Below are 56416 nucleotides of genomic sequence, written 5' to 3' on the forward strand. Positions count from 1 at the left end.
TTAACTAAGGCATTAATTTATACATTATTTAATAGTTTATAAAGATGAGTATTAAATAATGTATAAATTAATACCTTAGTTAACATGAACACCATTAGTAAATGATTACCAGACACATTAGTTAACTGTTAATTAAGGGTTAGTTCATGCTTATTAAGCATTAACTAACCCTTAACTTAGTGACCCTTATTATAAAGTGTTACCCAGGAAATTCTTCTAGAAATTGACAGTATCTTATCAACTCCACCAGACTGCTTCCATTTTCTGTAGAACTATTACATCATTTCATGGTTCTTTCCAGGAAACTTCCTAAGAAATTAGCAGTTCCTTTCTAGGAAATTATTAGGAAATTGTGGACCCGGACAACAAAGCTTTACCAAGTTTTGAATTCAGACTCCAAAAGTGAAATGATCTGGTTTTCAACAAAAAGCAACCAAATAACTGGCAAGCAGTCGGTGGTAATGTAAAGTGTAGTAAATGGTCCTTTAATGTTGAGGCTCTATCTGCAGATGGAAATCAACAGTCTCATTGTTTCTTTCCTTGTCGTTTGTCTTCCTCCAGAAACCAAGTGGATCATCCTGATTGCGGTTCTGTCTTCCGTAGCCGCCATCATCATCATCACGACCATAGCGTGTGTTTGCAGACGCAACGCCAAGTAAGTCCCTGCTGGTGTTGCTGTGTATACTGTCTGGATATCCATGCATGTGTGTGTGGGAGTATAGTAACCGGACAGGTGACGGCTGCTGTCTGGTTTATCTGCAAAAGTATGTTTTTCAGTCATGCAGAAGAAAAGAGAGAAGAATATTTTCTCATAATGACCATAGAAACGTTCCAGAAAAAAAAAAATGCTGTTGTGTTTTTACCCAACGACAGTAATATACTGTAATAATCATATACATACATATACTGCAAAAATCTCAAAAATAAACAGGATGATCAGTGTAATAATATATCATTACAAATTAGGGTAAACCAATATATTGGTTTTCCAGTATTGGCCATTAAAGGAATAGTTCACCCCACAATGGAAATTCAGTCATCTAAAAAAGTAGAACATGTCCATCAAGCTCCTGCATAATCCATGTGTTTTATAGCCAAACAATTAAACAACAGTCCAATGTTTAACACTATAACACTTTTAATATTTTTTATGATGGGAGTGGATGATTTTCTGTCGTTAGGCCATTTGTGTGGTGGGGATGGGAGAGGACAATGGTTTATGTGTGCTTGAATAATTCCTGAGTGATTTCATGAGAGGAAGACAATTCATCACTTCTTGATTTTTGCGATCAACGCGTTTTTTTTTTTTTTACTTTTAACACTAGGCTAGCCAGAATATATCTATAATCATGTTCACTTCTGGGTTTCTAACACTGGCTTTTTACCTTCACAGGAACAAGAAAAAGTACGAGTCGCAAAAACTCAGCATGAAATCAAGTAAGAACTTCGTCTCAGAAATGAATTGATGGTTAAATTCTGATCGTTTTAGCACTGTTAGCACACTAGCTAACGTGTCGAGTAGAAGCTAGCGTTGACATGTTGACATTAACATCAGTGTCTTTGCTAGATGAGCCTTCTGGCTAGCTAGCTGTCTTTTTTGTTCAGGTTAACTGAGCCGACTCTTGTGTGGAGACTAGGGCTGATTATCCAAGAAAGCCAAGTCGTTACTTGTGTCCTTGTGGAGAACGTTCTTCCCAAGTTGTCTTGGAGAGAACGATCTTCTTATGGCAGAGGTGTGACCAAGTCAACTTTGCTCGAGTCCCAAGTCAGTCTCAAGACTTGAGGCACAAGTCTCAAGTCAAGTCCCAAGTCTAAATGTAGATTGCCAAGTCAAGTCCATGTCAATAATGTCAAGTCTCAAGTCTAAATGTAGATCTCAAGTCAAGTCCACGTCATTAATGTCAAGTCTCAAGTCTAAATGTAGAACAGCAAGTCAAGTCAGAACAAATCAAGAGTCCAGTATCAATTTAATATCTTAAAGAAAACTAAATATCTAGGACTTTTCAATGCAATATGGTTTTAATAGGATAAAAACTTGGTAAGAGCATCATGAGTTTGATTTCTATAATCAGTTTCAACTTCAATAAATTCAATCATTCCATACAAATTCAGAAAACAGAATTTAAATTCAGTCGTCTGCTGGAACAAATCTCATCACTTTCAATCTGAGTCATTTACACAAACACAAGATCTCAAGTCAAGACTTTAGAAACCTTTTCAAGTCATCAGAGTACAAGTCAGCAAGTCCCAAGTCACCAGAACCCAAGTCAAGTCAAGTCTCAAGCAGTTGAAACTGTGACTCGAGTCCATGTCATGTGACTCCAGTCCCCGCCTCTGTCTCATGAAATAAGCACACAGAAGCTTCCTCACAGTTTGAGATGGACCGTGTGCTTCACGTCCCGCGACGTGATTAAGACGCACAGCTGTTCGTTGTTTTCGTAATGAATCTCGGGGCTTTCAGTTTGTTCTCGTCGGTCAGGTCACCGTCCGATGCATCCTCGATATTTTGAGGTTGGCAGGGAAACTTCCGGGTTTTCTATCCGTCCTCTGTCCTGTTGTTTTGTTTTGGAATCGTGTTTCAGTGGTTAGATAACATAAAACGCGTCATGGAGGACACAAGAACGCAAATTGATAATCAGCCTACAAGACAGTTTATGGTGTCACAGTAACCTCCATTTGGAAACAAATTTATCACTTTTACTTTGAATGTTACTGAATGGATCTATGTTTCTAGCCTGGCTGTTAAGTATTTAGCCATTTTTTGTGTAAAACCTAGGCCTGCTATGGACTAGAGATTTGTGACTCAATTGCAAAACCTACAGTATCTACAAGATATGTAATGCAATGCTATATCTCTCTGTCTCTTTCTCTCTCAGGTGTTCCATACGCAAATATCAATGACCAGAAGAAAGGTGACAAAGTGACCCCCATGTGATGAACAACTGTTTTACTTGTTTACTGGTTGCTTGAATGCATGTGAACCACACTAACAAACACATGCAGAATCTGTCATTTAAGCTTCAAAATGACTCACCATTGTCAAAAAATATATATATAAAAATAAAGCTATAAACCAAATGAAGCAAATATTGTTTTTATCTTTTAAAAGTGTGAATACTATGAATGTTGCTTACTTAACTTATGCTTTTGAAGATGTAATTTTTGTCAGGGATATGTATATTTAATTCACAGAAAAGTGTCATTATGTCTGTGCCTTTAAAGGTATATATGTATTTTTTGGAAGGAAATAAATTATGTTGCTGCAAGCAAAATCCAAAAACAAAAACCCAGTTTTTCCAGTGTGTTTGTCTTTGTTTTAAGGCCCATGACACCGAAACCCTTGTACCTTTAGGAACACCAAACACACAGAACAAAGCATCACCCTGCAATCTTGTGTTTTATTGGTCAAAACAGGAGACCCCAAAACATATGGTACAACTATTTTAACACTTGTTGTAAAATTCAACACTTTTCCCCACACACACATTAATTTTGACCCAAGGCATCTTAACCAAAATCAAGGCCATTAATCAGCAGGTGTCACAATAAGGAATGAAACTACAGCAAGGCGCATTCAGACCGTCTTTAAACTTGTCAGCAATGTGAACACAGGCGTAAACTACTGTAAAAAAAAAAAAAAAAAAATCAGTAGTCTTCAAACTCAAGAATTACTCATTCATCTTTTGCACTCAGTACATCTATTGTTGGTCATTCCAGGGTCCATACACAGTGTTAATTACAAAATTCCAGACTTTTTCCAGACATTAATCTTGATTTGAAAACTGTTCCATTCAGGTATGTTTGTTTGAGAATGATTCTTTGTCAAGAATGATCGTTTTGGCCCACTATGATATATCACTCTATTGATGAAGATTATTCTTCACAGTAACAAATACCAGAATTTGAGAGATGGCAGGGGTCTAAAACCACAGAAAGTATGAAATATGTAGTTGTATGTGGATCAGGATGGTACAATATCCCTCCCAATTTTATTTTTTTTCCCAGACCTGTGTAGGAACCCTGTAATTCAATGCTGTGAGAAAGCTGCAGGAGATGCAGGAAATACTAATATGACTAATAAGAAAAATAGAACAATACATTGAAAGCAAATAAAGTGCTTGAAGCAAAAAGACGATAATTCATAACTCCAAACTACAACATTAACAGTCTACTGATGGCTGCTTTGGTCAGAAACGGTGAAGACAAAACATTATTTTCAGTCTCGTGGAAGGAAATGGAAGGAAGTAAACTCAAAGAGTTTGAGCTGCACTGGAAAAATAGGAATGTTGAGTACAGGAAACCCCAAAACGCAAGGGTTTATGGGTATAAGGAGGCGAATGTTGACATCTGATAGCCAGTAGGTCGTCAAGCCTAGCATAACAAAATGAAATCTGGACTGATGCTCATATACAGCTATTTCTTCATGTGTTCTTAATGGAGTCATTCCTATGTTCCCAGGGTCCCATGTTCCCAGGGTCCTATGTTCCCAGGGTCCTATGTTCCCAGGGTCCTATGTTCCCCAGCTCTATTTAGCACATAATGGGAACTTGAAAAAGATGTTCCCCAGCTCTGTATTTGCTTAATATGGTTAGTTAGGGTTAGGGTTAAACATAGGACCCTGGGAACATAGGACCCTGGGAGAGCACATATGTAGAACTGGGGAACATAGGACCCTGGGAACATAGGACCCTTTGTCATGTTCCCATTATGTGCCATATAAATCTGGGGAACATAGATACGCTCCCATTCTTAACTGGTATGAACACCACAGAAGAAGAGCACGGACAAGTCCATCATGCTTAACTAAAGTTACAGGGACTGGAATCAGATTTGCTTTGAAGACTCAAACGCAGCAGTAAGTAAACTTTTCATCTCTGGTTCAGACCGAAGAAAAAAAACGAATTGTAGGTGATCGCACCCTCGGTCAAGGCGAAACGGAACACAGCAATGCATATCGACAAAACATCAGCAGATAACCTCAGGGGAAAAAAATCATATCAGCTCAACAGCTACTGAGAAAAACAGGAAGCAAATTGAACGAAACGTATCTCTGTATCTTCGTATCTCTGCAGGCAAAACAAGACATTTCACACACACTCCGTTGAATTACACGAGAGCGAGAAATGAAAGAACTATAGTACAACGTTTCAACATTTTCCAGAGTTGAGGCTTACGCAGAAGCCTAAAACAGATGAAACCATGTCTGCATGCGTCTGACTTTACACACCCGTGGTAGAATGATTTGTGTAAATGCAAATGTAAACATTCAAAGAGGAACACTGACTCTCAAAATTGTCTTTCTAGATCGATTGGACTAAACCAATATACTGTACAGGTCAAGTATAACTAACAGAGAGAAATGTCCAGCAAAGTAATCTAAGCTTTGTGTTCAGCAGCCTCTATGGGACACTTGAGTATAAAATCCAGCAAGACAGGCTGTAAATTCACTATTACCATTCTACTGTAGTAGGCCAGTTAAAGCTATACTAGTAAAAAAAAACAGGCAGAGGTGTCGGTATTGTAGCAAATATGGAAGTGTAACCTTACTTAAATTTGATACAATAGCATGTTATCTGTCCATTTACGCATGGACAATTTGGGGCATAATGAAATTTTCAATTCTATAATCCAATTTGCGTTTGAATTTTCCCACCCTGCCTTAAGGAGCTGCTAACCCACCTAAAATAATTTCATGAGTATGACTTTCAATGGAGAGTTGTGGTGTCCTATGATGGTCTAAATGTAATTTAGAAACAAGAAATACAATTCTGGGGGAAACACTGAATACTTGGAATTGTTTCTTTTGTGGATGGTAAAATGAAAAGAATAGTGACACAAGCTAATGGTATCAGCAGTGTTGATCCAAAAATATCAGTATCAGCTTTCAAAAACTCATACCAGTTGAACCATATTTCCTGGTGTAGAGTACATGTGGGTCAGATTATATCTGCAAATAAGCATACACTGTGTTGAGTGATAGTAGGCTCCATGCTAATACTTTAGCACAGTGATTCTCAACCTTTTTCATATCAAGGACCCCTAATTTAGTCCACATTAGAGCCACGGACCCCCATTTGATGAGATTTTGTGTCTCAGACCCAAATATCTTTATTGTCAGATATGATTTTGTCCAGAATTCCATGACTATCTGTATTGTAGGTAGAGAGATAACAGAGAAACTATGATCAAAACAGTCATTCTTCTACATTCTCTAATTGTGTTAACTTCTTGTAAATGAAGTAATGGTGAAGTTTAACAATTCATCAATTTGCTGGGGACCCCCTGGAACCCCCTGAAGGACCCCTGGTGGTCCCCGGACCCCACGTTGAGAGCCACTGCTTTAGCATACTATATTGAGTGATAGTATAGCTCCATGCTAACACTTTAGCATACACTCTGTTGAGTGAAAGTAGCCTCAATGCCTACACATGGATGATTTGGGTGTTTATGTTCTCATCACTTAACAGTTAACGGGACAATCTGCCAATAACTTGCTGTATTCATTTAAATCTCACCCAATTTAACACAAGCTACTGAACTAGGTCTGTTACGGAATATGAGCTTTAAGCTATAAGCCTTAAAGCTACATTTCTGTACTCGTACACTTCAAAGTGTGCTAGTACATCACTGTACTGTTGGCCATGGAGTGTATCGGAGGTAAAGCAAAAACATAAAAACATCAATTCAAAATCAGATTCTACAGAACTGAAAATCCAATATTAACAATAAATACACAACATTAACACAATAAAAACATTCTGATAGCTTACTGCTAAAAACCCAGTGTTCAGACTACTGTATGGGGCTGTAACACACTTAACAAGCCCATTCATATTCAAGTTCTAACATAGCTATTTACAGTGTGTGTTCATCTACAATGTACATTACAGGAGCAAAGTATTTCTTTTTTCAAAACGAGACTCTTTTTCATCCAGTGAATATCAATCTTTGAGCAAAACACTCAAACCAGTTTCCTTTTATGGCCAGTCCTCCAATCTTATGCTGCATCCCAGTCCTAAATTCTGACGTCTTACTAGCAGAAATGCAAATGACCATATTCACACGGCGGCCATTTTGAACACTTGAGATGGGAAATTCTACTTGGAAGATTGGCATAGCATATATAAAACTAGCGCTACTTCAACACAGTTGTTAAAGTTAGGGCAGATAGACCTGACAGTTATCAAATTAGCTTGTAATCGTGGGAACAACAACAACAACTGTTTTTTGCCAGGAAAGTTGGCTAGCTAGCTAGTTACTAGCTACTAGCTAGTTTAGGCTAGACTCTCAAATATATGAAAATGTGAACCTGTATCCCCCTGGATTCATTCATTTGTATATGTTTTTCAGTGGGGAATCTATGAAATGGTAAAAGTTTGTATGCTGGGAGTCTTGGCACACAACAGTAGGACAGAGCTGGGCTGTACCTGTTTTTCCAGGTAGAGCTTCCCACCCCGAATGTTCAAAATGGCCGCTGTGTGAATAAGGTCCATAGGATGGCCCTTCAAGTCAGAATTCCAAGTAGGAAATTTGACCCAGATTTCTCAACACAACAAGTTTTCCAGGATACAGCTAATTTGACGTTAGCATGGCGGGCATACACTGTAAACACTACACAGCATTACTTTTAACATGTTTATAATGCTCAAAATACACTTAAGTTCCATTTTCAGCATCACATGACCTCAAATGTATCAAAACTCCTGTGTGGTAAGCGGTTAAACGTATACACTGGAAATGTAAAGTTTAACTTGTTGCTAGCGTTCTATGCTAACTAGCTATCGTTGACGTAACACAGGGGAAATCTTGCGGTGTCCATTTTTCTTTCTTCTTTTAGTCCCCGGTTTTTCCTGGAACTCAAAGAGGTTGTAATTACAACCTACTAAAAGGGGAATATCCCACTTCCGACTTTGAATGGAACGCAGCATCAGTCCCAGACCATTTAAAAAGGGAAAGAAATGTTTAATCCAGCTCCGGCATGAGCAGGTAGTCTGGGTTTTCTGATAAAGTAAACAAGAGCTGCCATGTTAATCACCATCAACGATACATTAATGAAAGCCCTAAATCTTTTAAACTTACTGTATCTACTGTACATATCAACAATCACACCAGCGCATGACAATGAAATAAAACAAAACAGAATGAAATTAAATTAAATGAAATTAAAACCATGAATGAAATGAAAATATGAATACAATAAAATGAAATCAAAACTTGAATGAAATGAAAGGAGATCTTGAATGAAATGAAATAAAATGAAATAAAAACTGGAATGACATGAAATGAAATGAAACAAAAAAAAATAAATGAAATAAAAACTTGCTCTTGATTTTGAGAGCAGTAGCTCATCCAGTGAAATGATAGCTTGGTGTGTGTGTGTGTGTGTGTGTATCCTTGTTATGAGGCTCAGAAAATGTTCTGGTTCAAATAGCAAACTTCCTCAAGGACATTTTCTTCCTCCATCATCATCATCACTGCCTTTCAGCATCCCTCCATCCCTCTCCGTTTTCTCCATGCAACTATTCTCCCCTTCGGCCTTTCCGCCTCTCTTCTCCCTCCTTGTCTTCTCGACCGCACCGTCCTGGAGGCAACGCACTGTTCATCTCTACACGTTTCCCTCGGGGAGAGGATGAGGCTCGGAGGTGGGATAGAGGAACGAGAGAGTGATGAGGAGGTAGAGTTTCTGTTTCTCTCCAGTGTCTCCGACTTGTTTCCCCCTCCCTCCAGACTTTATCACCTGAGAGGAAAACAGAGGGAGAATTTCCTTTACTTGCTCTGTCTGTTTCAAACTTGTTTTCCGGTAGTCAAATTTGTATCGGGATATTATCGAATATCGCGATACTTTGTGAATATATACATTTCCCGCGATATTGAATATTGCTTCCTCTCGTTTGTTTCCTCTAATGCTCGAATCGATCACATTTCTAGACTGTTAATAATAATTATTATTATTGTAGCCTGTGATTTGGAAGAAATAAAATACCCCCCCGCCCCCGAAAAAACCTGAAACCCCCCCGTGCGATAATATCATAGGGCTGGGCAATATATCGATATTATATCGATACTGTGATGTGAGACTAGATATCGTCTTTTTGGATTTTGGATATCGTAATATGGTGATATGGCATAAGTGTGTTTTCCTGGTTTTAAAGGCTGCATTACAGTAAAGTGATGTCATTTTCTGAACTTACCAGACTGTTCTAGCTGTTCTATTATTTGCCTTTACCCACTTAGTCATTATATCCACATTACTGATGATTATTTATCAAAAATCTCATTGTGTAAATATTTTGTGAAAGCACCCTACAATATTGTTGCAATATCGATATCGAGGTATTTGGTCAAAAAGATTGTGATATTTGATTTTGTCCATATCGCCCAGCCCTATAATATCGTATATCACGATATTTTGTCAGGACAGTATCGTGATACAGAATTTTGGATATCGCTCCAGCCTAGCTTTACCTGCTCGGCCCATCTCTGATTTGTTCCAGCACTAAGACCTTGCACTCCCTCTTGGCTATCTTGTCCAGGGACAGGAGGGGCCGCTCGGGGGGCAGGTAGAGGGGTCGTCCCACGGGGGAACCCACGGGGGGCGTGATGGCCCGCCGCTCCATCACACTGCCTGTCCTGGAGCCAGCAAACACACAACAACATCATGGTCATATACATAGATAGCTGTGTGTAATTCAACCTGGCAATGTCTCGGTGTTGATCCTCCGTACCTCATGAGGTGCGACCTGGAGGGCTGCTGGTGGGAGAAGCTCTGGGAGCGGCCCAGGCTCTGTCGCTCCAGCAGCTCCCTGACCGCGGGGCCGGAGGACGGGGAGCTCCTGCGGGACAGGGACGGCGGCCGAGGCTCCGCGGCCGGGTTCGACACGCACGCCGTGAACTGGAGCTTTAGCTTCATGTGCTGGCTCAACTGGGTGGTGGAAGGGAAGCGGGGGCGGGGGGTTGGAAGAGAATTTAAGTACAATGACGACATTTACATTTTGGCCACTTAGCTCAGTGATTCTCAACCTTTTTCCTATCAAGGACCCCTAATTTAGTCCACATTAGGGCCACAGACCCCCATTTGATGAGATTTTACCTCTCAGACCCAAATCTGAGAATATCTTTATTGTCAGATATGATTTTGTCCATAACTCCATGACTATCTGTATTGTATGTAGAGAGATAACAGAGAAACTATGATCAAAACAGTCATTCTTCTACATTCTCTGACTGTGTTAACTTCTTGTAAATGAAATAATGCTGAAGTTTAACAACTCATTAATTTGCTGGGGACCGCCTGGAATCCCCTCAAGGACCCCTGGTGGTCCCCGGACCCCACATTGAGAACCACTGACTTAGCTGATACTTATCCGGTACAACGATGAATGCAACAGGAGAATAAGCTTCAATTCCTGGATGATTAAATGACAATCAAAAATAAGTAGGGTTAGACTGATATCGGGTCAATATTGGCGTTTTATTAAAAATGGGATCTGGTCCAGTCAGTGTGGTCCACCTCTGATATGAAAGATATGATGCAGTTTGATAATGGATTTATTATAGAATTATTATTATAGAAGCCCTTAACCAGACTTGACTCTTATCTGATATTTTGATAGGATTCCACACAAGTATGCATGAATATGTATTATGATGACTGTAACTCTCCTAGGTTTCAATTAGGGCTGCACAATTATCATAAAAATTACCATTGCTAGTGTTTCCCACAAGTTGACAATTTACTTATCAGCTTGGTCATATAATATGAATGCCTCTGATTCGCCAGTTCACTCAACAAGCTCAACAGATCTGTCTGTGATTGGTTACAACACTCATTTACTGTTTAGAGCAGTTTGAAACTAAGTTAGAAAACTTACGATGTTGAAAAAATATCTAATTGCGATTATTTTGACTGATATTGCAATTGCGATATGATTTGCGATATGATTTGCATCAAAAATATTACACATAATCGTAATCTCAATTAATATAAAATGAATTGTGCAGCCTTAGTTTCAATGGAGAGTTTTAGGGTCCCATTGTCTAAATGTGGTTTCAGAGGTTTTTCCGCCCTGGCAAGAATAAAATTCTGGGAAAAACAATGAATACTTAGAATTTTTTGGCATGAAAATGGTCAAATTGAAAGACACTGAATCCAATCCAAAAATATCAGTATGGGAATTAAAAAAAACATATCAGTCAAACCCTAATAAGGGGAACAAAGGTCAGGGCCTTAAAGCCCTTATAGTATACCTGTAACCATAGAAATCAAATAAGAGGAGAAAGATAGAGATAGAGGAGAAATGATTCAGTACTGACATCACAGACACACACACTCGCACTTTCCATCATGGCCTTCGGTACCTCAAAGAGTCCCGTCCTGAGTATCTGGAAGGTGACGGTGAAGGAGAGGGTGCTGCCCTTCCTACATTGTCCCAGGTTGTTATGAGGGGACTGGCACACCACCGCCCCCACCTGGTCCTCCTGACCGCCTCCGTGACCTGAGCCTGACAGGGGGAGGGGGGAATGTATTAGGTGGGATGGGGTAGAGAGGTGAAAGTCGGACAAGGTAATCATCCTTTAGTGGTATTGCACATTTTCGTACAACAGTGTGCAGCGCAAAGTGCTTTACAGACAAGAAAAACAGATCAACAATGAAAGAAATAAGATAAAATAAAATAATATGATGTGGGAGTGAACCGATACAGATGTGAGAAAGATGTCAATATATATCGGGGATAGAGGACTGGATAATTTAAGAGTGTTCCACTTAAAGGAATACAGTGAGTTTTTGGAGATTCACTTAGCCATTAAGTGTATGATTAGAACACATACAGTAGACTGTAAAAAAAAAAAAAGATAATGTATGCTAGAGTGTTAGCATGGAGCACTGGAGCCAACAATCTACCCTGGACACATGGATGAATTTGGTGTCTATGTTCTCATTACCTAAAGGCTAAGTTGACCAACAGGACAATCTACGCAAAAACTGGGTATATTCCTACATAAACAAAGGAGCTCCGAGAAATACAGCGTAGATTTTAGAGTAACACATCGACTGGAGTTGAAGCTTTTTAAACATCACAAGGTTGTCCACCCCCCCCCACCCTTTTTCCCTTTGTCTCAGTCAGCATCCCACTCTCTGTACATTCACGATATGATCAGTATCTTGCAGAAAACTCTCCAAAAAGTCATCTTTTCAGCAAAAAAAATCTCAGTTTTCCCCATTGCCAGCCAGGTATTTTGATTTATAGATGTCTGGCCTTGTCCTGGAGTCATGAAACAGTCTTTTGGGGGATAATGTCAACAGTAAAAAAGAGATGTAAAGACCAGCTTTGTACATCTGGTAGCTGACCCAGTCATGACCACAGCTGATTTCAGCTCACAGCAATGCAGACAGTTTACGGCCCTCCCCAGTTTTTATGCAGTTCACACCCCAGGGATTTATTCAGTCCCCGCGTGAAGTGCAGAATATAATAATGGACATACCCCACCCAGATATTACCTAATGCTTGATAACATGCGGCAGCACAACTCCTGGCTGCCTGTCAGCTACAGAATCAACTTTTAAATCTTGCTGTTGGCTTATAAAGCTCTGCACGGTCTTTATCTCCACATATTTCTGAACTTTTGAGCCCTTGCAACACCTACAACATGGATAGATCCCATAGGTGCTCCTCTACACCCCACATAAGTGCCTGGGACTTCATGATTTTTTTTTTTAATTGAAACAAAAATCAACATCAATGTTGCAAACAACTGGAAATAAAGACCTGCCTTTAAGAACGTTCAGCTGGCAGATACTTGTTAAAACATGTTGAACTTGTTCAAACATTTTGTCTGCTCTCTCCATAAGCACTGTATCATAAACTGGCGAGATCTGCATCAGCATGTGGACAAAATGTTCAGTTAACTGTGACATTAAATGCTCAAATGTATCCATGATAGCAGCTTAGTTTACATCCTTCCAACTACATTACTATTGGTTTGTGTTAGCCTGGTTGTTGTGTAGCTAATTTGCTAGCCTTGCTAGCTAGTTGGATAGCTAATAGCAAAAGAAACATCAATGTAGTAATGTTATTGAATAATAAGGATGGGCATTTTCTTTTTCTTTTGTTTTTTTTAAATCATGGAGTGAATATCATGAATTTCAGAATCTTAATTTTGGCAGGCTCAACAGTCTATAAACACATGCTATATCAATTACCGTATTTCCTCTAATATTGGCCCAGGCCTTTATTTACCTCAGCTGCAGAGGGCACCAGGCCTTTATTGGAAGCAGGCTTATATTAGAGACAGGCCTTTATTTCTAATTCCCTCTGTCTGATAAGTATATTTGCTCATATTTTAGTACGAAGCCTCCTTGTTTTCTGATCTGCTTCTGTTGGGGTTCGTTAGGTAGCCGTTTTTTTGTTACTGCAACGCATTACCGATAATTACGGTAATGGACGACGGCACGCTCCAGAGACTTCCGCCGGCCGAGCCGTCTTGTGACATACTGCCATCTTGTGGCACTTGTACGTTACTACAAACTACAGTTACATTATATAACAGGCACCAGGAGTTTACCGGTATCCACCGTTGTTTTTTCCTTTGTTTTTTTCCCCCGGCCTGTATTTGGGGCCGGCCTTTATTTGTTCGTGTCGACCACGGCCCCGGATATTATTGGAGACCCGGCTTTTAATTGACTACCGGCCACTATTAGAGGAAATATGGTATTCAACCGTCCTCTTGTCCTTATGTAACATGTAACAATGGCTTGTTTTTAAGTACTTTTACATTTTAAATGACCTACTTTTATTTTTTCCTTTTACTCATCAATAATTTTACTTGTATACTTGAATATAAGTACTGTTACTTTGTTGAAAGTTTAGTTAAGTAGGATACAGGGGGGCGACAGCAGTCTTCAGGGTAGAGGGCTTGTGTTGTCGGTTTGAATCCCCTGACCAGTTGGGAACATTTAGGTGAGGAAAGTTAATGAGTAACACTCTCTGTCAAGGCGCCGTTGAGCAAGGAACTGGGCCTTCAACTGCCAGTAAGCATGTGAAAAGTGGGACTTGTACAAAGGTGAAGTCTGTAGTCTTCTGCTATTTACCCTCAGGTGTCCAGACCAGACGGACGGCCAGGAAGTCCTGCAGGTTGTTCAGCAGGGTGTACTTGACCCGGAAGTGGTCCTGAGGCCTGACGGCGCTGGGACAGGAAGCCGTCATCACCAGCCGAGGGCGATCCAACCGCACGCTGGGCAGTGAGTAATGGGTGGAGATATACCTGGACCGGAGGCCAAGAGAGAATGATATATTTATGATCTCTGAACATCTCCACAGGCAATGGAAGAGTGTTTCTGTACTACGTTTCATACAGCGGTCTATATTATTATCTATTATCTTGTGTTAATAGTCTGAACCTGAGCTTTGTAACATACTCTCCCATACTTCTGAGATTTCTAAATCCATATCATGACTCCACGTTATTCTTTCAATATCAGAGGATTCTTTGGACTTGTCTATAAGTATGCTATATCTATATGACATCTGTCCACAGCCACAAGAAAGGGATAAAATCACCTTTTCTAAAGTCGATAGAGGTGGTTTCGGAGGAGAATAATGTTGAACTAGAAAAGGCTGAATTTTCTGAAGAAAATTTAAAGTGTGCTTGCCGTCCAAGCAACAGTCACTTTGAACTGGTCTTTGCTAGAGTGCTGCTAAGTTGCGGGTAGGGTTTTGCCAGTGGTCGCTAGGGTGTTTCTAGGTGATTGCTAGGGTTTTGCTAGGTGGTTGCTAGGATGTCACTAGTGGTTGCTAGGGTGCTAGGGAATAAAGAGAATCCAAGGAAAAAAGAATTGTGTTTCCACGATTTACAGTCACCGAGTTACGATAATTTAAAATGTAACAGGTTGCTGTAGCGCCCCCAATTGGCAAAATGACACCAAATTTTACAGGTTGGCTGAGACATGATACGTGCACAACTGTACCAAATCTGGATGGGATAGCATAATGCGTTCATGAGTTACACCAATTCTTAAAACATAGGTCCCGCCCACAACATTTGATCAAACTTTGGAAGCCAATAACATCAAAACGGTATGGAATATCAAAAAAGAAATCAGGACATTTATGCAGGACGGTCCAGATATGCTGTGTATCAAATTTGGTGAAGATTGGACAAAATATGTAGGAGGAGTTTTGGAAAAGACCTACATTTTATTTAGAAACTTGCAAAACCATGTTTACAAGCACAAACATAAATGTACAAGCTCAGTTTTGTGACATTTAAAATTCCATATAGAATTCCACCAATAGTAAAGACAAACAGCATATGATCCATTGAGGTTATTAAAATATTTTGAGCCTGTCTAAGGCAAAGACAGCAAGGCAAGTATCAACAAAAACATGATATGATAATTGAGAATAAAGTACAAAGGGTGTAGGACATGAAAGACAGGAGGAGGCAAGGCAGCCTTTCATTTCAAAATACGGGGTAGAATTTTATGGAAGCTCTAGTGTGCCAACCTAATTATTACTGACTAGTTCAGTGATGAATTATTATTGATTAATTAAGAAATACATTTAAAAACAAAATTGATTTAAGAATTAATTTAATCAGTTTAGAAAATGTTTTACCAATGTATCTATTAATTAATCAGTAATAATTAATCACTGAACTAGTCTATAATAATTAGGCTGGAACACTGGAGCCTCCATAAATTTAGCCTGGAACAGAATAAACCATCAGGTACCTGGTGAAGGGGAATTTTGGGGTGGACCACTGTAACACAGCGACCAGCGGGACCTCCAGACCCTAGAGAAACATAAACAAACAAACAACAAACTAAGTACATGTCATTTCCCACTTTCTTCATTCACTTTCACTTTCATTTGCACTGAAAATGTGATGTCAGGGTGTTTGCACTTTTCCTCAAGGTAAATCCAAGATGATATTTTCTGACCACAGGGTGACAAAACCTGCAACACATTTGTAGATAAACTCACAGCAAAGCCCTTTACATGTTTTTGCCCTTCCAACATCAAACTTGGTACAAAGCCTTAAAGGAATAGTTCACCCAAAAATGAAAATTCGGTCATCATCTCCTCCCCCTCATGCCATTTGAAACACAGGTGAAGTTTGTCCATATAACACACAGGGAGGCTGCAGCACAACTCCATAGCAGCCTTCTCCAAAACAACTGAAGTCAGTGGGGACCAGTTCTTCAGAGTTCCAAAAAGACCTACAGTATATTTACACCATCATTTAGTGCAAATCTTAACTACAGCTGACTGATTTGCAACAAATAATGGTGTATAGGTCTTTCTATTCACAGTGTGATTGTTTGGCTGTTTTTGTTTTGGAGCTCTAAAGAACAGGTCCCCATTGACTTCAGCTGTTTTGGAGAAGGCTGCTACCAAGTTGTGCTGCAGCCTCCCTGTGTGTTATATGGACTAACAAATTTCACCTGTGTTTCATTTGGCATGAGGGTGAGGAGATGATGACAGGGTTTTCATTTTTGGGTGAACTATTCCTTTAAGGAATTAGATATTTTTTCAAAATCGTTCAGCCCTATAGCTGACTGAACTGTACTGTGTATTTTCTTTGTCATCTTTACCATTTTTTGTTCTCAGGTCACTCTTGAAAAAGATATCTCACTCTCAGCGAGACTACCCGATTAAATAAAGGATAAACGGAAGGCAAAAGAAGCTCTCTCTCTCTTCCCCCCCCTTTCTTCTCCACCCCCCCCCCCCCCCCCCCCCCCCCCCCCACACACACACACACACACACACACACACACACACACACACACACACACACACACACACACACACACACTCGTCTCACCTCGCTGGAGTCTTCCTCGGCCTGGTCTCGGAGCTGCAGCTGGAACAGGAAGTTTTGCTCCTCCAGGGCGCTGAGCGTGCTGGGCAGGCGGGACGACTCGCTGTCCACCCGGCAGAACGACGCCATGGCCACCTCGGCCGATTGGTGGCTTAACGGGGGGGATGGGGGGGGGGGGGGGAGAGAGGGGAGCGTTTGTTTAGGAAACATCAAAGAACAGAGAACGTTGCTCCGGATTTGACGGCGTCTGCTGGATTTGATAAGAGCCCAGCTGAGACGGTTTTTGAACAAATCCTTGTGGAAATGGCGGACTGAAATGACCGGGAGAATTATCGTAAAGAGCTTCAGCCCAGGACACTATTAAGTACGATCTAATTTAAAAAACTGAAACATCCAAACATCTCTGTCCATCCTAACTGACTGACTGATTCAGTAATTGATACTTCAATAACTGTGTGCTTTGTTAGTGTAAAACTCTTGATATTAGGATTTTCCAAAATGTCTATGAGTATGAATGGGAAATGTGCTTCCAGAACCAGGGCAACTGAAAAAGGGTGTGGGACGTTTTGGCTCTATAGAGCAGTGATTCTCAACCTTTTTCATATCAAGGACCCCTAATTTAGTCCACATTAGGGCCACGGACCCCCATTTGATGAGATTTTGTCTCTTGGACCCAAATCTGAGAATATTTTTATTGTTAGATATGATTTTGTCCAGAATTCCATGACTATCTGTATCGCAGGTAGAGAGATAACAGAGAAACTATGATCAAAACAGGTCATTCTTCTACATTCTCTAATTGTGTTAACTTCTTGTAAATGAAATAATGCTGAAGTTAAACAATTCATCAATTTGCTGGGGACCCCCTGGAACCGCCTCAAGGACCCCCGGTGGTCCCCGGACCCCACGTTGAGAACCACTGCTATAGACAGCTAATGTTGATGTGGTCAGTTAGCCTCCTTAGCTAAAGATAAAGACTTTAGACTCATGCCTCACATACACCTGACTGACCCCCTGCTGACTGACTGACAGATTTATATTAATAATTTAATATATACTTACCAGACGTTATCGACGATGAGAACCGAACCGTCGGGCATCATGGGAAGGTAGGAGGAGTTGTAGTTGGGGAGGATCTTCACATCTCTGACGCAAACCTCCTCCTGAGAGCTGGAGTTCAACACTGAGAGAGAGAGAGAGAGAGAGAGAGAGGAGTGAGAGGAAAACAGGATGTAGGAAATTTAGGGAAAAGCGAGATGGAGAGAGAGATTGGGTGAATACAAATAGATCAGGAAGGAGGTAGAGAGGATCAGAGATGGAAGGGCACAACAGTGAGGGTTCAGGATTATTTTAGTGCCACTGTCTAATAGTATTTTAGGGTTACACTGATATGAATTTTTGAAGACCGATATCTATATTTTTAAAATTTCTGCTGCCGATAGCTGCTGACATTTTGTGTCGATATCAGCATCTTTAAATTTGCCCATTTTCACATTTTCATTCATCAAGGAAGAAGGTTCTGCTCACTTAGATCCATGCAAGTGTCTTTTATAAATCAAGTGCCAAGCTTTCGGTCACAAGACCTTCATCAGGGCAAAGCGGCCTTCACAGTGAACTAGGTCCATATATGATCATCAGTGCAATCAGCTGTACAGAGAACACCTGTGCTGTATTGCTCTTGCTCAGATGGGAAGTGTAGTTCAGCAGATGCTCAGTGTGTAGTCCTCTCTAGACGCACACAAGAGAATACACACGTACATTAAGTGCAGTTCCTAAAGCCCTAGGTTATCAGATAAACCGATGAAATCTCACAAAAACTCCACATTATAACATGACACTCATGTCAAAATCGACATTTAAACCCATAGGATATAAGGAGCCAAGTGTGTGTATCCAAAAGAGTTCCCTTTGACACAGCCTTTGTTAATGTCCCCTCCTCTTGGCAATTATACTTGCTCAATACCCTGGAAAACATTTGCATTCATACATTATTCATACATTTCTACTTAACATATCAGAGTTGGAATTTTCACTTGTCTGTGTTTATATAACCCCCGTTTGCTCTATATTCTTATTTTTATACCATTTTTCTTTTGCAAAGACACAGCTTCCCCATAGGGATCATTACGCTTTCATCTCATCTAGTCCTGACAACCACACTGCAAACCCATGCATTCATGTTAGCACACAAAACAGACTTGCCCATGCAGACAATGGACATTTGATGTTAAAATACTCTAAGTAGTGATTCTCAACCTTTTTCATATCAAGGATCCCTAATTTAGTCCACATTAGAGCCACGGACCCCCATTTGATGAGATTTTGTCTCTCAAACCCAAATCTGAGAATATTTTTTTTTTGTCAGATATGATTTTGTCCAGAATTGCATGACTGTCTGTATTGTAGGTAGAGAGATAACAGAGAAACTATGATCAAAACAGTCATTCTAAAATGACAAAATAATGAAGTTTAACAATTCATCAATTTGCTGGGGACCCCCTGGAATGCCCTCAAGGACCCCTGGTGGTCCCTGGACCCCACGTTGAGAACCACTGCTCTAAGGGAAGGTCAAAATTGACGTCAGTGTTTACTCCAATTATAAACAACCCTGATTTTCAGCCTGGAGCTACTGATGAGGGATAAAGGCATTAATAGATTGAAAGATCTACTTTCTGATAATACTGTAATGTCTTTTGAACAAGTAACTGAGAAATATGGTGTTTCCAGGCAAGACTTCATCCGTTACCCACAGATAAGGGACTACATAATATATAGCACAATGTTAATTAACAATCCCAACCCATCACCTACTGAAAGAATATTACATGAACAAAAACATGAAAAAGCTAAAAACTACTGAAGAAAATCTAATTGGAGCAACTTAATTTTTTAAAATGTTGTCAACTTGTGTTCATAATTATGGTAATTAAGTACATTTAAAAATTCCTTTTAAATAATGTGGAAAAACTAGTTGGAACAACTTAATTTTTACGAGTAATCAACTTAAAAACTTGTGTTTATGCTACCAATTATTAAGTAAGTGGTAATTAAAAATACCTTTGATTGTAGAGGAAAAGCTAATCCCCCTAACTCAATGTAGTTTGTTGGTTGAACATAATTTCATTAGAAGTTGTCATAACTCAAAAAGATTGATGCAAACTGTTAATATTTTTTGTTGAGCCAAAACATTTGTTTTTAGAGTGTACAACCAGAAAATTGACAATGAGCCTGTGTTATAAAACCTTATGTTCAGTCTCATCTGTGGGTAAAGAGGGAAGTAAGGGCAAATGGGAGAAAGAGCTATCTGTCAAAATTAATAATGAAGACTGGGAAGATATTTGGAGACATGCAAACTCAATTTCAGTTTGTAATCATAACAAAGCAGCACAGTTCAAAATTTTACACAGAATGCATGTATCGCCTAAAACTACTTTAACTCTTCTTTTTCTCCCATGTGCCTTAAATGTAAAACAGATTTTGGTACTTTAATCCACTGTTTCTGGTCTTGTTGTAAACTGCGACTATACTGGTCCAATGTGTTAAATGAAATGGAAAAAATATTGGGTTTAGAATTGGAACTGGACCCAGTGTCTTTGATACTGGGCCTTCAAAGCAAGGGTATAAAATCAATTCATAAAAAAAGATTATATTGTATCCTCACCTTTGGGGCAAGGAAAAACATTCTGTTACAGTGGATTAATGACAAAGTACCAACAGTTAAAGGCTGGCAGAGAGTATTGTTTGATTTAGTACCATTAGAATATCTCACATGTATTATATTACATACTAAAATGGATGCTTTCTTTAAAATATGGGAACCATTTCTGAATGATGTAGAGCCTGGTGTGGCTGCTATACTGCTTTGTTTGTTAATGTTTTACTTTATTGTCTTGGTTATTGTATTATTGTCTTCTCAACTATGTTTTGGGTAAAAGAAAAAATAAATACTCTCATATTTATACTAAAAGACACACATTAGTTTCAATTTTCAAGACAACATTCCAATAAATGTACACGCAACTTCATTGATCCGGCCCACCTTCACGTGGGGCGTTAATGCCGGCTGTACCACAAGGTCCCGATCACAGCGAAGTGATTATATTGTCCGGATTAACAGATTAACACGGCAGAATTAAAGTGGATTTTGTCACATCAAAGGGTTTTGGGTCTGCAGCTCAGCTCCAGCTCCAGCGGCTAGTTAGTCTGGTTGAAAGGCAAAATCTTCTTTTTTTTGGGGGGGCTAAGCTCAGTCTGCAGCATTTAGTTTAGATCACCATGGTCTACAGATCAAGCTCTGATCTGTGGAAGTCAGAGTGGAGATCAAAGTCCTTTATCAAAAAAAAAAAGTCCACTATCTTATCTGTGGTTTTAAATAGTAGGGTAGATGTTCATTCATACTTGTGTGGAATCTGATCAAAATGTTTTATTAGAATCAATTCAGGCTGAGGGCTTCCCATAGACAACCAGTGTATTATCGATCAATTCTACAGTAAATATGTAATCAATCATATTCATCATATCAGAGGTGAACGACATTGGCTGGAGCAGATCTCATTTTTAATATGAAGGATAATAACGGCCCCAGAAATCCGTTTAACCCTATCAAATCTACAAACAAAATGTAGAATTAAGTCAAGTCAAAGTGGTTTAATGACTTGAATTAATTGGGACAGTATGTCACTTCAGGGTCAGGCATTTCTGACTGACCTTTTGAGTATCAGCTTCAAGTGACTGAGCTGCTATAAAATGAATGAAAGGGAATTAATATTTCATTAGAACAGATAAAAGGCTTGTGTAACGGTGTTAGCTTTCTCCATAGTCTTTTGCCCTGCTAGTCAGGATTGCCATGCCCCTTTCTTTAAATGAAAAATCCACCCTAAAACTCTGTTGCATTTCTGGGTCCATTTTCCTGGTGTCTTTTTCTTATTCCGTTGACAACTGGCCTTTGCAGCGATAAAACATCAATGGTAAACGTCAGGTTTTGGTGTCAGTCCCTCTGGATCAAAGAGCGAGGGCTTCTCTATAGAGCCGCCATGTTGTACCGAGAGACGTTCAACAATCATACAGGGAGAGATCCATCAGAGAAGAGGAGAGAGACCAGTTTCTCCACCAACAGCAGCCTCGATAGCAGCCACAAGAAGCTCGATTTACATGCCCATACACCCATCTTTGATTGAAAAGCAACAAGCTCATTCCCCTTCTCTAGGGAGTGTTGAAAGGCATTCTGGGAAATGTAGGAAATCACTGACTGAAGTAGAAGTAGATAAGGCAGGTTGAGGTAAAGTGGGTTCGCCGAGACAGTAAATTACAACGCTTCATCGCTAAGTAACTCCTGGGGAATGCATTGGAACGTCATAGATTGATGAGATCTATCTGTGGAGGAGTTTTCCTTTCAAGAAATGAATAAACACAGGCCTGACTGGAGCAGCATTTCCCATCTGTTAGCTGTTACGGCCAGGTTCCAGCCCAGCAGCCCAGTCGATGTGGGCTCTGGTGTGATTCATCTTCCCGTGTTACCACCAGAGGACCCTGGACACCCATTTGTCCAATTCCTTCCTTTTTCAGTGTTTCTAATATAGTGATTATATTTTAGTTGCCCGCCCAAATAAATTACAAATTACAAATAAAAAACTTCCACACTAACACGTTTTAGTTTTAAAACGCATTACTTTTGATACGTTTCCTCCTAGCCTCCACGCTACTCCGGCGTCTTCGGACCCTAAAACGGAGACTTTTGAAAACGATGACGCAGACGCCCATGTTCACTTCCTGATTGGGTCTTATCAGTCACGACGTGTCCTTCCCTGATTGGTCACGCCCCTATCACCTGACCCTTTTCCGGAAGAAAACAAACGACATCAGCCTTGACTACCAGCGGTTAATTCAACATGGATAACGAATTACAGGTGTTGCTGAACTTGTTGTCCATGCTAGCAGCTGTTGTGCAGTTCAATTCTGCATTTTATAATGCAAATCTCTGGTCGTACTTTTCGGCATTGCTGTTCTCCGTAGTATTTTAGTATCTACTTCCTGTTTACACCGGCACGCGCATGCCCAGTGTACGTGGACGGTCATGTGATATGCGTTTTCAGGCGTGTTAGTATGGACGGAGATTATTTCTGAAACGCTCGTGTGGACAGAGATCGTTTTCGTTTTAAAACGCTGTTTAAAACAAAAATGTATGAGTGTGGATGTGGCCTCAGTTGACCTGAACAAATATTTGGTTTTTGGTTTCGTTAGCTAGCTAACTAGCCAGCAGGCTAATTTAGCAAAGCAAGTAATGTTAATGTTAAGATGCATCTAGTAGCGACTACTATCACTAGCTTCTACTAGATACGTTAGCTAGTGTGCTAATCAGATGTGTTAACAACAAGACAGTGATGGTTAGCTGACCAGACAGATTAGCTAGCTAACAAGCTGACATTATCTAAACACTAAATCTATCAGATGGATCAGTGATAATATCAGGATAATGATCAGTTCCCAGTCAAAAACAGCACAGAAATTAACCGTCTGTGCAATTCTGTTGAGACGGACATGTGGAAACAAATCAGCCACAATTGCCCAAGAGCTGAAGATTTCTTATATGGGTGTCACAGGTGCCTAGGTTATGTTTCATCACCTCAAAGCCCTCGATTACACAGTTGCACTGTCTGTGCTGATATGGAGAAGTAAAGTTAGAAATGTAGCCTACACAATATATTGAAGTAACCTATTTGTAATGAGCTCCGTTGTCTTTGCTTCCCTGCAACAGCACCAATCATGAGAGTGTAATAGTTAGCTAATGTTGCAGTAGCTGCTCATATGAAATGTGAAGTAATAAGTGTGTTAGTATGACACGATATTTGAAAAGATATGACAGTGTTCCTACCGGGAGCGTATCTATGTTCCCAGGATCCTATGTTCCTAGGGTCCTATGTTCCCAGGGTCCTATGTTCCCAGGGTGCTAGGTTCCCAAGGTCCTATGTTCCCAGGGTCCTAAGTTCCCAAGGTCCTATGTTCCCAGGGTCCTAAATTCCCAAGGTCCTATGTTCCCAGGGTCCTAGGTTCCCAGGGTCCTATGTTCCCAAGGTCCTAGGTTCCCAGGGTCCTATGTTCCCAGGGTCCTATGTTCCCAAGGTCCTATGTTCCCAGGGTGCTACCAAGGTCCTATGTTCCCAGGGTCCTAGGTTCCCAAGGTCCTATGTTCCCAGGGTTCTAAATTCCCAAGGTCCTATGTTCCCAGGGTCCTAGGTTCCCAAGGTCCTAGGTTCCCAAGGTCCTATGTTCCCAGGGTCCTATGTTCCCAGGGTCCTAGGTTCCCAAGGTCCTAGGTTCCCAGGGTCCTATGTTCCCCAGTTCAATATTCTGTTAACACACATTAACCCTCCTATTGTGTTCGGGTCAAATTTGACCTGTTTCAAGTTAAAATATTTCGTAAATATTATCCAGTTTTTTTTTATTGGAACAAGGCTTCAAAACAGCTATATAAACACAACAAAAACCAATGGTTATCATTTTATTTGATTTTGAAGGTCTCTAACCCTAACCCTAGAACTGAGGAACATAGGACCCTTTGTCATGTTTCCCATTATGTGCCATATAAATCTGGGGAACATAGGACCCTGGGAACATAGGACCCTGGGAACATAGGGATGACTCCTTCCTACCTTTGAGGATTGTCAGGTGTTTTCCAGAGACGGTCCATCTGCTGACACTGGACGCTCGGCGGGGGAAGAACATTCAGAGTGGTGCTGACTGTGTGGAGGGAAAGAGACAAGAAGGATTAGAGCCAGCAGCAGCCCTCCATATCAGCCGATATGCGTTCTGAACCACGGTCCACGGGAGGCCCACGGAAGAGTTTTCAAAGTGCGGATGGATACCCTGCGCCTTGAAGGTGCTGAGGTCCTGTCTGAAGGTGTGCGTCGGGCTCCGGAGCTGCAGGACGGTCAGGTAGCCGTGCTCCCTCACCTCCACCTTCTCCTCCTCCTGCTTCCACACCGTCACTACGATCTGACGGGACGGGACAGGCACAGAAACACACCAATATTTGATCAGAATCAGAATCAGAATCAGCATCAGAATCAGAATCAGAATCAGAATCAGAATCAAGTTTATTGCCATGTAAGTTTTCACAGTACAAGGAATTTGCTTTGGTATGGAGGTGCATACAATAAACATAAACGTGGAGAAAAATAATAAAAAAAAAAAAAAAAAAAAAAAAAAAAAAAAATACTACTACTACTACTAATAATAATAATAAAATAAAAATATAATAAGAAATATTAAAAAAAATAAAAAAAGAAATACTGTCATGGTTAATAGATCAAGTATAGCAAATTGCGTCCAACATATATGTATCTATCTGTAGGTGTGTTGTGTCTGACCTTGGCTTTGACTGTATTGACTGGCAGCTTGTCCAGAGACACGGTCAGAGGGAAGATAACCTCATCGTCCAACACCAGCGCTGACTGCAGGGGAGACGGGAGAGAGAGGACGACAAGTTAGAGAGACTATTACAGAGAGAGAGAGAGAGAGAGAGAGAGAGAGAGAGAGAGAGAGAGAGAGAGAGAGAGAGAGAGAGAGAGAGAGAGAGAGAGAGAGAGAGAGAGAGAAAAGACTGTCATCTGTGTATTCCTGCACTATCTGCACCGTGCTGATCTCTGTACATACAAACAGAACAGATACCTTTAAATATACTTGTAAAAAAAAAAAAATTGTTGCAGTGTTTACACAGTTCTTACTTATTTGTATTTTTAACTGCAGTATCCACATATTTTTTCTTTTTTTTAACAGCAAAAGCAAAATTTTTGTTTGTATTTTGAAGTTAATTTTACCTACTCTCATTTATATATTTGATTGCAATGTTGCAATGTTACACAGCTCTGTTTACACATTTCTATATTCTAGTATATCTTTAGAATTGTATGTATATTTTTGTTTTTTATTTCACACTTGCTTTGGCAATGTAAACATATGTTTCCCATGCCAATAAAGCCCCTTTGAATTGAATTGAATTGAGAGAGAGAGAGAGAGAGAGAGAGAGAGAGAGAGAGAGAGAGAGATTGCTAAGGTAAGCCTTGTTTCTTCAGGCTGGAAGCAGAGACTGTGGCAGAAGTTATGCAAACAAACCAAAGTCCTGGGGAGGAGAAAGGCTGGATGAAAGGCTCCTCCTGTTTGTTTGATTTAAGTTTTATTATTAGATCTATATCCATATGGATGTGACTGAGTCATTTTGAGAAAACCCTTCCCTTGCTGCATGCAGGAGTCAAACGCGAGGGGATTACCTGGGAATCTCTGGTGCTCCAGAATGCCTGGAACGAAGAGCCTTGGCCGCCATGCGTTTTTTTGGGTTTATCCCACGGGGTTTTTAAAGGGTTTCATCAGACCGAGGGTCGTAGAATTTTCTCAACCCACGGAGGACCATGCAGTGCTTCAATTGAAGTACTGAGATTAAAGGAAACATCCCCCCTCGGATCCTCTTTCACTGTTAGATCTCATCAATTTGCAGTGGTGGAAGAAGTACTGAGATCTTTTTACTTCAGTAAAAGTAGCAATACAACAATGTAAAGATACTCCATTACAAGTAAAAGTCCTGCATTCAAAATCTTACTTAAGTAAAAGTACATAAGCATTGGCAGCAAAATGTACTTAGAGTATCAAAGTAAAACGTACTCATTACACAAACTGTCCCCATTTAGACAGTTATATTTTTCATAAATTATTGGAATATTAATACTGATTTATTGACATACATGTACATGTAAGCAGCATTTTAAAGTTGTCAACATGAAGCTAATCTTAACAATTTAGCTATACTTTTGGGTAGTCTGATCTATAACAATACTATTTTATAGTTATTTTATAAAGATGACCAAATGTTTTAAATGTAAAATATTGATCTGAAAATTAACTAGTAACTATAGCTATGAAATAAATGTAATGGAGTAAAAAGTACAATATTTCCCTCTAAAATGTAGTGGAGTATAAGTACAAAGTAGCATAAAAATGGAAATAGTACAGTACAGTACAGTACAGTACAGTACAGTACAGTACAGTACAGTACAGTACTTGAGTAAATGTACTTAGTTACTTTCCACCACTGTCAATTTGTGATGTTCAGTGCATTCTAGAATGGGATAAAGTGCTGTAATGTACTGTTTGGTGTACCTACTTTCCCTCCACCGGCCTCATCTACGTCTACTTCAGTTAGTGAAGTAGACGCAGAAAATCAGTAGCGGAAAATCACAAAACTATGTGGAATGTTCTGTCTGCAACACAACAGCCGCCCACTTCTAAACAGTAAAATGTCATTATGTGTAATGCCCCTGATTTCCCATTGGACCTGTGATACTATAGTGATGAAAGCAGGGTGGTTAGTGCGATTAGAAATCATGTTGGCCAAGCTAAAAACAAGACTTTTTTTCTGTCTTAGTTCCTGATGTTTTGGAGATTAGGAACTGAGAAGAGCAGCTGGGGGAATCTGCTGGGGTTTCTTTACGGCACAAAGGGAAATTGCTTTAGGGCACAAAAACAGGAAGAGGGAGCTTTTCTTCCAGAGCAAACAGAGCTCAAGCTTTCAGAGTTTTTCTGGCAACAGCAGATGATGGAAGGAGTGAAAGGAAGATGGAAAAAAAATCACTTCTAACATGTTTATCCTCAGCAATACCACTGGGGTGAGATAGAGGCGACCAATCGTCTCCACCATGGTCTCATTTTTTTACAGCAGTGGTTCTCAACGTGGGGTCCGGGGACCACCAGTGGTCCTTGAGGGGGTTCCAGGGGGTCCCCAGCAAATTGATGAATTGTTAAACTTCAGCATTATTTCATTTACAAGAAGTTAACACAATTAGAGAATGTAGAAGAATGACTGTTTTGATCATAGTTTCTCTGTTATCTCTCTACCTACAATACAGATAGTCATGGAATTCTGGACAAAATCAAATCTAACAATAAAAATATTATCAGATTTGGGTCTGAGAAATCCGTGGGGGTCCGTGGCCTTAATTTGTACTAAATTAAGGGTTCTTGATATGAAAAAGGTTGAGAATCACTGGTTTACAGTCATTATACCAAGGTATCACAGTTAATTTGACAATGATATGATTAAAAATGTTAAGCATAGCACCTTTAAATAAGTACAACTTGTATAAGTACTACACAGGGTGAAAAAAAAACGGATTCCCAGAATCAGGCGTGTGATTGTTTGTAAAGGATGCACCACAGAAGAGTGCTAAAGTAAACAGGTCTAATGCTGCTTTCTAGAGATGTCAGAAAGTTGGAAATTCCAGCTTCCTACCAGGAAAAATGCAGCGGAACGGCCCTTCAAGTCGGAATTCCAAGTAGGAAACGTAGTGTATAGTACATATATGACACAGTATATGATGTATAGCAGTGGTTCTCAACGTGGGGTCCGGGGACCACCAGGGGTCCTTGAGGAGGTTCCAGGGGGTCCCGAGCAAACTGATGAAGTGTTAAATTTCACCATTACTTCATTTACAAGACGTCACAATTAGAGAATGTAGGAGAATGACTGTTTTGATCATAGTTTCTCTGTTATCTCTCTACCTACAGTACAGATAGTCATGGAATTCTGGACAAAATCACATCTGACAATAAAAATATTCTCAGATTTGGGTCCGAGAGACAAAATCTCATCAAATGGGGGTCTGTGGCCCTAATGTGGACTAAATTAGGGGTCCTTGATATGAAAAAGATTGAGAATCACTGGCCTATATGATGTGGTAAATGATGTATATAAAGTATGCATATGACCTAGTATAGGATGTATATGATTTGTTTACTATGCAGCGGTGTCTCTCTCATCAAGACAGATTTCTCCCTTAACCTATATATATATATGTAGTATGTATATATGATGTAGTGTGGTATATGTCATGACATGTATATGATGGTATGTAAAGCCCTTTGAGACTTGCTTGTGGCAAAGGGCTAGAGAAACAAGACTAGACTAGACCTAACAACTGGGAATTTCTGAGTTCTGTACAGCATAACTCCTACCACCCTAGTTCTTGTGTTCCCACGCTCTGTGTCTGGATACACTGTCAACTGTGTGTTCAGTCTGCCCAGCAGGCCCAGAGGCGGCTTGGATGTCTGTCTGGCTGTCTGAGCTGCAGCGGCCTGCCAGTGTCATCTGGGACAGGCAGAAACCCGGCGGGCGCTCTGCAGAGACCTGACAGGCAGGTGGAGGCTGACGCTGCGTTCACAAGCCTCTGTCAAGTCCGGACAAATCTGCAGCGCTAACATTTACTGTAGCAAGCTGGAAAAAATGGCTGCAGGCGGTTGTCTCTCAGCAGAAAAAAAAAAGAAAAAGAAAAAGAAAAGAAAGACAAACAGGAACTACTGAGCAAAGAGACGTTTTGCAGCATCTATGGGGGCTGAAAACCTGAATTACCTCATGGTCAGTGGTGTTGACAGGAAGTGCAGAAATAACTGGTTTACCTCTCAGCTGCTCACGTATTCATTTCTTATCAACTCAGGATATATATTGTTAGTTCCTATTACAAGTAAGACTATACACCGTTGTATTGACTGATAGTGGTGATGAGAGTAAGTTCAAAGTTCAAAATATCCACACTGCCCAACTGTAAATGAACACCATGTCACCGTTGATAAGTTATTCACACATTTTATTCGTGTTACCTGCACTGGTGCCCTCCGATACTGGCGACCGTCACTGGCCGAGCTGTTGTGAATGAGGAGCGGCTTGCAGTGTCTGAACGTCCGGCTGCCGTCCCGTATCCCGGCGGGGGCGTCCGCCGCCTCAAAGTCCCCCTCGACGGGCTCCTCTTCCGCTCCGTCGTCGCTGCCGCCGCTCTGGAAGTCCGGCCGGTACTCGGAGGGTCGCTGCTGTCGGCTCTCGGCCAGGCACACGCTCGCCACGGCGGACAGAGAGCCCACCAGCTCCCTCCAAGCCGAACCGCCGGTGCTGGGGCTGTCCGCCTTCACCGCTCCGCTCCGGGACCGCAGGACGAGCAGGAACTGCACGGTCTCCCCGAGGTAGAGGTGGCTTCGCCGGGGAAGAGTCTTGTACTTGACCGGGTCGGAGAGGTCCGAGATGGGAACGGCAGGAAAATACATAAAATACTCGCATTGTGATTCCATCATTACAACCATAGCTAGTAACTAACGTTAGCTAGCTAGCTAGCGCTCCAGTACGATGTAAACAAGCTGTGGTTTAATCGCCACGGCTAAGAAACCTCAGAATGGCTTTTCTCTTGGTGACCATCAGTCAAAACACTAACTAAAATAGTCTAGTGATTTATTGTCGCAAAAATTGTAAGTAAAGTCCGATTGAATGGATGTGCATCCATCCTTCTATCGTTAGCTGCTTTCATTAGGGGCAACACAAACTGCAGGACAGCTAATCGAGGACAGAGTGAGGGCGTCCATTTAAACCAGGCAAAACTAATCTATAACCAAAAGACAGAACACGCGAAACCATTATCATGCTGCATTCAACTCCCACAGGAACGGTGGTAGATAAGAGTTGCCTCCCTGAAAATACCGTTAACCTCAACGCTCAGATGGTAAATACGATTTATGGCAAGCGCAAAAGAAAAATCCAGCCAGTAGCTGTGACCTGCCATGGCATAAAATGTCTTATGTGATGAAAATCGTTCATTTCTGAATTTTATTTGAAATTAGTGTATCAATCAATGTTTCTTTATATAGCACATTTCGTACAATTGAATGCAATGCAAAGTGCTTCACATTGGAGATAAATATTAAAGTGGATTAAAAAAATTGAGTACAGAATTCGAGAAATAAGAGAAACTGGGGTCCAACGGTCATCAAGTTTCCAATAATATTTACCAGCTGAAAACTGAGGTGAACAGTATTTTTTTAATGGGAAGATCGTATCTGCTATCTTTCCCATGGGCCTGAATGCAGCATAAGGCAATGAAAGTCTCTGTCTATTAATCTTTCCTCCTGTCTTTCCCATATCACGTGAATGCAGCTTTCAAACTAAGGTTAATCCTATCAGCCACCTTTTCATACAGCCACTGATCATTAGGGATAAACTATTGTCCCTCTTACAGTCCTCAGTATGTTCATTTTCACTGTGTTCATCAGCATGTGAAATGCAAGGACACAAGCTAGTGCAGTTAGGGAAATGTTGCTTTTATTCAATACAAGAAAAAAACAACTCGGTGGATGCACACAGATAGCATGGTCTACTGCAAATTTAAGCCAAAAAATAAACAGTTTCAAGTAACAAAGTCCGACTGTCTCTGAGTTAACTCTTGAACCTATAATTTCCAGTCAAGTGAATGTTGGAGGGGAATTATGGATCAGATCAATAAAGGCATATTATTATTGTCATTTACTGCCAGTTATAATCTGGGACTGTGGGAATAGTAGAACAGTAAACCATTTGAATAATTAATGGTGTAGATGATGAAAGATTGATCATGCTGTGTATCATTTCATCCCCCCAACAACTGAAAAGAGGTTTGACACAAGACGTACCTTTTATTTTTCAGTAATGTACCATTCTTACACATGATGCGACATACACTAGGTCCAAATATGAAAATGTCAATAATAGCAAAGGGCTACAAAAGAAGTCACAGTACCATATCCGTCAAGTCTTTTGCCAGATTTTGCCTGGAAGAATAAAACAAAACTGAACAGTGTGTTAAGTCTTTTTGTTTTTTTTTTGTTAAATAATAGGCGGGGGGTATGGAAGCCCATTTCCACCAGTGTGATGAAAAAAACGGTCCTGTAAGTCATTATAATGAGAAACTTTCTCAAAATAATGACTTAGTATCTCAAAATGACTTAGTATCTCAAAATAATGACTTAGTATCTCAAAATAATGAGAAACCTTCTCAAAATAATGACTTAGCATCTCAAAATAATGAGAAACTTTCTCAAAATAATGACTTAGTATCTCAAAATAATGAGAAACTTTCTCAAAATAATGAGAAACTTTCTCAAAATAATGACTTAGTATCTCAAAATAATGACTTAGTATCTCAAAATAATGACTTAGTATCTCAAAATGAGAAACTTTCTCAAAATAATGACTTAGTATCTCAAAATAATGACTTAGTATCTCAAAATGAGAAACTTTCTCAAAATAATGACTTAGTATCTCAAAATAATGAGAAACTTTCTCAAAATAATGAGAAACTTTCTCAAAATAATGACTTAGTATCTCAAAATAATGAGAAACTTTCTCAAAATAATGACTTAGTATCTCAAAATAATGAGAAACTTTCTCAAAATAATGACTTAGTATCTCAAAATAATGACTTGATCTTTTTTTTAATCACACTGGCGGAAATGGGCTTCCATACGGGGGAGTGTGTTTGCGAAATTGTGAGTGTGTATAGGGTTAAATCTGTTTCGTTCACCTGTTCTCTTCATGCATAAATACTGAAGCACGTTAGGAAGGAGACACACAATGTGGTACGCGTGTGTGTGTGGTCGTGTTAACATTCTGCCAAATGATGCAAATATCGTTACTGAGTGGCATTCATCATATTCACTGACTCAAAACGGACTTAAAACACGGACGAGTGTGTGTGGATAGCACTTCAATGGGTTCTTCTCTCAGCATGAACAGTGCATTCCATTGTACTGTAACATAACACACACACCCCCTAATCGCCATAAACCTCCAAATGGGATGACAAATCCCTAAAAGAATAAATACAGTATGTACAAATGTAAATTACAATAATAAATACAGAAATCTGTCATTTTTAAAGCCCTGGTCTGAAATGTGACCTGTATCCTAAGGCATAAAAAAGAACTGTATTGGTATTTTCTGACTCTGTGGATTAGTGTTTCCCCTACAATGCATTTAGTAGCAGAGGCCCAGAATAGCAAAAAAAAAAAAAAAAAAATAACAAACACAACCTGAAATTCAAACACGATTTTGCCATATTTCCCTCTTTAACAAGTTGCCAATTTTCGAGTTTTACTGCTATAACATAAGCAAATGCATGGAGGTAAAGCTAAAATGAAAACTCCACCACTGCTGCAGCAAATGACAGGGGGAGCGTACATCATACTGACATGTGCAACCATTCCGCAATACATTTCACATTAGGGCTGGGCGATATGGTTGAAATCAATATCACGATAATCATAAGGATTTTTCTCGATATCAATATATATCGCGATATGGTTCATGTATGCAAAATCACGTTAAATAATCAAATGAATGTTCATCTCATTGAACCGAATGGTGATGTTAGGTGTGGTGTCAAACAAAACAGAAATATTCAAATAATATTCCTACCATTCCTCATTTTATGAGTTTTTAAGTAAAATTTGCTTGTCATCATCAATTCAGACAGCAGAAATGTGTGTCCCGATATTAAAATATCTTCATATCATCACGATATGATTCCACTGAAAGACGATTTACGATAATATTATCGCCCAGCCCTAATTTCACATGTTATAACAAGACGTGAACATGTTTCTTTTGTTTTCCATTTCTTTTGTTTCTTTCATCTTTTCACTCCATTTTTACCACGACCTCTCTGACTAACACTGTGATGACAATTATGCAACAGAGCGTGTAAAAAAAACAACAAAAAAAACAACAAAGAGACTTGTCTGCAGGGAAAAAAAAAAAATTCTAAATGGACGAGAAGTTGATTCCAGCTATTCAAAGCTTCCCACTTCTCTACAGCTTTAACTTGAAAGACTACAGGAATAAACGAGGCCTGGAAAGCGGTCACATCCATCGCATCGAGGAATGAAAAAAAGTTCAGCTACTGTTTCTGCGTTGGATTTCAATATGCAAGCTTTATCAATTGCTCTCAAAGCCGGTCTTTTGACTCAATCTCTAACCCAGGTAAATGTACAGGCTGAAAAACAGGCCCTTTACAATAGGGGAAACGGAGGAGGTAGCCGTTCAGATACAATGCAGCGCACCCGACACCCCCAGAGGGCCGCCGGCTGTAAGGTGAAACCATTCAGACGGGAGTAAACGGAGAATCCACTGTAGTGTACGATGAAAGAAGCGGAACAGGCGCTCTTTGTTTCTCGCAATCGGCGTCAATCGATCAAATGTTTCAGATCGGGCCGTCTTAAGGAAAAATACACCAACCGGGACTCTCACACATTTCAGAACAGTTTTCCAGAGCTCCGTTCCTCGACGGTGGACTCTTCTTCATCACACAGTCGGACGTAAATTGCAAAGCCGATTTGCCAAAAAGCGGGTGTCTTCCCTTAAGGTGGACAAAGCAAGAAGCTCTTCTGATCTACTTCACTTTGGGGTTTTCAAAATTAATATCAATCCAGCTGGTAAATCATGCTTAAGAGCAGCGGAGAAGGGGTATAACCAAATCTGACAATAGAAAGCAGCTTATAGGGGATATACTGTATAGTGCAGTGCCAATTATTGTTATCACAATTGATACAGCAGTCATATATTCAGATCAGGGGTTGTCAAACCTTCTCCTAATAGAACCACATTAGACCACACTGCACTGTAAGTGGGGAGATAAATCCTAGGATTAGGAGTCATTCTCAGACATGCTGTAACTTGGATAATTTCTAGTGAATTCAATTAACTATTCGTCATTTTGACACCTGGAATCTCCTCAAGAACCCCGTTGGACCTCCTCGAGGACGCCTGGGTGTCCCCGGACCCCACTTTGAGAACCACTGATTTAAGATACCAGCCTGTGTGAATTATTTTGAAGCTACGGTGTCATTTCAGCTGTGCGCCAGCAGGTGGCCCGGAGCGACAGCCTTATTTTCTTAGCAGGGGTGTAATTAGTGGTAGATTATCCATTTCCTACAAATGATTACGGTCAGGAAAGAGAGAGTGGGGGGGGGGGGAAGCTGATGTTTTTGTCAGAGCTGCAGGTCTGGTCTTGTCACTGGATAACCAGACCGTCTGGGAAGGGAATCTGACCGGCAACTCGCTGGAGTGTGAAACGGGAGTGGGAGTGAATAGCAATGAGGCTGCCATGTTGCCCAACACCCGGGCTGTCAACCATGGCCGAGAAAGCGTGCGTGTGCCTGTGTGTGTGTGGGGGTGGATGCTGGTGCAACGACAACAAAAGACTGTCAAGAAAAACGAGTCAGTCAATATCGTTACGTATGCACACCCATGTGTCTGTATGTGTGTGTGTGTGTGTGTGAGAGAGAGAGAGAGAGAGAGAGAGAGAGAGTGACACGGCATCAGATTGCCAGGTATGCATGAGACTTTCACAAGTGGGAACATGGATGCGGTCACATGCCATCGACAAAGAGGTAGAAATCTGCTGGGCTGAACCGAAGTTAACACTTGTGTGTGTGTGTGCGATTTGGTAATTCGTACCTTCGCACGGTTCGGTCACTCGTAAATCTTCGCGCCTCCAGGCAAATATGGGGGTACATACGTTTAAAGATGTAGCTGCTTTGAGATTGGCTGTCTTCTCCCACACCCGCATGAGCTGCATTTTTCACACCTGGCAGCATGTCAGACAAATGGATTCCCATGGGAACGGCTCAGGAGGACGCATTCCTACTGCTATAGCAGAGGTGTGATCGTCATAAGCGCAGAACACGAAGCACATAGCTGGGATCAGTTCTGCCTTTCATATTATTAAGAGGTATTCAAGGAGACCTAGTTAGTGGTCCTGTACCAATACTGACACTATCATCAGGTACCAGGCTAAAACCGATGAGCTCTTCAGAGACCTAAACTAAATCTCTCCGACAGAGGAAAATGGATTTTATCTCGGTTATTTCTGTCCAGCAACCCCAAGTACTCTATTGGCTAATACTTAGTTTAGAATCCACGTCAGCAATGAAAAAGTGGTATCACTAGTGCTATCCAAGTGTTTTGAGAAGCTTCATACATGTGGGCCCAGGTCATGAAAATCTAAAAGAAATGTACAAACAGAACATGTACTGGGAATAAAATAGGTCTGCGTAGGCCTTTGTGTGTCAATCTGCTTTCACACATATCGGTGATGAACAGGAAAGCTATAAAAAAAACCAGGACCTGCCAACATTTTGAGCATGCCTCCACACGTGTGTCTTCCTCCTTCTGTTGAATCCTCCGAGTACAATTCTCCTTCAGCGTCCCGTCCCGACCGCGAAAAACATTCCAGGCGTTTCGAAGGTAAAGTCCGGGAGAACGACACAAACTAAAAGCAGAAACGGTCCTTAAGAAAACAAGCAAATACAACCAGAATGTTTAATGCGGAAGTGCAAAGGAGGAACGTTTCGTTTTCCCTTTCTCGCTTGTAAATCCACACTAGGCTCAGTGTTCAGTGTAATTGGTCCAATTGTTGAAAGGCGAAAGGTACCATAGGTAGGGATGGGGGGGGATCTAGACTCATCCCACACTATCTCGACCTCGCTTTTCCCTCTCCTCGTACCAAAGTCTGGTTGCTCCTCATTAACCGGCTTCCATCCCAGTCTCTCTCCGCCTCGTTCACTGTCCTCCCAACTCCTTCTCCCACCGCCAGTCTTTCTCCTGTCCTGGAGGAGTCTTGTCTTATAAAAGCCCCGCCGGCTGCTACCACCGGCCCCTGGCTCTGTTGCCCCGGTTGGGCTTGGGCTGGCTGAACCCGCGGAAACTGCTTCACATCCAGCACGTCTTTATACTGGATCTCTGGCCTGATCATCCTCAAACAGGCCTGTCTGGTGGCGTTGTCCAGCCCGGGCTGGAGCTCGTAGCCCAGTATCTTCACTAGCCCGCTCTGGAACGGCCGGATGTTTTTGTCTCGGATCCGGTGGGCCTCCACGGGCTTCCCGCCGTCCCTCAGGCAAACCTGGGCCAGAACCTCACGCCGCGTCCTGAGAAGAGCCAACTCCTGGTCCATCTGGGCGCGGCCGAACCTGTCGACTTCTTCCCAGAAAGTTCGGTTGAAGGCTTTATAGAGATGCCAGTCTAAGGCGTTCCACTCCCGCAACTTACCCCGCTGCTCCTCCGTTAGCGACAGATTGGGCGGCGCCTTGGCTTGCCGTCCGCCTCTGACGCCGACACCGGCCGCCGCCGCCGCTTTGCCCACCCAGCTCCCGCTCATCCCCCCGAGGCCGCTCGGCTTCTGCTGGCGGGCGTTGAGGCTGAACGAGACGACGGCGTCCAGCGGCCAGCAGAGGGCGTGTCTCAGCAGGACCATCGACTGGTCAAAGTACTCCGACACCAGGATCAGCTTGAAGGCGCGGCGGATCAGGCTCTCGCCCCGTCGAGCCAGCGCCACGGAGAAGTTGGCGTTGTGGTCCATGCCGAAGTCGAACCACAAGAGGTTGCGGGCGTAGTGGTTGTTACGGAGACGGGGGTCGTAGTATTTCTTGGGGTCTTCGGCGAATTCGCCCAGGCCTTTGGCTTTTCGAAAGGCAGGGGCAACTTCTTTGTAATAGGCAAAGGAGGACTCCGCCAGAGCTACTGGGTCCCGGATGATAGAAAAGTAGAATGTGTCTGCAGGCATCACCTTTTCTACCTGTGAAACAGAGGAGGAGAACATTTTTTCATTTTACTACTATTACTAAAAATTTTATAGAAATGTGATTTTTTTTTCTTTTTGGCTCAAACATGTTATTATATTGTTCTTTTAGGCCAGTGATTCTCAACCTTTTTCATATCAAGGACCGCTAACTTAACACACATTAGAGCCTCAGACCCCCATTTGATGAGATTTTGTCTCTCAAACTCAAATCTGAGAATATTTTTATTGTTAGATATGATTTTGTCCAGAATTCCACGACTATCTGTATTGCAGGTAGAGAGATAACAGAGAAACTATGATCAAAACAGTCATTCTTCTACATTCTCTAATTGTGTTAACTTCTTGTAAATGAAATAATGCTTAAGTTTAACAATTCATCAATTTGCTGGAGACCCCCTGGAACCCCCTCAAGGACCCCTGGTGGTCCCCGGACCCCACGTTGAGAACCACCGTTTTAGGCAATATTGTTCTTGACATTAATGTCAGTACGAGAAAAGAAAGGAAAGAGAAAGGGGGGGAGGGTGAAAAAAACAGGAAAGAAGAAGATGAAGAGGAATAAATAGAAGAAGGAGAAGTCAAACGTAGGTGGTTGAAGTAAAAACACCCAAGATTGTGCTTGTTTAATTTAATTCTAATTTAATTCCTAAGACTGGTAATGGTTAAATTATTCTACCTCAGCACTCCAGCATCATATCCTTGATCATTTCAGTGTTAAACCAAACATTACTGCTATGCTATGCTGCTGCAACAACACCACAGTGCTGCCAACCAACTGCCGCTCTGCAAATCATAATCTCTGCTATGAAAACAAGCCCAGGCAATACAAAAAAACCACTGTTCACTGTATGAACTGGTCTTTCTTCATTCTTTATCACCTCCCACCCCATTCTTTCCCTTTATCAAGATCTTAGTATAGTTCATTTTATCCAAATTCATCTAATTCTCTCGTATCGGGTTCGACTGATATTGGGTTTTTGAAGGCTAATAACCAAAAACAATGTTTTTGGAATAATGCCACTGATCAATATCTTTACATTTGACCTTTTAGAGGCCAAAGGAATTATAAGTATTCACTGTTTCCGCTAGATTTTTGTTCTTGTTAGGGTGGGAAAGCCTCTGAAAAAGCAGTCCAGTGGTTCTCAGTGTGGGGTCCGAGGACCACCAGGGGTCCTTGAGGGGGTTCCAGGGGGTCCCCAGCAAATTGATGAATTGTTAAACTTCAGCATTATTTCATTTACAAGAAGTTAACACAATTAGAGAATGTAGAAGAATGACTGTTTTGATCATAGTTTCTCTGTTATCTCTCTACCTACAATACAGATAGTCATGGAATTCTGGACAAAATCATATCTAACAATAAAAATATTCTCAGATTTGGGTCTGAGAGACGAAATCTTATCGAATGGGGGTCTGTGGCCCTAATGTGGACTAAATTAGGGGTCCCTGATTTGAAGTTGAGAATCACTGATTTAGACCATGGGGCACTCAAATTCTCTATTGAAACCCAGGGCAGCAACAAGAACAACAACAATAATTATGTCATATTAGAACAAACTGAATCATATCCATCATATCAGAGGTAGACCACGCTGACTGGACCAGATCCCATCTGCAATAAAAGGTCCCATAAATCGGTCTAACCCTGTCTCTGTAGTACTCTGTGGTGTATTTCTGCAAAAGAACAGCTGGGCAAAGCCGATTTTTCAAGATACCAACACCCCCCCCTCCACCATGACTCACCTCAGGCTTATTAAATCTCATGTGATTCCCCATGATGTGGAACTCCACGGCCCTGGGCCCTCGGTAACCTTTGACCCTGTGGGCGTTGAAGGGCAGCGGGTAGCCCAGCTGGTAGCCCAGCGGCAGGGCGAAGCGGAGGTCGCGCTCCTCTCCGAAGCGGTAGAGCATGTTGAGGACGGTGCTGCTGGCCGTCTTGTGGGTCTTGAGGAACATGATGTGGGTGTGGGGCCGACAGGAGCCCAGCGAGGGCCCCTGGGCGTCAGGGGACGAGAAGAGGGAGCGAGGGGCCGGCTGGACGCTGCTGCGGGACAGATGGAGGGGAGGGATCGTTTTAGCCTTCACGTGTCAAACTGTAGTCCTTTTAGATTGGTCTGAATTAGGAGACAAGTTGTTGCTTTGTAGGATCTAAAAGCGAACCGTGGAAAATGCTGTAAACCGACTGAAAACACCTTTTGACTTCAATAACTGCATCTTCTGTAACACTGAAACTGAGACTGTTGAGCATCTGTTTCATACTTGTGAGTTGGCGAAGGCTTTTTGGGACAGATTGTATGGGTGGATGGTTTCTACACATGTTGCTAGTGGGTCTTTCAATACAGTAACACAAAATGTGGATTCTGACCAGGGGGCCAGATTCACAAAACCCTCTTAAGAAAAAAAATGTTCTCAAAATAAAATTCAAAATAGGGAAAAATACTATTCTCAAAAACAGTTCTTATATATTTTCTTAACTTTCTTCTTATGTTTCTTCCTAAGAAAAAACTTACAAATAAATAAATGGTATTCTTGAAATGAAAGTTCTCAAATTTGTTCTTGGTTTTTTTCTTAACTTTTAAGACGGCCCTTCACCTGTCTTAAAACTCCTACAGTGAAAAGGTAAGCCTCTAATATCATATATTTAAACATATTTTAGACAAGTAGGTTATAGTTCAAAGTCTTCATAGGTTCCCCTACACCTAACATTAAGATGAACATTTATTGTAAAGCTTTATTTGGTGTAGGGCCAGGTAGGCCTCTGTCTCATGTCTGTTGGAAATAAGCTGCAAATTTTACAGTTACCAACAGCAACCAATGTTTAAATTTTTGCCCTAGTTGCCCTAAATAGATTTTTCCCCCAATTGTTTTGTAGATGGAAGCACTTTGGGTTGCCTCCTAGCCTTGTCTCCTAGCCTCCTAGCCTTGTCTCCTAGCCTCCTAGCCTTGTCTCCTAGCCTCAATGGCAGTAAGCCTAAAGTTTATTAACCATATTTAAATCAGGTCCTATTGTGAGAAGTTCTTAAGTAGGAAAATTAAAGAAATTCGTAAGAAATGAGACTGTTACTAAGAAAATATTGAGGAATTCCACTTAAGAGCCTTCTTAAGAACTTCCTAAAATTTCCTCTTATGTCATTTCTTAAGATCTATCGTAAGAACACATTGGTGAATCCGGCCCCTGGTTGCCTCTTTAATCTTCTGCCCCCCCCCCCCCCCCCCGGCGTGGAGTGTAAATAAATGAACAATATAAATACTTGCAAAACAAATGAATTTGTTTTGGAATATTGTTTGAGAATACGCACATAATAAGTTACTTTTGATTTTGGTAAATTGTCGCTTTAATGGCATTGTTGCAGTGAAGCTCTCGGCTCAGTTTCAGGGTGGTGAATATTTATAGGCCAGTTTTTTTTATTTTCTGGCTGTGTACAACCCAGAATCACACAAATGCTTCTTGACAGGCAGAGGGGCCGCAACCTAAACCTCCCCCAGGGTCTTTAGACCCAGATGTTTAGGGAAGAGGATAGAGGGATGTGTGTGTGTGTGTGTGTGTGTGTGTGTGTGTGTGTGTGTGTGTGTGTGTGTACACTTGCTTTGCTATCCTTGTGAGAACCAGTTTGAGTTTTAGACTTTCAGAGTGACAACATTTTTGTGAATTGATGACATTTTGGCCAGTCTTCAATCTTCTTCAAGCTACTAGTTTAGGGTTAGCAGTTGGGTTTACAATTAAGATTTGAATTAGGATTAGGTTGGGCGGTGTTACCGGACGGGCAGAGCAGGTGGCTAGCATGTTATTTGGGCCCAGGGTTCAAAATACAGAACTATTCCTTTAGGGTTAGTTTAGGATTAAGATTTGGTTTTAAGGCTAAGATTAGAACTAGGAGTAGGTTTAGGTTAGTGAAAGGGAATTAATGTAGTCAGTGAAAGTCATCCCAAGTACAGCAATACAAACATGTGTGCGTGTGTGTTTGTGTTTGTGTACGGTGGGGATAGACAGAGCAAATTGGAAACAGAAGCATACAGAAATAAGGATCTGGAAGCAATAAGAAAGAGAGAAAAGCCATAGAGAGTTTGCCTATCTGGTGAATCATTAATAAGGGAGGGTGTGGCTCTGGAAAACAAAGCAGCACATTACAGTGAAATGGACTTTTCCCTCAGGCACACGGTCTGAAGACCCTGTAGGCTTTGAAGGAATGTTTGGTAGGCTGTCCTGTTGTTCAGCTTAGCCATTAAGTGATGAGAACAGTCCACAAGTCCACACTTTAGCATACACTATGTTGTGTGATAGTAGCTCCATGCTAACGCTTTAGCATACACTATGTTGAGTGACAGTAGCTCCATGCTAACGCTTTAGCATACACTATGTTGAGTGACAGTAGCTCCATGCTAACGCTTTAGCATACACTATGTTGAGTGACAGTAGCTCCATGCTAACGCTTTAGCATACACGATGTGTGACAGTAGCTCCATGCTAACGCTTTAGCATACACTATGTTGTGTGGCAGTAGCTCCATGCTAACGCTTTAGCATACACTATGTTGTGTGACAGTAGCTCCATGCTAACGCTTTAGCATACACGATGTTGTGTGACAGTAGCTCCATGCTAACGCTTTAGCATACACTATGTTGTGTGACAGTAGCTCCATGCTAACGCTTTAGCATACACTATGTTGTGTGACAGTAGCTCCATGCTAACGCTTTAGCATACACTATGTTGAGAGATAGTAGCTCCATGCTAACGCTTTAGCATACACTATGTTGTGTGATAGTAGCTCCATGCTAACACTTTAGCATGAATGACTGTACTATCATTCAGGCCAACAGTCTACCAGGGACACATGGATGAATTTGGTGTCTATGTTCTCATCACTTAATGGCAAAGTTGAACAACAGGACAATCTACGAAAAACTCACTGTATCACTTTAAGCAACCAACTCTAAAACCAAATCTCCTCCAGTCATCAAATCTCCTCCACACCATGCAGTTCAGACTTGGTCAACAGGTTTCAATTGGTTGGACCCAGTTGTTAGTAGTTAATAACGCTGTAATTAGTAAGTAGTTAGCGACATTGTCTTTAATTAGAACTAAAAGGCTAATAAAATAAAAGGCTAATGATATACTTTCACTGCTTGTGAGGGTGAGAGTGTGCACGTCTGTGTTCGTGTGTGTGTGCGTCCATGCGTGTGTGTTTATGTGACTGCGTGACCTCTGACCTCTTGTTGAAGATGACCCCCAGCAGCTGGCCGGCGAAGGCGATGGCCACGAACAGCAGCAGAGCTTTCCACATCCAGACCGGACCAAACCGACCACACACCAGCCACCGCAACATCCTGGGGGGGAAGAGTGTGTGTGTGGGATGATGGATGGATGGATGGATAGAGGGATGGATGGAGATAGAGGAGAATACAGAAATAGAGGGAAGAGAAGCAGAGGGTGGAGAGGGAGCAGAGGAAGAAGGGGACAAATGATGTTGGGGAGAAGGGGTAGAGGGAGGGATGGAGGGAGAGGAGGATAGAGAACGCGGGAGGGGAAAATGATGGAGAAATGGAGTGGAACAAGAGGAAAGGATGGATGAAAGGGATGGATGGGGGAGGAAAGATGTTAGATGAGGTTACGAGCGGGGGAGAAAGGGGGACGAACCAAGATGGAGTCATATGAAAACAAGAGGGGAGACGTGATGTGATGGAGAGATTGGCAGAGCGTGGGAAGAGAGAAAAGAGAGGAGGAGAGAGAGGGGGGGGGGTAGAGAGAGCAAGACAACAAGCAGAGGGAGGGAGGGAGAGAGAGAGAGAGAGAGAGAGAGAGAGATTTGGATGAGTCATAAAACAAACATGACTAAGGCATCATCATGATGAAGAACCTGCCTGAAAACATCCACAGACTAAAGTACCTGTTCCACTGCTCAGATACCAGGACACTCACACTTCCATACTGTATATCAGGTTAATATTAGACTTTTATTAAAAATGATAGGATATGATAGATATTATGCAGTTTGATTGATTCCATATTTACTGTAGAATTGATACTACACTGGTTGTCTATGGGAAGCTGAGTTGATTATGATGAGATACTTTGATCAGATTCCACACAATGCATTCATTTATTATTATTATTGTTATTATTATCAGTAGTAGTAGTAGTAGTAACAGCAGTAGTAGTAGAAGCAGTAATACAATAGTAGTAATAGTACTAGGAGTAGTACTATCATTTTTATCATCCTCTATTACAATGGAGAGTTTTAGTTTCCAATGGTGTTATTCTGGGGGAAACAGTGAATGCTTGGAATTTATTTGGCATGTAGTAGTAATAGCAGTAGTACTAGTAGCAGCAGTAGAAGTAACAGTAGTAGTAGTAATAGCAGTAGTACTAGTAGCAGCAGTAGAAGTAACAGTAGTAGTAGTAATAGTGATACCAGTACTAATAACAGAAGTACCAGAAGTAGAAGCAGTAGTAGTAGAAGTACCAATAGACGTAGTAGGAGTAGTCATATCATAGTAGGGCTGGGTGATATGGTTGAAATCAATATCATGATAATCATAAGGATTTTTCTCGATATCAGTATATATCACGATATGGTTCATGTATGCAAAATCATGTTAAATAATCAAATTAATGTTCATCTCATTGAACCGAATGGTGATGTTAGGTGTGACGTCAAACAAAACAGAAATATTCAAATAATATTCCTACCATACCTCATTTTATGAGAGTTTTTAAGTAAAATTTGCTTGTCATCATCAATTCAGACAGCAGAAATGTGTGTCACGATATTAAAATATCTTCATATCATCACAATATGATTCTACTGAAAGACGATAAACGATAATATTGAATTATCGCCCAGCCCTACTATCATTGTTATCATTATTAGCATCCTGGGTTCCAGCTGAGAGTTTTAGTGTCCCATGGTGTTATTCTGGGCAAAATATTGAACACTTGGTATTCATTTAGCATGAACACATGCAAATTTGAAGATAACAAAATATCGGCTATTGGCAGAATCAATCCAAAAATATTGGTATTGGCCTTCAAAAACCCATATGGGTCAAACCCTACTATATACAGCACACCCAAAGCAAAGTGACAAGAACCAGTAGCCACTGCCTGCGTTTTCCTCTCTCATCTCAGGTGCTTTTATCTTCTGTGAGAAAAAACTGACCTTTGACGAAAAAAAAAAAAAAAAAAAAAAAAAAGAAATCAAGGAAGGAAAGTACCAGAGAGACGATGAGACTAGTGACACGACATGTGGACATATGCACTTTATCATGTGTGCCAGACAGACGAGCAAACCAATACTGTGTCACAATAGGAAGTGGTCACAACAACCGCAACGTGGTGTTAGTCTGTCTGTAAGTCTGCACTGGTGCAAGTGCCATGTCTGAGTGTTGTTTTTAATCCCGTGTGACTCTACCGTGTCTGTAACTTGTCAAGTGAACATTCCCAATGCTAATTACCTTAAACGTCGTATTTTGGTGCAGACAGAGGTCCCCTGGTAATACTAATCCTTGTGTGAAAAAAATCCCAGGAAAAAAAGGCAGTAGTGGAATCTATAGAAATTTTGCTTTGCTTAAATCAGGAAGTGATTCCAGCTGTACCTAGTTGTGAACTTACATGAGGCCCTCGCATCACGTAATACTGAGCTGCCAATTTGCATTTAAAGCCATGTACAGTATAGCTAAAAAAAAAAGTCAGCAGGTTCAACAGGGTGAGCGACCTGCCTGAACCGAAACTATCACTGTAATCTAAAACATCAAACACCACTACAGTATACCATGAGTGCATGCATGGGTGACACACAGTTACATAGAGGGATGCAGAGGAGGGAACCCACCTCAACTCAGTTCATTTAGTGCCACTTTGAGTCTGATATTAACCTTTATGAGGTAAATTCATAGTATACAGTACTGGGCAAAAGTCTTAGGCACCCTAGATTTTTTATATTAATTTCTTAGAAGTCTCAGATGTTTATTTGTTTTCTGCACTAGTGTGTCAGTAGACTGCTGTTCATTGTAAATTTTTGATATTCAGAAACGTTTCATTTAATTCGTTTTGAAAGCATCTTCGCTTTATGGATTTCTCTGACATGTGCCTAAGACTTCTGCACAGTACTGTATGTCGCAGTAAGCAGTGGGAGAAAAATGACAGAACTTCCACGGGGCCCCAAACCAGAGGGGCTTTTCAGGGAGGCTAGATACTACTGTACTAAGACACAACAGGGTGTGGGGTCAGGGCCCCCAGATTTCCTAGCAGCACCCCTGGCAAGTGTATCAAATCGATATGTTATATAAAGATAGTAGGGATGGATTGCAATACAAAAATGTGACAATACATATCGTGGGGCAGAAAAATGAATCGCAACATTAGCTCCATTTTATTCTGCTGTGGTAGTCACAAATAGGGCTGCAACTAACGATTATTTTCATTGTCGATTAATCTGTCGATTATTTTCTCGATTGATCGATTAGTTGTTTGGTCTATAAAATGTCAGAAAATGGTGAAAAATGTGGATCAGTGTTTCCCAAAGCCCAAGATGACGTCCTCAAATGTCTTGTTTTGTCCACAACCCAAAGATATTCAGTTTACTGTCATAGAGGAGGAAAGAAACCAGAAAATATTCACATTTAAGAAGCTGGAATCAGAGAATTTTGACTTATTTTTCTTAAAACATTACTCAGACCGATTAATCGATTATCAAAATAGTTGGTGATTAATTTAATAGTTGACAACTAATCGATTAATCATTGTAGCTCTAGTCACAAATAGGACCATCCAAATTATATTATCTACACTTTCTAATGATATTTTTAAATTGTTGTTTACATTCTAGCAAGCCAGTGTCATCACTAGAAAGATTGGTGCCTCAGGAATAAACAGAATTCTGCACAGTCAGACTTTGTTGTCATTGAACTTTTTTTTTTATATATATATATATATATATACTGTATTTCATATATCATACATATCGTGTATCGAATCGCATCGTGGGGTTCCATCCCTAAAAGACAGGGTCTTTCAAGGAAGAAAAATAAATGGATGCTCCCGCTGAAAACATTCGGAAGTTTTCCTGTTCGCCTTAGGGTGATCACTGACTGGAGATGATAGTTTATTATTATATAATACAGTTAAGAAAAGTAAAAAAAAAAAAAGGTTAAGCGTGCATGCATTGAGAGCATTCATGCACAGAGGCAGTGTATTAGCCAGTGGCCACCACCCCCATAGTCTCCACTACAACACAGTAGACAAAGAAGCCATTGGGAAATATAATAGACCTTTCATTTCAATACACAGACAGCATTACTTATATAATAGATGCTCACTGAGCGATATAATAGATGTTAACAGAAGAGGCCTTTCAGTGTAAAAGAAGACCCCCCCCCTCCTCTTCCTCCTCCTCCTCCGCTCCCTCCCTCCCTCCTCCTCCTCCTCTCCTCTCTTTCTTTGCAGGATCACAGCCCATCGCCGCCTTTTATATTTGCCACAAATCACTTCATCCGATCCGGTTTCAAAGCGAACGCGGTTTCGGCGCGGCTCTGTCCCTCCTCGACTCGACCGGACCCGGCCCGGGCTCCCCCCCCCTTTTCCCCACCGACCAACCAACCGAGCAAAACGGGAGTCCGGTTGTGTCCGTCCTTACCTGGCTCTCCGTCTGAAAAGCATAGCTGTGTCCCCGGGCCGGTATCGGTGACGGTGTTGTTGTGCAGCTGCGGAAACCACGGCGCATCTCGGAGGTTTTTTTTTTCCAGCTGCAGCGGCGGCTCCAACCGACGGGTCCAGATCAAGCCATGGGGCAACGGGCGGACGGAGCTCCCGGTTGTAGGGGAAAAAAGGAGTGGGAGGTGTTTCTGGAGGTTTTTGTCACCGCTGCTGATAATTCCTTCTGTCCTGCTTGTGTGATCGGTGCAGCTTCCCCACCGAGAAAAAAAAAAAAAAAAAATCCCGTTTCAGTGCGAGCTCTATTGGTTTGCGTTGTGACTCAGTAGCATTGCAAGCAGGTTGGAAGGAAGACAGTCAAGCCACGCAGAATATGAAAGAGTACTTCCGGGAAAACTTCCAAAAATAAAAGCCTTATCGGCAGACGGCGCTGCAGAGTAATACAAAGTAACTACGGTATGTGAACATGAACAATAGAGGTCCTCGACTGTATCTGGAAAAATTATCCTTACAAAAAAAAAAAAAAAGCATAAGACCGCTTAGAGGTTTTAGACTATGAGGATATACATAACACGTTCAAGGTTAATGGGTTGAAAGAAATCTATGTGGTACTTTTTTCCAAACATAATATTTGGTAAACTTTAGGTCTCAATTTCTTGCTGAAGTGCATTCATAAAACCAAAAACGACCCATCAAATTATCTAGGTTTCATTACAGGCTTGGAAATTATGTTTTGCCCACACAAGGTCTTTCTATGGAACAATTATATTATAATTATCAGAGACAAATCTATATATCTTTCTATAGGTGGTATGACAGAAATATTGTCTTTGTCCTTAATGTTTTAGATCAGAAAGGTAAATGCTTTGTCTTATAAAGAATTCAGGATAAAACATAAATTGAAATAACTGGTTCCGGTTTCATCATCCTCATGTCTTTGCCTCTTACATTCCAGGAACGACTGAATAAATGGCACCACACACCGCAGAAGCCAGCACTGGCATTGGAATTACTATTATCATGTGACATTCCAGTTCTATAGAGTAAGAGCTCCCTCGCTAACAAATTCGATGCTTTTATTTTGAAAGGAGAATGGGTTTGTTTCCGGCGTGGTTCTGTGTATCTCTGTCGGCTTGGCGCAGCGGGCTGGGATTTATCTGCTCTGACGTCACTCTGATGCTGACAGAAAGGCATCCAGACAGAGAGCAGTGCTGGACCCCTTAAAGAGTAATCCGTTATTCATTTATTCATCATCAAAAGTAATCTGATTACTTTAGGTATCACTCCATTGGAGCAGTAATTCATTATACTACTATTTTTTATTTTTTATTTTTTCATTCCATTCCAGCAAAATGCATTACTGCCCATTCCTCCATAGCCTCAAAAAGTTCCCCATTCATCATGACCTTAAAGTGGCCCTGCCAGTCCCTGCTGTACTGGACATGACAAGTGGAGGCACATCACTGGCGACAATGAGTCTAAATGTTATATTACATAATACCTTGTTTATGTAACTTAATGAACTAATGAACTGGATGGTCATATAGCCCCAGGGGTGTATGGTGGGTGGAGGCAGAGCAGCTACATGGGCTCCATGAAGAGGGGCCAGTTCAAGATGAAACAGTGGCTCTCCATGCATGGACTGACTCCTGAATTAACTGTTTGTTATACAGCAGGGTATCTGCAGGTTTCAGAAAGCCACATTTAAGACTTTTTAGAACCTTTCAATTAGGGCTGGGCGACATGGACCAAAAATCAAGTCTCTGTATTTTTAGGCTGAATGGCGATACACGATATATATATCTCGGTATTTTCTACGAAGTGGGCTACATGTTCAGTTGTAAGTCAAAGCCATGTGAGATGTCACAAGCACTTTTATTAAAACAAGACTGTGATCAAAATAAATATATGATATGGACAAAATCGAATATCACAATATTTTTGACCAAATACCTCGATATCGATATTGCGACAATATTGTAGGGATGACTATTGGTGCTTTCACAAAATATTTACACAATGAGATTTTTGATAAATAATCATCAGTAATGTGGATATAATGACTAAGTGGGTAAAGGCAAATAATAGAACAGTCTGGTAAGTTCAGAAAATGACATCACTTAACTGTAATGCAGCCTTTAAAACCAGGAAAAGACACTTATGCCATATCATGATATTACCATATCCAAAATCTAAGACGATATCTAGTCTCATATCACGATATCGATATACAGTACTGTGCAAAAGTCTTAGGCACCCAAGAGTTTTTATATAAATTGTGTCTTAGATGTTCATTCATTTTTTTTTCTGCATTAGTGTGTCAGTAGACTGCTCTTTACAGTACATTTTTTGATATTTAGAAACTTTTCATTTAATTATTTTTGAAAGCATCTTCGCTTTACTCTTTTTCTTTTACATTCGCCTAAGACTTTTGCACACTACTGTAATATCGATATATCGCCCAGCCCTACTTTCAATGCTACCTGGAATTGAATTTAAGATAATAATAATAATACATGACATTTATATAGCGCTTTTCTCGGTGCTCAAAGACGCTTTACAAACACAGGATAAAACAATTTTAATAGAGATATAAAAGATAAAAATAGATGAGAAAAGGGAATATATATAGGGAGGAAAGGGGGAGAGGGGAGGAGAAGAAGATTAGAGATGAATTTAACAACCGAAATAAAGAAGCAAATCAAAACCAGCCTATTTCTGATTGAATAATGAAAGTTGTTAAACTATAAATGGACAGAATAAGAAAACGGACAGCAGGGAATTGATTGTTAAAGCTGCACTATCGCCAAGATTAGCATGTAAAACTGCAGCTGTCTTTTCAGCCTAAAACACAGAGGTGGGGAAGAGCTTTCCATCCCCACTAATTGAGACGCTGCAGATTCACCCTGTTTGCCCAAATTCAAATCCGGTGTCCGTACGGAAGTGACCGATCCAAACGATAAGGTATTTCCATGCTTGGCGCTGCTGAAGCCGCGGTCAGAGAGCACGTGCGTCATCAGAAGAGACAAAACGGCGGTACGTGTGAAACGCCTCCGTGGGCCGAGCTTTAACTCGCCACCGATTTGCCTGAGTGGGCGAGTGAAACCACGTGAGATAATTGATGAGATGCTAACAGCCCAGGCTCTCTCTCTCTCTCTCTCTCTCTCTCTCTCTCTCTCTCTCTCTCTCTCTCTCTCTCTCTCTCTCTCTCTCTCTCTCTCTCTCTCTCTCTCTCTCTCTCTCTCTCTCTCTCTCTCTCTCTCTTCTCTCTCTCTCTCTCTCTCTCTCTCTCTCTCTCTCTCTCTCTCTCTCTCTCTCTCTCTCTCTCTCTCTCTCTCTCTCTCTCTCTCTCTCTCTCTCTCTCTCTCTCTCTCTCTCTCTCTCTCTCTCTCTCTCTCTCTCTCTCTCTCTCTCTCTCTCTCTCACTGCAGGGCTCATTGGACAGAGTGGACAGGGATTCTCACTGGATAGGTTCCATTCCAGAATTTTCTTTAGCTTTAACTAGGCTGTGTGTCCTTGGCGTCTTTGAGATTCTTGAATGTTTCTCCTGGCTGCAACCAAACTTCCCCTGGTGAGACCACAAAGACTTGAAACTTGAAACGGCTCTAAGTTCAAGCTGCTCTGGGTGCAGCACGTACACTGCAACAATATTTAAGAGTAAAAAAGAAAGAACAAAATCACGCCAAGATGAAGATGAATATACAAATCAAATGATAAAACGGCAAAACAAAAAGGTGCTTGGTGCAGTGAAACTAATGTTTACAAAGAGAGCAAGCAGATTTAAGTGCTGCTACAGGCAGTAGTGGAAGAAGTACTCTGATCCTTTACTGAAGTAAAAGTCCTGCATGAAAAATCCTACTTCAGTAAAAGTACATAAGTATTAGCAGCAAAATGAAGTTAAAGTATTAAAGTAAAAGTAGTTGGTTTGGTCCCTCTGACCGATATTTTATTATATATGACATCATTAGATTATTAATACTGAAGCATCAGTGTGTAAGCAGCATGTTACTGTTGTAGCTGCTGGAGGTGGAGCTAGTTTGAACTACTTTATATACAGTTAGCTAGTTTAGTCCAGTGGTTCCCAACCTAGGGGTCGGGCCCCTCCAAAGGGTCACCAGATAAATCTGAGGGGTCCTGAGAGAGGAAAGAAGAAAAAACAGTTCTGATACACACATTTTTCAGTTTTTGGACTTTTTCTCTAATCTTTGATTTTTGCTGAAATATTGGATCATTTGAACATTTATTGAAATGAAACCATGTGAGGTTTAGAGGGAAAAATCACTATTTGGTGGAGCTGTTAACAACTCATAGACATCTGAAATGTGACCCGACTACACACTGCTTTTTGTAAGACGTCAAAAGCCAAAAAGGTTGGAAACCACTGGTTTCATCTTTAACAATGTGTTGTATTTTAAAAGCTTGTTATATTATCCACTGTGTCAAATCTCCATCTGAAAAGTAACTAAAGCTGTCAAATAAATGTAGTGGAGTAGAAAGTACAATATTTCCCTCTGAAATGTAGTGGAGTGGAAGTATAAAGTAGCATCAAATGGAAATACTCAAGTTAAGTACAAGTATCTCAAAAGTACTTGAGTAAATGTACTTAGTTACTTTCCACCTCTGGCTACAGGACTCCTCTCTCCTCAAGAAGGTGAAGTAAAAGTTGAGTTTCCTTTTCTTTTAGGCTTTGTGCCCCTGCTTTGTAGCCCTGGATACAATAACCCCACTTGGCAGGAACTCAAAGCAAGAAAATGTGCCGCGGGTCAGCTGGGTAGAGCTTTACTCTGGCTGCCGGTCATTCCCGCTAACAGCTGGAAGTACTGAGCTTTACAACAAGCCCCTCTATTCACCCGGAGTAACGCATATAGGAAAATGTATTGTTTCATTCTCCGTTCATTGTAGGTATTTTTAATTTTTCATGTACATAGGGTGCCATAACTCCACCCTTGCACTCTAAAACCCATTACTTCCAATGGCTTGCACCATGTGTGAACAAAATGTGCACAAACATTGCACCACACATTGTGATGAAAGCCTCATGTGTCCAGCAGAAACGACAAGGGAGGTGGCTGACCAGGAAAGGAAAGGAAAGAAAATGGAAGAAAATTGGTTCTAGCAGTATCAGAATATATACTTGACCTTTGCTTTTATGCGTTACAATGCACAATTATTTTGATTCCATTATAAGAAAAAAAATTGACACCAAGATTTACTTTTAGGTATCAAAATTGTTTATGTTAGAGTGTTTTGACTTAGACCAGTGGTTCTCAACGTGGGGTCCGGGGACCACCAGGGGTCCTTGAGGGGGTTCCAGGGGGTCCCCAGCAAATTGATCTATTGTTAAACTTCAGCATTATTTAATTTACAAGAAGTTAACACAATTAGAGAATGTAGAAGAATGACTGTTTTTATCATAGTTTCTCTGTTATCTCTCTACCTACAATACAGATAGTCATGGGATTCTGGATAAAATCATCTCTGACAATAAAAACATATTCTCAGATTTAGGTCCAAGTGACAAAATCTCATCAAATGGGGGTCCGTGGCCCTAATGTGGACTAAATTAGAGGTCCTTGATATGGAAAAGGTTGAGAATCACTGACTTAGACTATTGTTATCAACATAGGTATAACCTCTTATTAAGAAAGTAAACATTTGTGTAATTGGACTTTTGGCTCTAAAATATTTAGTTTCAGAAATAAAGTCACAGAGGCAACTTACCCATGTGACAACTTGCCCCGCCCTCCCCTACCACAAACAACAATATTAAAGCTGCGCGCCAATGTTGCACCTTGGCGGCCCCGAGTGGCAGCGAGAGGTAACAGTTTGACTTTTGAGGACTTCACTACCCAGAAATCATGTAAGGTGGCGTCTTCTTCTTCGTGTGCGGCGGAAGAGTCCAGCGGTTTAGGAAACACTTTTGGATTTCCTTCGTAAATTTGGATTTGCCACTTCTGGTGTTTTTCCCACCAGTGACCGTACCGACCGTACCCCACTTTGTGTTTAAAGCTGGTAGGATGGCTAAAACATCCTGCCTTGGCTTTATAAATTCCACACTATATCACCCCCCCCCCCTTCCTTGATAAATCCAGTCCCAGCTCTCCAAGTTACTGCTGCTGCTGCTGCTGTCCAGTAACTTTACACTGCAGCAGCTGCTAAAACATGTCAAACTGATCCACAACCAAGTCAGCCTAGTCATTTAACACTCTCTTGTCTACACAGCGACATTAATGTTGAGTGCAGATGATCTACATGCTAGCTAAGGTTTGGCTCGATGATACAACAGGTGTGATTTCAAAGTGTGAACTGAGTTTCTAACCATCAAAGTTAAACCGCCGTGCTCATCCAAATAAAAATATGGAATCATTAGTAGTGCCACAAGACGCCCTTATTACAGGTTGTTTTTATTATATAGGTTTTTAACTATTAATCTCACATTTTATTAGCTTGACAAGTGCCTGGGCTTAACTACTGTACTTCCCCTGTTCCTTGTTAATTTAATTGTCTGACCTGAACATATGGCATGGCAGTGGTGGGACTGGAACCCACGCTTCCAGGGAGAACTGGAGCCTAAACCCAGTGCCTTGAACCACTCAGCCACACTACCAGATGGGTCTAAAGGCTGGGTCAGCATCACTAATAGGTGCCTTTTGTTTCCCCAATATATACCATTTATATTTAATGTAAAGTGTGCAAAATAATCCATTTGAAAAGTTTACCTATAAATGGATTCCCTTTTATGAACATGAGCCACAAGATGAATTTTATAAATTTTTGAATATTTATTTTATTGGATGCAGACGATTGTCCCAGGTGCTGCTCACTCAACGTCAATGAGAGTCGTAAGTAGGCCTAATACAATTATAAAATTTTCCAGAACTTTCCATATATTATTTTTTGAACAGATTATTTCTCAAGACAAGCCCTTTTGATCATTTATGTTGCATTTTGTATAATGATATGGAACATTTTGTGTGTATACATGAAATTGTTCAATTGTGCTTGATGACGACCATGCATTGATCCATGCATTTGTTTACAGCTGTGTGTAAATGTCACATCTATAATAGTATTACATTTTTTGCTTTTAGTTATTTGATACTGCACACTTACAATTACAATTACAATTTCCCATTTGGCAGATGCTTTTATCCAAAGCGATGTACACATGAGATTTTAATACAACACAAGCAAAGATCTAGTCAGGAGAGAACAACGAGAATAAGTGCCATAAAGCTAAGATCTAGTCTGACAGGACAGTGCATAGAGACAGATAAAGAATTTTTTTTTTTTTTTTTTAGCAATTATCCATGTCCATCAGATGAGAAGGTGTTCGCTAAAGAGCTGGGTCTTTAGCCTTTTCTTAAAGATTGAGAGGGACTCTGCGGATCGAATGGAGTTTGGGAACTCGTTCCACCACCGAGGAACCACAGAAGAAGAAGAGTCTGGCTAGAGACTTAGGGCCTTGTTGTGGTGGCCGTTTTGGTTGCTGCTTTGTAGGCGAGCATCAAGGACTTGAACTTGATGCGGGCAGCGACTGGGAGCCAGTGGAGGGAGATGAACAGCGGAGTGACATGTGCTGTTTTGGGGCCGGTTGAAGACCAGACGCACCTCAGCGTTCTGGATCATCTGCAGAGGTTTGATCATACATGCTGGGAGCCCTGCCAGTAAGGAGTTGCAGCAGTCAAGGCGTGATATTATAAGAGCCTGTGCTAGGAGTTGTGCTGCATGTTCAGACAGGTAGGGTCTAATCTTCCTGATGTTGTATAGAGCAAATCGGCAAGACCGAGCAACAGAAGCCACATGCTCCTTAAAGGTTAGTTGGTCATCAATCATGACACCAAGTTGTGGGCAGACACTTGAGCCTGACCAAGATGTTTTTTGAGTAGTCTACTATCTACTATATGCAACAGAACATTAAAGAAATTAGACAGCTGAACCAAAATATTTGGATGTTGAGGGGTCTCAAAGGCACTGTAAGGCAATATTAACCCAGCTGTTAACAACTGTTAATCAGTCTAGAGCAGTGGTTCTCAACCTTTTTCATATCAAGGACCCCTAATTTAGTCCACATTAGGGCCACAGACCCCCATTTGATGAGATTTTGTCTCTCGGACCCAAATCTGAGAAAATTTTTTATTGTCAGATATGATTTTGTATAGAATTCCATGACTATCTGTACTGTAGGTAGAGAGATAACAGTGAAACTATGATCAAAATAGTCATTCTAAAATGACAAAATAATGAAGTTTAACAATTCATCAATTTGCTGGGGACCCCCTGGAATGCCCTCAAGGACCCCTCGTGGTCCCCGGACCCCACGTTGAGAACCACTGGTCTAGAGTAATCTGCAAGTTGTATCACAGGTGGGAGTACAGAACAGGGTTAGAATGGGTTACCTTGTCCAGTAAAGATCGAAGACAATTAGTTAGCAGCTTTAATCCAAAAATTGGTGTTGATACTGGGCATCAAGAACCCATATTAGTGGAACCCTAGTGCACACTTGTATGTCCAAGTGTCTGATTGTTTGTTGTGCCCATTGGCCATGAGTCAGACTAAATCCATGTTAAGGTTAAGAGATGCCAGTTCAAATTCTTATCTATCTATCCTGCTCACGTCAAGGCCACCGTTAACAAGCTAAAAGGTCTGGCTGTGAAGGACAGGGCCGCATCTCAATCATACAGGTTCCCACCCTTTACCTTTGAACTCATTTACTCACTAACTCCACTACAGGATTTGAAGGATCAAGTGTCCCGAGAGCAGAAAGGGAGACTAGCAGCCGAGCTTCAAGTTCACTTAAAGCCGACCGTTGTATTAGCCGCTCCAAGGCACGAAGGGGCGTAAGAATAGGCTAAACTAATCTGAGCTTTCAAAGCTTCATGGAAATCTCTCTGGAAAGCCTAAATCTGCCTTGGCTCACGTATTTTGTAGGTGAAAATTATTATTATTATTTGTAGTAACCTAGTGCAATTTGCATCAACTTTTAAAATAGTGTAAATCCAACACAATATGGACCTGGGGGACTTTGTGTGTGTATAATGTTTCATTTTGTGTAATGACCAGATAAAACACAATAGGCCAAACACAGTTTTGGATGGTGAAAATTGCCTTCTTCTGTTTTTAACAGCGCTATACAGTATGTGTAGCATTTTAACATGATAAAAATCGTTACTATATTAATTTTGAGGCATGTATGATTACTGTAAACTAATGAGATCATCACTGGGAAGATTGGCAGCCTCCACCAGCCTCTACACTGCATTTTACATTGTGTGTCACCAGGTTGGATTTGGCGGGAAATCTGTATTTCCTGCAATAATTCAACTGTGCAATAATTATTATAATTATTTACACTGTTGTATATATTGTAGTATGATGCACATATTTGTACATATTTCTTATTTATCTTATTTCTATATTATTATTGTTATATATTGTAGTATAATGCACATATTTTACATATTTCTTATTTCTATTTTTCTTATAATTTCTCTATGCTTATATACAGTATATTTCTCTTTTAGAATGTGAG

General features: G+C 40.9%; 1 protein-coding gene, 1 non-coding gene and 1 pseudogene across 3 annotated transcripts; all 3 read right to left on the bottom strand.

Annotated features, from left to right (window-relative positions):
- Nucleotides 1-8012: 8012 nt before the first annotated feature.
- Nucleotides 8013-30157, bottom strand: LOC139638643 (trafficking protein particle complex subunit 14-like; annotated as a pseudogene).
- A 1628-nt stretch (nucleotides 30158-31785) lies between these two features.
- gal3st4 (galactose-3-O-sulfotransferase 4) lies at nucleotides 31786-47065 on the bottom strand. Of its 2 annotated transcripts, XM_071512705.1 has the most exons (5): nucleotides 46868-47065; nucleotides 42444-42560; nucleotides 38979-39279; nucleotides 36786-37232; nucleotides 31786-36743 (listed from the first exon to the last, which is right to left on the bottom strand). In XM_071512705.1, exons 1-5 carry the CDS (start codon nucleotides 46888-46890, stop codon nucleotides 36132-36134), a joined length of 1500 nt encoding a protein of 499 aa, XP_071368806.1. In that variant the 5' UTR covers nucleotides 46891-47065; the 3' UTR covers nucleotides 31786-36131. The 2 variants fall into 2 exon arrangements, with proteins under 2 accessions (XP_071368806.1, XP_071368805.1); XM_071512704.1 differs by having other exon boundaries at nucleotides 31786-37232.
- Nucleotides 47066-53408: 6343 nt separating this feature from the next.
- On the bottom strand, nucleotides 53409-53491 carry trnal-uag (transfer RNA leucine (anticodon UAG)). The gene has a single exon. It is a non-coding gene; the product is annotated as a tRNA-Leu (tRNA).
- Between the last annotated feature and the right edge of the window lie 2925 nt (nucleotides 53492-56416).

This window comes from Centroberyx affinis, unplaced genomic scaffold, assembly GCF_046629955.1.
Source record: "Centroberyx affinis isolate AG114_WGS23_722 - 3 ecotype Tasmania unplaced genomic scaffold, CSIRO-AGI_Caff_v1 ptg006459l_1, whole genome shotgun sequence".
In the NCBI taxonomy this organism is placed as follows: domain Eukaryota; kingdom Metazoa; phylum Chordata; class Actinopteri; order Beryciformes; family Berycidae; genus Centroberyx; species Centroberyx affinis.

Excerpts from the sequence above, each read along its gene's own strand:
- gal3st4 (XM_071512704.1), bottom strand. The coding sequence starts at position 46,890 with ATGCTTTTCAGACGGAGAGCCAG. Across the intron at positions 42,561-46,867 it reads CTTTTCAGACGGAGAGCCAG|GATGTTGCGGTGGCTGGTGT; the intron begins GTAAGGACGGAC and ends CTTCCCCCCCAG. Across the intron at positions 39,280-42,443 it reads GGGGTCATCTTCAACAAGAG|CAGCGTCCAGCCGGCCCCTC; the intron begins GTCAGAGGTCAC and ends TCTGTCCCGCAG.